This window comes from Bufo bufo, chromosome 4 (genome assembly GCF_905171765.1).
Source record: "Bufo bufo chromosome 4, aBufBuf1.1, whole genome shotgun sequence".
Classification (NCBI taxonomy): Eukaryota; Metazoa; Chordata; class Amphibia; order Anura; family Bufonidae; genus Bufo; species Bufo bufo.
The window spans coordinates 134,629,087-134,701,175 of record NC_053392.1 but is presented as its reverse complement, the minus strand read 5'-3'; the positions used below and the strand labels follow the sequence as shown (position 1 = coordinate 134,701,175).

The window sequence follows — 72,089 nt, the reverse complement described above, 5'->3', positions numbered from 1 at the left end:
GATATAACTATTGATCTAACTCCTACAATCTGTATATACCAAAAAGATACCTGTTATCCCTGAGCTTAGAATAGCGATCACGAGAATCCTTTACCAGGCAAGGAAGTTAATTGCGTTTCACTGGTTTGCCTCTGCTCCCCCGGCTATCCAGAACTTAGTGGATAAGATTCATATGCTAGTAAGACTAGAGAGTTACATATACCAAAAGCGAGGGAGTAATAAGAAATTCGAAAAAATATGGTCCCTTTGGATATCACATTATAATGTTGTGGTTTAATGTAATAGACTTGTTGCTCGGAATGCTGATGGGAATGTATTGCATGATGATCTGTGAGTAAGGCTGGGAGATAGATGACGTGGCTGCAGGATTTGACTGTGGAAATTGGAGAACCAATGGGAAATCGAGCAATGGCTTATCCTGAAGATCTTCTTGGACTATGGTTCTTGGAGGAATACGAAACCATCATCAATCGATACCTCTCCTATGGACTTTCTGACAACTGCGAACTCGGGACTCAGGATGAGGGGAGGGGGGGAGAGGGAGGGTTTGTGTTTTCCCCTTTTTGGGTTGTTTGCATAAAAACTTATTGAAAATCAATAAAAAAGATTTGATAAAAAAAAAAAGTCTAAGTAATTATTACTATTGATTTTTCAAAAATATGTTTTCATTTTAAAAGTGTCACTTACCCTAAAGGGAATATTTCCGATCCTTATGCTGCCTGAGTGAAGACAGCATACGGTAGAGAGGGCTCCTACTCTAATGACCCCGGTTGGCAGAAGTAACAATCTGGGCCGTTTTACCCCTTAGGTGCCACTGTCAATAGCAAATGTGGCATCTAAGTGATTACAGAGGAAGCAGACTCCTGTGCATGATTTCTGCAGCCAATCACTGTCCCCAGTGGTAGGCCAGTGCAGTATGTTGAAAAGCAGCGGCAGGAGGACTGGACCAACACTGCAGAGAATGGCGCTGGAGAAAGTATGGGAGCTCACAAGATGTTTGTCACCTTATCTTTTGATATAACTCTATGTTGTGCCATTCCGCTATTATTCCTGCTAGCATTTTATGAAAGAATTGCCAATAGAGCGTTACTAGTTGGTGTTGTGTCCCTGCACTGACACTGTCCAGGGACACACTACTAACTGGTAACAGACAGTTAGCAATTCAGTAAAAAACGTCTATTAGGAATAATAGAGGAATTGCACAATGGCTTTAATATATTACTAATTTCCATTTAAATGGCATTTACAGCAGAACACACCTACATATCTAAAGTGTTAAATTACCCTCTAATGCACAGTTCAGTGTATATAGTTACGTAACTGCACTTTGACATGTGTAACATACTTGTGTAACATTGAGAAAAAAAGAGACAATGCAACAGCACTCTGCATACCAGATAAAGTACAATAATGCCATAGTCACAAAAAATATTATAGTGCTAATACTACGCTTATTTATAAAGTGAGATGCTTGGCAAATGCATTTTGTACAAAACCATCTGAGCCCGTCTGCCGAACGTCAAGGCGATCTCTGTAAGACGGGTCCTAACACTAAATACTACCTGTTATGCCGCCATAATAGCCGCCATAAAGTTCAGGAAGTGTTGGATCCACATGCATGCTGGGGCCACTCTACCATTTTTGGTGCCATAATGGCCTCCATTACTTACAAGGGATGCAGGTACCAACATGCATGCAGAGCCCACTCCACACCTTTCCTTGTGCCAGACAGCTTTCAATGAATGTAGTGAGAGCAGGCCACAGCTTTAGGCCTCATGCACACGACCGTTGTTTGGGTCGGCGGCTCGGATGCGGACCCATTCACTTCAATGGGGCCGCAAAAGATGCGGACAGCACTCCGTGTGCTGTCCGCATCCGTGGCCCCGCTAAAAAAATATAACATGTCCTTTTCTTGTCCGCGCTTTGCGGACAAGAATAAGCATTTATATTGCCAGCGCCCGTCCTGTTCCGCAAATTGCGGAAGGCAATACCTACGGACCGCAAAAACCGTCACGGTCGTGTGCATGAGGCCTTATACTGAGACTAATTAAAATCAGCCTATTGGGCAGACATTGTTAGGCCTCATGCACACGACCGTTTTTTTTAAGGTACGCAAAAACGGGGTCCGTAGGTCCGTGATCCGTGACCGTTTTTTCGTCCGTGGGTCTTCCTTGATTTTTGGAGGATCCACGGACATGAAAAAAAAAGTCGTTTTGGTGTCCGCCTGGCCGTGAGGAGCCAAACGGATCCGTCCTGAATTACAATGCAAGTCAATGGGGACGGATCCGTTTGACGTTGACACAATATGGTGCAATTGCAAACGGATCCGTCCCCCATTGACTTTCAATGTAAAGTCAGGAGTCCCTTTTATACCATCGGATCTGAGTTTTCTCCAATCCGATGGTATATTTTAACTTGAAGCGTCCCCATCACCATGGGAACGCCTCTATGTTAGAATATACCATCGGATTTGAGTTAGATCGTGAAACTCAGATCCGACAGTATATTCTAACATAGAGGCGTTCCCATGGTGATGGGGACGCTTCAGGTTAGAATATACTAAAAGAACTGTGTACATGACTGCCCCCTGCTGCCTGGCAGCTGCTGCCAGGCAGCAGGGGGCAGACCCCCCCTCCCTCCCCCCTGTATTTAACTCATTGGTGGCCAGTGCGGCCGGCCCCCCCTCTCTCCCCTGTAGTTAACACATTGGTGGCCAGTGCGGCCGGCCCCCCTCCCTCCCCTGTAGTTAACACATTGGTGGCCAGTGCGTCCGGCCCCCCCTCCCTCCCCTGTAGTTAACACATTGGTGGCCAGTGCGGCCGGCCCCCCCTACCTCCCCTGTAGTTAACACACTGGTGGCCAGTGGGCCCCCCATCCCTCCTAATTAAAATCTCCCCCCCTATCATTGGTGGCAGCGGAGAGTACCGATCGGAGTCCCAGTTTAATCGCTACTGCAGTCCTGGTTGCCATGGTTACTTAGCAATTTTTAGAAGCATTATACTTACCTGCGAGCTACGATGTCTGTGACCGGCTGGGCGCTCCTCCTACTGGTAAGTGAAAGGTCTGTGCGGCGCATTGGCCACCAATGAATCTACAGTACTACAGGGGAGGGAGGGGGGGCCGGCCGCACTGGCCACCAATGTGTTAACTACAGGGGAGGGAGGGGGGGCCGGCTGCACTGGCCACTAATGTGTTAAATACAAGGGAGGGAGGGGGGGCCCGATCTCTTACAGGGGGCTATGATACGCACAATTAACCCCTCAGGTGCAGCACCTGAGGGGTTAATTGTGCGGATCACAACCCCCTGTAAGAGATCGGGTGCTGCCAGGCAGCAGGGGGCAGTCATGTACACAGTTCAAAGTATATTCTAACTAGAAGCGTCCCCATCACTATGGGAACGCCTCTGTGTTAGAATATACTGTCGGATCTGAAGTGAAAACTCAGCTCTGAAAAAGCTTTTATGCAGACGGATCTGCGGATCCGTCTGTGTGAAAGTAGCCTACGGCCACGGACCACGGACGTGGAAGCCAATCTTGTGTGCATCCGTGTTTTTTCACGGACCCATTGACTTGAATGGGTCCGTGAACCGTTGTCCGTCAAAAAAATAGGACAGGTCATATTTTTTTGACGGACAGGAAACACGAATCACGGATGCGGCTGCAAAACGGTGCATTTTCCGATTTGAAAGTCAATGGGTCCGCGAAAAAAAACGGAAAACTCTACAACGGCCACGGATGCACACAACGGTCGTGTGCATGAGGCCTTACATGGCCTAGCACAGTTATAGCTGTAAACGTATTCTGTCTAACATAGGCCTCTTGCACACGACCATACGGCTTTTTCAGTATTTTGCGGTCCTCAAAAATTGGATCTGCAAAAAATACGAATGACGTCCGTGTGTGCATTCCGTTTTTTAAGGAACGGAACAGCTGGCCCCTGATAGAACATTACTATCCTTGTCTGTTATGCGGACAATAATAGGACATGTTCTATATTTGAACGGAACAGAAAAACGGAAATACGGAAACGGAAGGCATACGGAGTACCTTCCGTTTTTTTGCAGATTCATTGAAATGAATGGTTCCATATACGGAATGCAAAAAACGGAACGGAAACGGAAAAAAGAAATGTTCGTGTGCAAGAGACCATACGGTGAGCTTCCTTCATGTCATTGCACACACAAGATTTTTGCATGTTTTTTTCTGGCATGTAAAAAAAACTCCATGAAATTCATACAAATATGCCTTTTTGACATGTTTTAAGACATTTATATCCTATAGAGGAAAAATACCAACGAAAAACACATTTTTTGTACCATGTTTCATATTTTCCTACTGAATTTCATCAAATATCTAGCTGCAGAGTTGTTGTTTTTTCTTTTTGTTTTTTCAAAAAATGAAAAATATGAAAAGATATCAGGAAAAAATGCAGAATAAATGCAGTGTTTTAGCTAATAACATTATGGTCCACATCTACTGAGCTCTGCGCCCCTGTGATAAGTGTGGTAGAGGTGCAGAGGCATGGACCCCAAAGCTCACAGAAGAGCTAACGTATGTGTCTCCGTGGGCTTCCAATCCGTGCCTCCGCTCCACAAAATATAGGACATGTCTTATCTTTTGTCGTATATTTTGACCTGTCATATTTTTTTGCGGTGCGGATAGACCACGGACCCATTCAATTTGAATGGGTCTGGCCCGCTTTACGGATGTTGCCCGCGCATTGGGGCCTACAATTGGGGTCCCCAATGCACGGAATGGCCGCACAATGGCTGTGTGCATGAGGCCTTAAAAGAAGTGCTAGATAGGAGACCTAATAGACATATTTAAGCATATATTTAAGCATATCTATGTGCATGTTTTTATCAGCATCATCAAGAAAGATTTTGTCTCATTGACAAGGATTATGTCCTGCCTGCATTTTGTCCCTACCGACAAGTTTCAGTAACTAAACAAAACAAATAATTATGCAATTATTTGTGACCTTAACGGATGTTCCTGGTAATCAGCTGTAATCTGTATGGAAATCTGGCAGTAAATGCTCAATATAGCTGCAGCACCACCACAGGGAAAGTTAAGCATTGCACAGCACCCATAGAAACATACACTTCAGTGGGTTTCTGTGTATTGCAGGGTATGACTCCAGAGTGAGAGACAATCTTGCGCTCTATTCTGGCCAAGAGAGGAGGATCCTGAAAAGAAGAACCCCTCTAGTAACTCAGAATTCCCTAAGGCCTCTTTCACACGGGCGTCGCGTGTGAGGGCTGGATAGGATGCGGGTGCATCGCGGGAAAATACACAATGGTTGTTTTTTTTTGCACGCGCGTGAGAAAAATCGGCATGTTTGGTACCCAGACCCGAACCCGGACTTCTTCACAGAAGTTCGGGTTTGGTGTTCTGTAGATTTTATTATTTTCCCTTATAACATGGTTATAAGGGAAATTAATAGTATTCTTAATACAGAATGCTTAGTAAAATGTTCATTGAGGGGTTAAAAATAATAAACAAATTTAACTCACCCCATCCACTTGGTCACATAGCTTATCTCCTCTTCTTTCTTCAGGACCTGGCTAAAGACCTTTAATGATGTCACTGCCCTCATCACATGGTCCATCACCATGGTGATGGACAATGTGATGGATCATGTGATGGACCATGTGATGAGCGCAGTGACGTCATCAAAGGTCCTTTAGCCGGTCCTGAAGAAAGAAGAGGAGATCAGCTATGTGACCAAGTGGATAGGGTGAGTTAAATTTGTGTATTATTTTTTAACCCCTCCATCCCTAATTTACTTAGCATTCTGTATTAAGAATGCTATTATTTTCTCTTGCTTGCGGATGCTTGCGATTTTCACGCAGCCCCATTCACTTCTATGGGGCCTGCGTTGCGTGAAAAACGCACAATATAGAGCATGCTGCAATTTTCACGCAACGCACAACTGATGCGTGAAATTCACCACTCATGTGCACAGCCCCATAGAAATGAATGGGTCCAGATTCAGTGCAGGTGCAATGAATTCACCTCACGCATTGCACCCGCGTGGAAAACTCGCCCTTGTGAAAGAGGCCTAATAGTCTGTATAAAAATGTTTTATTTTTAAATTGGAAAACTCCTTTAGGAAATAGGTCAAAGGGCAAAAAGATCAGTAATGCACCTGGGAGACACAAGCAAATAAGTAGAGACATGTTCTACACCTTTGGGGACATTTGTTTCTAAAATGAATGAATTTTACCGAATATCTTTTTGTAATAGGGTTTTGTTGCTTTGTTTGGCTTCTGCAGCTTCTATGTATCACAGTACATAAGTAGCAGAATGCAAACCTACCAGTCTAATGGCTCATGTGGTCATAAATCATATTAGAAGATTGTACAGGAGAGGAGAAAGCGGGCCTGGATACCAAAACATCAAAAAAAACTCTGATGGATTTTTCACAGAACTGGAATTCTGCCACTGCTATATACAGTGAAACATACAAGCTGCGGAAGCCAAAGGAAGCAAAATTTGTAAAAAAAAACTCATTACAAAAATGATGTTTAGGCAACAATAATTGCAACAAAAATGCCTCCAAAGATATCCATAGCCTTTCACTATAGTTTTGAGCATTAAAATATTGCTTATGCTGTTGTACTTGCCATATAGAAGCTCCATGGTGGTAGTGGAATCAGTTCTACTGTAGCAATCTCTGTTAATTCACCTATAAATGACATAAAAAACATTAGCAACACAAAGTAAAGCTAATGCATGGCAATGATAATAAAAAAAGGTTCGGGACTATTGTTCTACATGTATTGACATCATCAGCAAGTGGATATGACCAGGTTACAACAGAATTTAATGACCTTGTGATATCTTCTCTGCAACTCCAAAGTTTTATTCTAGTTGCAAAAATGTACCAAACTATTGATATCATTTGTTTGTTAAAGAGGACCTGTCACCACTCTTGACATGCCTGTTTTGACAGCTACAGTACGTGCATTCCAAATGTAATACCAATTCTGGAGCATCTATTCTTTTGACTTTTATGTTGTACAATTCCTGTGTTATTTCTACTAGAAGTTATGAATGAATTGCTAGCAGTCTGCAGTAAGGGTACAGAGGGGAGGTAACCAGTTGGGGGGTGTACCTGCACAGTCTGACAATGGCAGCACTGATTGGATAGAGTGAGACTGTGCAGGGACACCCCCCCCCTCCCTTCCCCAACTGGTTACCAACACTCTGTACCCTTACTGCAGACTTCTAGCATTTAATTTATAACTTCTAGCAGAAATAACACAGGAATGGTACATATAGGAACATGTAGCCATAAGACTAGATGCTCCAGAATTGTCATTACATGAGGAATGCATGAAGATAGTAAAACAAGCATGACAGGAGTGGTGACAGGTCCTATCTAAAGCGGTTTTCCTCTTATCCCCCGCCAATCAGCTTTTTGAGAAGGCAGCGGTGCTCCTATTAGTGCTGCAGCCTTCTCTCTGCTTTTCCTAGTGACGTCACATTCATTGATGACATGGCCTAGGAGCAGATCAGCTGATCAAGTGAATGGGGCTGAGCTACAATACCAAGCACTGCCACTATACAATATACGTTGCTGTGCTTGGTGAGCTGCGAGAAGGCATTGGCCCTGACAGGAGAGCCACTGCCTTCTCAAAACAGCTGATCAGCGGGGGTCCCGGGTGTTTGACTCCCACCAGATACTGAGGACCTATCTAGAGGATAGACCATCAGTAAAAAAATCTTGGAAAACCCTTTTAATTTCTGCAATTCAAGGGGCTTGTGCTCTTATTGCAATCAGTCACTCTAAAGCTATTCTCAGTGTCCCTAAGCAACCCTATTAACACTCCAGCCATAATATAGACGCTTGCAACAAAGGCTTTGTTAGGATCAGGGCTTCCAGGCTTAACAGCGCCGTCACAGCTATGACAGATCTGTTTTGAACAGATCTCAACAAATTTTATAAGTAATGCTAATGTCACTTAGGTTTTTCCGATATTTTTGATGGCAAGAGTACTGCTGCTGTTGTCACTATTCTTGCCATCAAAAAGGCCGGGAAAACACTTATTTGTACCTCTTCCAGGCTACTGTAGCAGTGTGCATTTTTTGGAGATCCGGTGACGTACCGGGCTCTCCATGGGGCTGCCAGGAAGCCCGGTGACGTCACCGGCACTGATGGGCGGGATTTAGCACTGCCCTAGCCAGTAAAACGGCTAGGGCAGTGCTAAAGCCCGCCCATCAGAGCCGGTGACGTCACCGAACATACTGCCGGGCGGAAGCTTCCGCCCGGCAGTGTGTTATGATAAATAAAAGATCGCTTGCCCTGCACAATCCAGCGCAGGGCAAGGGAGCGCATCGGAGCATGAGATGCTCCGATGCTAGCCTCAGGGGGGCTGCGTGGGTGAAAATAAGGGTATGTCCGGGTTCAGCTCTGAACCCGGACAACCCCTTTAATAGCAGTTTAATGTGAGAGGTTGTCAGAGGCCATTTAGAGAAACTTCTGACTTCTTTGCCAAAACCATGAAAGGATGAATTCTGCCCCGCAGGAGTGATCTTTGACAGATTACTTGTTTTCTGCAGAAGCTGTGGCAATACAATGTGATTATATAGCAGGACTTGAGTACACAATGATGCAGCAAGCCCTAAAATCTGCACAGTTTTTAATCACATAGCATGTGGAAGAAATTTGCTCCACATATCACGCCTAGATAAAGTTTTTGGATACAAAGTCTTTCACAACAGAAAGTGACTGTGGTACTAAATCATACATGAGCCTTATGACAAAACATTAGTGACTTGTGGTATCATTTCATCAAAGAAGTGTCAACTTTACATGTTGCAGAATAAGTCTTCCAATTGTTGAGATATGGGTAAAAATCACTGAGAATTGCTAGTCACCAGTGTGACTTACAGTACCAAATTCCATGTAGATTAAACACCCCAAGTGGAGACAGTTCTGAGTAACACAATAAGCAACCAACCTTTTCATTCGGAAAACCTTCTGTTCTATGTGAAGGAGTTATTCTACCATGATTAGACTCTCAGATGTAAACCTACAACCGCTTACATGTCTGAAAAAAATGTCCATTATTTGTCAAAACACCAAATCTGAATTCTGGAATGAGTTACTACAATTATATATCAGCAAAAAATAAATAAAAAAATACACTATTTTATATTGTAAGTATATTTCATACTTACTGGATTATACTGATGCCATCTGTTAAAAAAATTCAGAAGAAAGAAACTATGTACAATCATGTAGCACATAACTGGGAAAGTCCATTGATATTTTCGTTCTTGCAGTTCTTGATAAAAGGTCTTAGTAGTTTCCAGGGTAACTGAGGCTTCTTGACACTCGAGATGAAAACAGGTCAGTGTTCCCTACTGAGCAATCCCATTATGTTCTCACATACTTACAGCACTTCACCCCTCCTAGTGTCTGCTAGAAAGGGATTAGCTACTGCGCTGACACATGAGACTGCGAAATATTTATTGTTGTGATTAGAATTTGCCTTCGTTTTGGGTTTACTAAATAGAAGATTGGGATAAACATGAACTATTTTCCTGTCACGGAACACTTCGCATCTCTCAGAGCTGGGAGAAATCTCACATGCACAAAAAATTCCTGAATTATAGAATAAAAGGTCATATTATACCGCCAAAAACATATATATGTTATAAAAAGGGGACATGTGGCACATTGTTAATGGGCATTCGCACAGGTTTGCATTAAGCATTCATTTAAAAAAATGCATGAAAATAAATAATTGTAACAAATCAGAGCCAAGCAGCGCTTTAGTGATAAACGGTATGTATTTATATCTTAAAGGGAACCTGTCACCGGGATTTGATGTATAGAGCTGAGGACATGGGTTGCTAGATGGCCGCTAGCACAGCCGTAATATCCAGTCCCCATAGCTCTGTGTGCTTTTATTGTGTAAAAAACCCGATTTGATCCATATGCAAATTAGGCCTCATGCACACAAACTTTTTTTTCCTTCCGTTTACGCGCCGTTTTTTGCATTCCGTATACGGTCCCTATACGGAAACAATCATTTCAATGGTTCCGCATAAAAAAGGGAATGTACTCTGTATGCATTCTGTTTCCGTATTTCCGTTCCGTTGAAAGATAGAACATGTCCTATTATTGCCCGCAAATCACATTCCGAGGCTTCATTCAAGTCAATGGGTCCGCAAAAAAAAGGAACACATAGGGAAATGCATCTGTATGTCTTCCGTATCCGTTCAGTTTTTGCGGAACAATTTATTTAAAATTGTAAGCCAGCCCAATTTTTTCTATGTAATTACTGTATACTGTATATGCCATACGGAAAAACGGAACGTTTCCGTTCTGTTTTTCCGTATGGCATATACAGTATACAGTAATTACTTAGAAAAAATTGGGCTGGGCATAACATTTTCAATAGATGGTTCTGCAAAAATGCAATGGATATGGAAGACATACGGATGCATTTCCGTATGTGTTCCGTTTTTTTGGCGGACCCATTGACTTGAATGGAGCCACGGAACCTGATTTGCGGGCAATAATAGGACATGTTCTATCTTTCAACGAAACGGAAATACGGAAACAGAATGCATACAGAGTACATTCTGTTTTTTTTTGCGGAACCATTGAAATGAATGGTTCCGTATACGGACCGTATACAGAACGCAAAAAATGGCCCGCAAAACGGAAAAAAACGGTAGTGTGAAAGAGGCCTGAGATGAGTCCTGTCCCTGAGATGAGTCCTGTCCCTGAGATGAGTCCAGCTTGAAGGAGCCCAGCACCGCCCCGAATCCTCAGAATCTCATTCTTGCTCCCCGACGTCAGAAAGCCAGAGTGCCGTAACCTCGCGATGCGCGAGCTAGCGCATGCACAGTTCCTTCCCTGAGCCTGATACCAGCACAGGGAATGAACAGGTTCCGTTTAAAGGTTTTGGACACCTTTGGGGCCATTTTTTTTAATATTATTGCATTCTATTTATTTTTTGGGGGGAATTAAGTTTTGTATTTATTTTTTTATTTAATATTATCAGTCATTTTCTCTGTACAGCTGCCAATTTACAGTGAGTCCCATCAAACAGCAGCTCTGAATTAGGATTGTTATATTTTTTTTTTACTTTTTTTCTACATTTTTTAGGCCCCCAAGAGCCTAACAACATGCAATTGTCAGACTGCCACTTCTGGTTAGCAATCGAATTAAAGAGGAGCTTTCACCTGGATATCTATAATCTAATTATTATACTACCTTATAGTGCGTCCCCCAGTGATGTCTTGGCATATTTTTTTTTATATAGAACCCACCCCCCGTTTGTCTGCTGTGGTCTCCATATCTTTTGGCGCCTCATATGCTAATGAGGCGACTTGGTTATACTAGGCGTGGACTTGAAGTTCTCCTGGGCGCGGTCATCTTCTCCCTGGCTGCGAGCGCATCCAATCAGAGGGCCCCGAGAGATTCTCGTGAGAACTTGAGCTCCTTCTCCCTGGCTAAGAGCAGGGCGCTCTGATTGGATGCGCTCGCAGCCAGGGAGAAGATGACCGCGCCCAGGAGAACTTCAAGTCCACGCCTAGTATAACCAAGTCGCCTCATTAGCATATGAGCCGCCAAAAGATACAGGGACGACAGCGGATTCTTTAGAAAAAAAATAAATGTCAAGACATCACTGGGGGACGCACTATAGGGTAGTATAATTAGATTATAGATGTCCAGGTGAAAGGTCCTCTTTAAATGCGTTGATAAATAGAAGATTCAGTATATTCCAATGTAGTGCTGCCACCTGCAGGCCTACACTAGAATATACCTATGAATGCATCCGAGCCTCAAGCAGGCTCCTGTTTTTCACAACAAATGGCTCCCCCAATTGCCACGTGGGGAGCCATTAGAAGCCCGGAAGCACAGTGCAGCTTTTTTTTCACAGCATTTTCCACTGCAGAATCAGTTTCCCATTGAATTGAATGGAGAGATTGTCATGCAGGAAATCCACAACACATTATGCTGCGGAAGGCAAATTCCACAGTGTAAAGCCTCATTCACACGTTCGCATCCGTGCTCAAATCAGTGAGAAGGTGGTCAGTGATGCATCCGTGAAGCTGTCCGTGAAGGATTCGTGTTGGGTCCGTGTGCCATCCGTGTTTCTCTGACAGTGAACAGCTGTAAATAATTTTCACAGCATCTCTTCCTAATGATCCGTGAAACACGGATGAAACATGGATAGAATCCACGTTGCATCTGTGGCTTTCACAGACCCATAGACTGTAATGAGCGTGATTGATCCGTGAACACGGACAAAATAGAGCATGCATCCGTGCTAAAAACAGGGATCCACAGACCGTGAGAAGTAGTGAATAGTGATCTGGATTAATTAAGACTTAACTTTTACTTTTGATACAATATAAAATAAATTGAGATATATCCCTCAAAATGTACTAGAGGCTGAGTACACAATACAATTTTCCACAGTCCCACATTCGGGGGGGCTCTTTTGGAAACAAAGACAGCTGTGTCTACACTTGTACAATCAGTGTCGGACACTAAGGCCTCTTTCACACGGGCGTTGCGGGAAAATGTGCGGGTGCGTTGTGGGAACATGCACGATTTTTCCGCGCAAGTGCAAAACATTGTAATGCGTTTTGCACTCGCGTGAGAAAAATCGCGCATGTTTGGTACCCATGTTTGGCTTGGGATCGGGGTTGTGTAGATTGTATTATTTCCCCTTATAACATGGTTATAAGGAAAAATAATAGCATTCTAAATACAGAATGCATAGTAAAATAGCGCTGCAGGGGTTAAAAAAATAATAATAATAATTTAACTCACCTTAGTCCACTTGATCGCGCTGCCGGCTTCTCGTCTGTCTCCTTCTTTGCTGAACAGGACCTGTGGTGAGCATTCATTGCACCACAGGTCCTGTTCCTGCAATGAATGCTCACCACAGGTCCTGTTCAGCAAAGAAGGAGACAGACGAGAAGCCGGCAGCGCGATCAAGTGGATTAAGGTGAGTTAAATTATTTTTTATTTTTGTTTAACCCCTCCAGCGCTATTTTACTATGCATTCTGTATTCAGAATGCTATTATTTTCCCTTATAACCATGTTATAAGGGGAAATAATAATGATCGGGTCTCCATCCCGATCGTCTCCTAGAAACCATGCGTGAAAATCGCACCGCATCCGCACTTGCTTGCGGATGCATGCGATTTTCACTAAACCACATTCACTTCTATGGGGCCTGCGCAGAATATAGAGCATGCTGCGATTTTCACGCAACGCACAAGTGATGCGTGAAAATCACCGCTTATGTGAACAGCCCCATAGAAATGAATGGGTCGGTATTCAGTGCGGGTGCAATGCGTTCAACTCATGCATGGCATCCGCGCGGAATACTCGCCCGTGTGAAAGGGGCCTTAGAGGTAACAAAGGCTGATATGCACTAGCCCCTTAGGTGCACAAAAACAAGGTAACAGCAATCAATGTATACTGGCACCCTGTGTCCACAATTAAAGCAATAATGCAGAAAAGAGCATATAGCAGTGTATACATAATGCACAGCGACATACAGAAAAACAACAGAAAACATACAATGATTAGGTGTAAAAGAAAAAACCGTGCAACAAACATGCACAGCTGCACCTATATCATAAGGTGCACGGCGGCAACGTTGAAACCCAGTGTCCTACCCTACAGATGGTGGGTTCTCCAGACACCTCCGTTCCGATGTTTCTTGTTAGGGTGGTCCGGTTTGACAGAAGAGAGTCAGTACGATGTGGGAGGATCACAGGAAGATGTTCCTTTTTATCCCTAGACGACCCTCGGGACCCTACAATAGTCCTGTTAGTCTAACCATGGGGTATCCCACTAATTGGGCCCCCGTCCGGAACCTAACCCTGGAATTGCATTCCCTATTTAGCCCTGAAAAGATCCCAACATGCACGTTTCTGAGGCAGAAACAATCCTCTTATCAGGGGAATATGTAGAATGGGCCAAAATATGATTCGCTTGCCGGAGACGATGTTCACCGCCAAGCAATTGCTGGGAGTAGTACTCACCAGCAAGTACAAGAACCACTAGGAGTAATGGCTCCCAGATGGAGTAGAATGCACAGGTAGGTACACAACATACAGGGAAAGAAAAAAGGGTACAGATGGAGCACCCCCTCCCTTCGTTGCGGTACACAGTTTGGGGCCGCAGGCATTGATGTTACTTGGCTTTTCTGCAGGAGCCCGCCGGTCTTTTAAAGCGTTGCATCGGCATATACACGCGACGCGCAATATGGTGACGTCAGCCGTCACAAGGTATGGAAACGGCGCATGAGCATTGACGTATGTGCGCAACGCGCAATACAGTGACGTCAGTCATCGCGGGATGTGGAGGCGGCGCATGCGCAGAAGAGTTTGCCAGGACCCAAAGTGTAGCATGCATGGAGCGGCGCTTAGTGTGCCTGCGCCAGTGGCCAATAGTGAAAGTAGGACACCGCGCAGGCGCGTCGCCTCCGATATATATGCTACAGCTTGAGGATACACTGCTAGTTTCGCCAGGCATCACAGCTCTCATGCTAATATCGATAGCATGAGGGAAGGTTCCACAGTATATAGAATATAGGCATGGGGACACTGTCCACCAAATGCATACTGTGGACACATGTTAAACATAAAAGGGACACAATATAGATACATATATAGTCCATACATACGGGCATTGATATAAAAGCACTGTGTAGGTGTACATTGATGGGCATCGGGATGTATGTCCATACAGTGTACACCTGAACAAACCCTGATGTGGGTATGTAATAAATGGGGAATGGTATTTGTGGTGGTTTAATGTTTTAATTTCTTAACCGTGGCTAAAAAAGAGACTCAAAAGGGGAATGGTGGGCACCATGAAAGGTAGAGTCCATTCTACCAAAATATGGAGAAGAGTTCATCATTGGGACAGATATTACAGGAAGCAGCCAAAATGGAGCTGTTCATTCAAACCTCTAGGGGATACTGTGTCGAGTTGGAATGTCCAGCGTGCTTCCCGCTGTAGTAGGAGACGGTCCCAATCACCGCCACGTATAGGTGGTGGGATTTTGTCAATGCCTATAGCCCTAATACAGCTGGGGTCCCCGCCGTGGTTGTCATTCACATGCCGGGCTACTGGTGTATCACGTTATGTCACCCAAGTGCTCCCCGAGGCGTCTACGCAGCTCTCTTTTGGTCTTTCCTATATATTCAAGTCCGCACACGCATGTGATCTTGTAGATCTTGTAGATCACACCCCGTGTGCAGCAATTAATGAAATCCTTGATGGTAAAGTACTTCTGCAAATTTGAACTGAAGAAGGTTCTGCTGCTTTGTAATATCTTGCAGGCCACACAGCCGCTACATCTATAACAGCCATTAATCTTACGGTCCAACCATGTGGCCCCTTGAGTGGCTGGGGTGTAGTGGCTATGGACAAGCATATCTTTGAGGCTACTGCCTCTCCTGAAAGAGATCTGCGGGTAACTGAAGACGGTCTCTTTAATTTCGGGGTCCATCAATAGGACGGGCCAGTGCTTGCGAAGGATATCCCTGATCTATCCTGATGCCTCATCGAAAGTTGCAATGAGGCAGATCTTTTTTTCGGTCTCTTCTTTGACCTTGGGCACCAGGAGATCGGACCGCTTTGCTGATAATGCGATCCAATATGCTGGTTTTAGGACATCATTGGGATATCCTCTATCAAGGAACCGTTTTTGTAAGACCTTTGCTTGGTCGACGAACTCTGAATTACTGGAGCAGTTGTGTCTTAGGCGCAAATATTGACTTTTTGGTATGCCTCTTTTCTGGGAAAAGGGGTGGCCACTGTCCCAGTGTAGTACAGAGTTCGTCGACGTAGGCTTCCTGTAGATTGTAGTATCAAGCTCATTTAAGGCACCTCTGGATACTTTGATATCCAGAAACGCCAAATTGTCCCTGTTTGCTTCTGATGTGAAGCGTAATCCCACTTCATTGGAGTTAAGTTTAAGTACAAACTCCAAGAAGGACTCCTTCGTGCCGTTCCATACGACAAAGATATCGTCTATGTACCCACACATGAGTATGGGCCCGGTACACGACGACATCGCGTCACCAAAGACCTTTGTTGCCTCCCACCAGCCCAGAAGCAAATTGGCATAGGACGGCGCACAAGAACATCCCATTGCCGTGCCCCTGAGCTGGTGGTAGGTCCTGGTATTGAAAAGGAAAAAATTATGCGTTAAGAGGAATCTTAATAGCTTCAGCACAAATTGATTATGTGCCCTGTATTGGGTTCCCCTCATGTTGAGGTAATACTCGACTGCCCTGAGTCCTGCCTCATGGGGAATGGAGGAGTATAGGGCCTTAACATCTATGCTGCCCAAGATACTGCTATCCTCAATGGTGATATCATCAATTTTCCTCAGGAAGTCCATACTATCGCGAATATAGGATGGCAGGCATACCACAAAAGGCATAAGGATGCGATCTATATATATGCCTGCATTCTGACATAAGCTGTTAATTCCAGAAACTATTGGGCGCCCCTTGACAGGGCTAGTCCCTTTGTGACTATAAAATGTCACCATGGTCGGATTCTTTGGGTAGAGGAATTCAAATTCTTCCTCCGAGATGATCTTTCCTCCTTTTGCCTCATTCAAAATACCCTTTAGTTCTCCCAAAAAAGCCACAGTGGGATTACATGAGAGTACCGTGTAGTTGTTCCTATCATTGAGAAGTTGTTGACACATGTTTACATAGTCCGTGGTATTTAGTATCACAGTATTTCCACCCTTGTCGAAGGGTTTAATAGTAATACTGGGATCTCTCTTCAGGGACTGTATTGCATTCCATTCCTCAGCCGAATAGTTACGACTGGGAGAGGAAGGTCGAATATCTGCAAGGTCCCTGCAGACCAATTGCAAGAAAACGTCCAGGCAGGAGACTTCGGCTGCAGGTGGCATTTTCTTGCTACTGTTCCTCAAGGAGGTGAAAGGGCCTTCCCCTTCATTTTTGTCCAAAACATCAGACAGACCGTGAAGTAGTTTAAAGGGACACTGACAGGCCCAAAAAGCATATTTAGGTATATATATGACAGTACAGGTCTTATAAAGTGTATTAGAATCATATAAGTATCCCCCCTGTCCAACTTATAAATACAGTAAAATGAAGTTTTATAACCTGCTTGAATCGTGTTCAATCTGCCCAAGGGGCGGTGTATTATCTCCACTTGCGCCCAGCCAGCCTCGCCACAACTGCCGTTTGAAGCGCCGCCCAGCTCATCAATATTCACTTCGCTGGGCGGCTACTCTGAAGCGCTGCTCTGAACTGTGCCCGGCGCATGCGCATAAAGCAGAGGCTGCATCGACCTCTGAGAATCAGACTGTGCGCAGGCGCAATGCGATCCCGGCCAGTGAGGGTGCCGGGCGCATGCGCTGCAGATGAGCCGGAGGCCGATGCCCATAGGATTGTATTGGGCATGCGCCGGATCTTGCGTCGGGCACAGTAGTAGCCGCCCAGCGAAGTGAATATTGATGAGCTGGGCGGCGCTTCAAACGGCAGTTGTGGCGAGGCTGGCTGGGCGCAAGTTGAGATGAAACACCGCCCCTTGGGCAGATTGAACACGATTCCAGCAGGTTATAAAACTTCATTTAACTGTAGTTATAAGGTGGACAGGGGGGATACTTAGATGATTCTAATACACTTTATAAGACCTGTACTGTCATATATATATACCTAAATATGCTTTTTGGGCCTGTCAGTGTCCCTTTAACATCATCTAGCAGATCGAGGGGGATCCCCAGGTCCCGACACTGTCGCTTATCTATATTGATGTGAAATTTGTGACACCTCAGTTTACGAATAAAGAGATGGAGGTCTTTGACCCATCCAAAAATATCAAAGCGATGTGTCGGGACGAAGGTAAGTCCCTTGCTAAGGACTGTCATTTCCGTTGTTGTGAGGGGACGGTGTGACAGATTGATTACCTCTGGGCCACTCCTCCCTGTGTATTGGGTCGGTTTCTCAGTGAGTATGGATTGGTCTGCTCTATAAAATCTGAAGAGTGTCCTGTAGAGTAGCCTTTACCTCTGCCCCCACGTCCTCTCCCTCTCCTCTGGGTATTTTTTAATTTACCGCAATTTGGTCTGTTGGTCTGTTCACGGTCACTATCCGAAATGTCAGTCTCTGAAGTTGACAATTCGGAAATGGTGTCCTTAGCTATTCTCTCTGTGAGAACACAGTATGCTTTATTCTCTTTAAACTCAGCCAAATCTCGATTAAATTGCCAGTGCTTTCTTTCACGTAAATAGTATTGATATTTTTCCACAGTGGTCTAAAGTAATTTCTCCTTGTTTACAAAGTCCGGGTCTGAAGAAAAGGACTTCGTGACTTCGATCTGGTTTTTCAGCTTGTCACCTAAGCTCGCTAATGAAGTTTTTTCTTCCTCCAATAGTAATTTCATAAATTGTAGCGAGCTAGAGGTGGCAAGCTGTTCCCACCGGGAATTAAATCCTGTACTTCTCTGCTTGAGGACCGGGACTAGGGCAATTCTCAGACCACGTGGAACTATACCATGCTTTATGTAATTTTCCAGACTCTGGACTTCCCACCAGCTCGAGATGTGGTCTTTGTATAGTTTATTTAACTCTTTAAACGCTGTTTTAAATGAAGGAGTAAATTGTTTATGGACATATACTTTCTCAGAGAAAACCTCTTTTGCCTCATCCAACCAAGAGTCAGTATTGAAACCACATGTCAAGAAACCCGCCATACCATAAATTGTTGTAGCAAATCAGAAAATTGATATTAATAAATGATCACTCGCATGAATCATAAGAAGTAGTGAATAGTGATCTGGATTAATTAAGACTTAAATTTTGCTTTTGATACAATATAAAATAAATTGAGATATATCCCTCAAAATATACTAGAGGCTCGCACATAAGTCGATGCGCATGCGCCGTTTCCATACCTTGTGACGGCTGACGTCACCATATTGCGCATCGCGTGTATATGCTTTAAAAGACTGGTGGGCTCCTCCAGAAAAGCCAGGTAACATCAATGCCTGCGGCCCCAAACTGTGTACCGCAACGAAGGGAGGGGGTGCTCCATCTGTCCCCTTCTTTCTTTCCCTGTATGTTGTGCACCTACCTGTGCATTCTACTCCATCTGGGAGCCATTGCTCCTAGTGGTTCTTGTACTTGCTGGTGAGTACTACTCCCAGCAATTGCTTGGCAGTGAACATCGTCTCCGGCAAGCGAATCATATTTTGGCCCATTCTACATATTCCCCTGATGAGAGGATTGTTTCTGCTTCAGAAACGTGCATGTTGGGATCTTTTCAGGGCTAAATAGGGAATGCAATTCCAGGGTTAGGTTCCGGACGGGGCCCAATTAGTGGGATACCCCGTGGTTAGACTAACAGGACTATTGTAGGGTCCCGAGGGTCGTCTAGGGATAAAAAGGAACATCTTCCTGTGATCCCCCCACATCGTAATGACTCTCTTCTGTCAAACCGGACCACCCTAACAAGAAACATCGGAACGGAGGTGTCTGGAGAACCCACCATCTGTAGGGTAGGACACTGGGTTTCAACTGTGCCGCCGTGCACCTTATGATAAAGGTGCAGCTGTGCATGTTTGTTGCACGTTTTTTTCTTTTACACCTAATCTGTATGTTTTCTGTTGTTTTTCTGTATGTCGCTGTGCATTATGTATACACTGCTATATGCTCTTTTCTGTATTTTTGCTTAAATTGTGCACACAGGGTGCCAGTATACATTGATTGCTGTTACCTTGTTTTTGTGTGGAACCCTGTTGAGACCACCCGAGGTTGTACTGTGAGCTACCCCTTGCCGGACCCGGTATCTGAGCGTGCCTCATCTGCAGGGAGGACCCTGGGAGGGCATAGGTGGTCACAATTGGATAGGTAGCGGTCCAGCGACTCCGCCAGGGATTGGGAGAGCCGGACAAGGTTCCCATGGCTTTGACAAAGAGGGAGACCATTCAGGAGGGACCTACACAAAAGGATTGGTCAGGGGACACAATGGGGTCTGGGAAGAGGTACTGCACACAAGCAGGGACAGGCCGACCGCATGGCAGCCTTCGTAGACAGCGGACGCACGTGAAAACACGTGGCGATCCGAGGAGAGGCGACCCTCATAGAGCAGCCAGCAGAGGCTGTCATATCTGGACACGGATGCCATGTTCCCCAAAGAGGTGCTGCAGCAGCTATAGAGGTGGTCAGGAGGGCTGCAGGAGAAATGAAGCAATTGAGGAGGGGGGGACGACGACGACCTGAGTGATCCCTATGTACAGCTTTAGCTGCCTTCACACAGTACATAGGACAATGACTTAAAAGGGTTCTGCAGTTCTTTTAAACTGAGGATCTATCCACTGGATAGATAACCCACGTTAGACCAGTAAAGGGTGGAGGAGATAGCCCCTCCCGAGGGCTGGGCGGGGTCAGAAAAGCCAGGGAAGCAAGGAGGAGGGGCCGGGAAGATCGCGGCCTAGCAGGCCCAAAGGGTGAGGAGGGTGAGGAGGAGCGACGCCTGGGGGTGGGCGGAACAGGGCAAACAGAGCACCTGGGAGCCGGGAACGGGCCATGGAAGATGAGGCCTAGTCCCTGCAAAAGCCGGGGACTAAAGTAGCGGGGAAGGCCGGGGAGAAGACTGTGTGGCCAGGGAGGAGAGAAAAAAACCAACCAAGGGGGAAGAGAAAGGTGGAGGAAAATGGAAGCTTCCCGGGACCCCCAGCTAAGGTGGATCCCACCCCCCTGGCCACAGGAGGGAACCTAACACTGGGGCAGGGACACAGGAGTACTCACCATCCGATGTCTTCGGGCGCCGCAGGGTCACCCCTTCGGCAGACTCAACACGGGAACCGTGGGAATGCCGGCAAGCCACTGCGGATGCAGTCTGTGGGGACTGGGTGACCGGCGATGGTACAGAAGTACGCGCCCGCAGGGGGGGCAACTAAAGTGGAACACGATGGAGCCCCAGCTTGCAGCAGGTATAACGGTGGAGATCACCGAGACCTGCAGAAGAGAGAGAGAAAAAAAAAAAGAGAAAAAATAAACAGCAGGACCTGCAAAAAAAAGCAGGACAGGTCTGCCTCCTACGGACACTAGACAAAAACTGAATGGCCTTGTGTCTGTGGAGAGGGTATAGCCCACCTGGGAGGAGCCAACACTTTTTGTGTCTAGTGCCTCCTAGTGGTAGTTGGACATATACCCATGGTGCTGTGTCCCCCAATGCCATGCACGAGAAATACTTACCCCGCTTCCTGCGCCGCTCCTGGTCCCCGCACCGCCGCTGCGGCTTCTCCCTGTACGCAGATGAAAACAACCGGCGATGCTAGGGAGGCTCCCTCCCCCCCCCCCGACCCCGCCTGCCATTGGCTGCTCTTCCCGACAGCGGATGTTTTTATCCATGTACAGGGAGAAGCAGCAGCGGGGACCAGGAGCGGCGCAGGAAGCGGGGAGTGGGGAAAGTATATTCCCTCTGAGGGGCCTTTCACATGGGGGTCTGTTTATGACATTCTGCCACATGTGAGAAAATTCTGCCACATGTGAGTGCACCCTTTATTGCAAGTGTTTTAGGCTACATGCACACGACCGTGACGTGACGGTGCACTTTTTAAAAATGTCATTTTTAGGTCCCACAGTCAGCTATTTGAAGGGTTTGCTGCCAGCATTGTGCCTCTGGATTATTTACATGGTTCCGTACTGCACAGTACAAAACTTTTACTAGTGGCCATGTTGGGTATTATAGCTCTGTCTCCTTTAGACTCCCTGCAGATGTTACGGATTACGTGAGGTTTTAGTGCGGAAAAAAAAGTAATGTAATACAGTACCAGCAAAGTGTATGAGATTAGCCATCATTCGCCCTGTGGATGTTTTCAGTAACTAGACCTGCAGTGCAGATTTTCCAATTCCACAGCATGTCAATTCTGTTTTGCGGTTTTAGCTGTGGATTTCACTCTTTTCCAATGGTGAGATCTGAGGCAAGACCGCATCAACGGCTGGGTTCACATCACGTTTTTGCCATCCGTTTAACGTATACAAAAAAGTATACGTTAAACGGATGCCATACCCTGGCAACTGTCACTATAGATTTCCATTGTAAAAAAAAAAAAAAATGGTAACATATATAATTTTTTTTACCGGAGTCTGCAGGCTGGAGAAGCCTGGTGTGCTACACTTTTGTATCCCTTTTGTTTCCCAATGTATACAGCAATCGGATGGCAAAAACGTGATGTCCACACACTCTCATCTGCAGAAGCGACACGTATCGCAACACAAAAATATGTGTGACTTGCTTGCACAACTGTTTTAGAACTGTGATTTGGCTGTGAAAACACAGGCAAGCAACATGTGAGATCTGTGTGTCGCAGGCGATTTCCATTAAAGTCCATGATGAAAAAGTTGCACATGACGTGCAACACAAAATCAGGCATGTCTGGATTTTCTTCAACTGTTGCAGTTACAGCATGTCTGCCACGTGTGGCATTGGAACACCATTGACAAGCATTACATGAAAGGTCGGATGACACGTCATAGAATCTGATTGGTTGCTATGGGCAACTAAGCCAGTTTTTTATTTACTCCAGTTTGGATAAATCTGCCCCCATAGCTTCATGGGACAATATTTTCACCTGAGTAAAACTATACAAGCCTTTGTCAGCTTTTTTACTTCTTGTCCACTTCACCCTCCACAGAGCACTGTCATCTTCTGTCCCCTCCTCTAATAGAAGCCCATGAGACTTTCTGACTCCTTGCCCCCACAGAGCCCCTGCCACCTGCTTCAATACTCCCTCATCTAAGGCATTCCAACATTCAAAGGGAGTTTATGGTTAAAGGGAGTCTGTCACCTACATAACATGTTTTAAACTGATGGAGGCAGATCCATAACACTGATGGTACCCATGTTTAGTTTTTCAGAGCCTCCAAAGTACCTAAAATGAAATTTTAAAAATATGCAAATTACCTATCGCAAGTGCCCAGGGGCGGAGAGTGTGCTGCAAGTGCCCACTGCTCCCCGCCTTGCTTGCTCCTGACTCCTCCCCTCTGTACAGTCCGGCCAGCCCTGTATGCTTGCGGCTCCATTCATAATCTAGTGCCTGTTCGCTTCACCGCCGGGTCCGGGCATGCGCAGTACATTGCCCACTGTGGGCAGAGGCCTACTGATATGCCGTGCGCATGCGCCAGTTACGTACACCGGCGGTAAAGCGCACAGGCTCTGGATTATGAATGGAGACGAAAATGACCCAGCAAGGATACAGGGCTGGCCGGACGATACAGAGGGGAGGAGTCAGGAGCAAGTAAGGCGGGGAGCACTGGGCACTTGCAGCACACTCTCCGCCCCTGGGCACTTGCGATAGGTAATTTGCATATTTTTAAAATTTCATTTTAGGTACTTTGGAGGCTCTGAAAAACTAAACATGGCTACCATCAGTGTTATGGATCTGCCTCCCACAGAGCTATATCATCAGTTTAAAACATGTTACGTAGGTGACAGACTCCCTCTTTAATAAACCAATAACAGCGGCAGTTAGGGGATTTAACCCTTTCAGCGCTGGAGGTTTTCCGTTTTTGCGTTTATGTTTTTCACTCCCTGCCTTTCTGGGGCCATAACTTTTTTATTTTTCCATTCACATAGCTGTATGAGGGCTTGTATTTTTGCGGGATAAGTTGCACTTTCTAATTCTACCATTTAATATTGCAAACATTGTAGTGGGGAGCTAGAGAAAAAATCCAAATGGGGTGAAATTAAGAAAAAAAATATAAAAAAATTCCACAACAGTTTTATGGGTTTTGTTTTTACGGCGTTCCCTATACAGTAAAACTGACCAGTTATTTTCATTCTCCAGATCAGTATTAGGCTGTATGCACACGACCGGTCCACAAAACACGGATGGCGTCCATGTGCGTTCCGCAATTTGCGGAACGGCACGGACAGCCTTCAATATAACTGCCTATTCTTGACAAGAATAGGACATGTTATATTTTTTTTGCGGTCCATCTTTTTCGGCCCCACTGAAGTGAATGGGTCCGCATCCAAGCCGCGGCTCGGATGCGGACCAAAACAACGGCCGTGTGCATGTAGCCTTATTACAGTTATATCACATATGTATAGTTTTTCTTGTGTTTTTATACTGAAAAAAAATAATTTTTTTAATTACTTTTTTATTTTCATTGCCATATTCTGCTTCCCTATAACTTTTGTAGTTATTTAGATTGAGCTGTGTGAGGGCTCATTTTTGCAGGGCGATTTGTACTTTCCATTGATACCATTTTGTGGTGTGTATGACTTTTTGATCACTTTTTAATTAATTTTTTGTAGGAGGAGAAGCGACCAAAAAATGGCGAATCATCCATTTTGACTTTTTTTTTTCCATTTTGCCATTTTCTGTATGGTTTAAATGTTTTTTTATTTTAATAGTACGTATTTTTTATTTTTTTAATGTTTTTTATTTCATTTTTGGGAAAGGGGGTGATTTGAATTTTTATTTTTATTTTTTTACTTTTAAAAGTACCCATAGGGAACTATAACAACAATTATTGGACTGGTTCTTTAATAGACTTCAATGCACTGATCACGGCATCTGAAGGGTTAAAAGCCGGCAGCCAGCATTATCGCCGGTCGTGGACATTTGCCACTGGTATCTTCTGTATGAAACAGCAAGAGTAGGCGCCATCTTTAAAGTCTCGGCCAGCAATGTACATGTACGACGCTAGTTGGGAAGGGGTTAAAGAGGACCTGTCAGCATGAAATGCAGTGTAATCTGCAGGCAGCAGGTTATAGAACAGAAGGAGCTGAGCAGATTGATATAGAGTTTTATGGGAAAAGGTTCAGTAAAACTTGTAATTTATACATTTAATTCTCTGCTCTTTCTGAGCTCAGTCGTACTGTGGGCCGTCTTATTGGTCACTATATTTCATAGTGATAGGTTCTCTTTAAACACACGTGGAAACATATGGGGTCATTTATCAAACTGGTGCAAAGTAGAACTGGCTCAGTTGCCCATAGCAACCAATCAGATTCCATCTTTCATTTTCCAAAGGAGCTGTCAAAAATGAAAGGTGGAATCTTATAGGTTGCTATGGGCAACTTTACACCAGTTTGATAAATGACCCCAATAATGTGCACATAGTGGTATTTTTTCCTCCACTAAATTGAGATCCACTTCTGAAGGAGCATGTTACTTCTTAGAAGTGGATTCATAGTGGATTTTGTATTGAAGTCAATGGGGAAGCAGAAAAAAACGCAAGCAGTTTTAGCAGCATTTTTAGGCTACTTTCACACTGGCGTTTTGGCTTTCCGTTTCTGAGATCCGTTCAGGGCTCTCACAAGCAGTCCAAAACGGATCAGTTTGGCCCTAATGCATTCTGAATGGATAAGGATCCGCTCAGAATGCATCAGTTTACCACTGGTCCGTCTCCATTCCGCTCTGGAGGCGGACACAAAAACTCTGCTTTCAGCATTTTGGGGTCCGTCTGACGAAACTAAGCCAAACGGATCCGTTCTGACACACAATGCAAGTCAATGGGGACGGATCCGTTTTCTATGAGACAATCTGACATAATAGAAAACGGATCCGTCCTCCATTGACTTTCAATGGTGTTCAAGACGGATCCGTCTTGGCTATGTTACAGATAATACAAACGGATCCATTCTGAACGGATGCAGACAGTTGTATTATTGTAACAGATCCGTCTGTGCAGATCCATGACGGATCCGCACCAAACGCGAGTGTGAAAGTAGCCGTAGTCTGCTGTCAAAAAGGCTTTTGAATTATCCCAACCAAGAGAAATACGGATATGAAAAACAGTGGCAAAACCACTTCTAAATACTCTTCCAAATCCTCAACCAAAGGGCTCATGCACACGAACGTATTTTCTTTCTACTTCCGTTCTGTTTTTTTTGCGGACCATATGCGGAACCATTCAATTCAATGGGTCCGCAAAAACAAAGGAAGGTACTCCGTGTGCATTCCGTTTCCGTATTTCTGTTCCGCAAAAAAGTAGGGCATGTCCTATTATTGTCTGCAAATCACGGTCGGAGGCCCCATTCAAATCAATGGGTCCGCAAAAAATGTGGAACGCACATGGAACACATCCGTATGTCATCTGTATTTCGCGGATCCATACTGTAGAAATGCTATGCCCAGCCCATATTGCTTATGTGTTTGGTGATTAATAAGTTACTGTTTCCGATTCGCAAAAAACAGATCATATACGGAAACCATACATATATAAAACAACGGTCGTGTGCATGAGCCCAAACACTCTTCTAAGGCTACTTTCACACCAGGGTTTTTGCTGGATCCGTCATGGATCAGCAAAAACGCTTCTGTTCTGATAATACAACCATCTGTATCTGTTATGAACGGATCCGGTTGTATTAAATTTAACATGACCAAGACGGATCCGTCATGAATTCTATTGAAAGTCAATGGGGGACAGATCCGTTTTCTATTGTGTCAGAGAAAACGGATCCGACCCCCTTGACTTACATTGTGAGTCAGGATGGATCCGTCTTGCTCCGCACCATATCGCGGACAGAAAAATACTGTCCGCGATGGGGACGCAACCAAACGGAACAGAATGCATTGTGGTGCACTCTGTTTTGTCCCCATTGACAATGAATGGGGACAAAACAGAAGCGTTTTCCCCTGCTATTGAGATCCTATGACAGGTGTCAATAGAGGAAAGAGAAAGCGCAAGTGTGAAAGTAGCCTAAGGCTAGGGCTACACGACGACCCAGATGGATTTTTCTGTGACTGTCGCATCGGAGTGCGACACCATAGACTATCATTATAAATATTGTTGCACGACATTGTTACGACATCAATGTCACGCAACACATGTTGCAGTGTAGTTGTGACCTGTGTGTCGCACGACACGTCATTGTGTAGCCCTAGTTCCCTTTTACAGGTGAAACATATCTAACATGCTTCACCTGGGGAAAAGAAAAACACACCTAAAGTGCCAGGTGTGAACGCACCCTAAAGGGGGGTCCTCGTGAAGACAACTCTTGTTCGTTCTTATTAGGACATACAGACATTATTGCCTCAATTGGGAGCTCCTCTCTATAATTCAGAATGGAGAGCTGCATCCACCTCACTCTCTATATTTATATATATATATAATGTTACATGTAGAATCGGCAGCCTTGTCATAGATCAGGGTGTATACTATGTGAACTTCAATTTGTATAGGTTTACACAGTATAATGTCAGCAGCAGCTACCACCACTGTGACTATACTATACTAAGGCCAACTTCCGCTCATGTGATTTCCCGCCCTTTACATCTTATGATCACGTGGTTACTGCGTGACGCAATTGCGCCGCCTCTTCCAGGTAGTGACCCGTCTCTAGGCTGCTCTTTGGGCGCATGCGCAACCCGGTTTGTGTGCGGCCTAGTGATTTTTTCCTACTACACTGTACGGTAAACGGGAAGTGGCGGGGACGGTAATTACGTCCCTTCACGAAACGAGTCGGAATCTCGGCTTGTCAAAGAAGACAAGCCATGGAGGCGGACTACTACAGCCCGGAGAACTCGGGTAAGCTGGAGAGTGAGTGAGGAGTCCCCTGGCAGCAGCCTGTAATCAGGGTTCTCCTCCTGAGGTGTTGTGTGATCAGGTGTAGCCCTACGGCTCAGTGGTGTCCTCAGGTGAGGGATCTGCAGTCTCCTCACAGCTGTGTGCTGCTGCCAGCTTGTCCCATGCTTGCAGAAATTAGTTATTGATATGGGCACTAGTGATTATCAGTTATTGGTATAACCAGTTTACTGGGCGCCCCTGCCGCAGGCCGTACCAGTCTACAGGAATCGTGGAGCGGACCCGCTGTGCTGGATCTGTCCTATGATGACCGCAGTACTGTCCAGTATGGTAGAACTGCCATTGGCCGCTCAGGATGGACCTCTTGACGTAGATGTGAACAGACCTATTCACGCGTCTGAGACTGTTGACCTCCATTTTGGGGCCCTTTAGTGGGTACGTAAGTCACGTGGGTCCCCTGACCTCACCATGTGACTTATATTTGCGTTTTACCCATCATAAAAGTCCCTTTCTAATGAACTTTATGTATCAATAATGGCTCCTGTCCTTGGAATCTTGAGTTTTGCTTCATTTTATACAATGCCCGTTTCTAGAGGTTACAGACACCATTGCAATGCAGCAGCGGTGGCTGCGCAAGCATCATAAACAGAACGCCAGCCAGCATACAGGAGTGAGCACGCATGCGCAGCAGCTCCCGTCCCCAGCCACCTCCTATTTCCTGCACTCCCTGGCTACCTTGTATCTCCTCCAAGGCTGCTAATGGATCATTAGCAGCATCGGGAGCGCGCACACAAGGGCGGGATTAGTGTCTCTTGCCTGTGCTGCCAGTCAGACTTGCAGGCACCAACTCCTGGAACGCAGAAAGTCCTGGCCTCAAGTAAGGAAGTGAGACAACCCCTTTAAGAAAGGGAGGAGTATCACAATATAAATGACCTAATGATCTCTCCCCTGGATTGTGAGTGACATCTAATGTATCTATATTCCATGATTTTCTCAGTCATATGGTACTTTCTTCTATCAGTGATGCTCAGACATCCACCGGGAATTTAATCCTCCAGTAGCACCTCTCCCCGGTCACTTTCATTGCACCTAGAAATAAAGTAAGTGAGTGAGTAAGATGTTTACTATGAAATCACTGACCCTTCATTTTTCCCATGTATCAAAGCTGCTCTAAAGTTAGCTTCACTTTGTTTCCTGTGTTCTCAGTTTCAGTGGATACTGAATATTAAGTAGTAGATTTTGTGCCTAGCTTACAACCATTTTGTCTCTTATGTTGTCTTCTTTTATAGTATATTTCGCCGGGCTTACTATTTGTCTTCTTGCTTTTAAGAGTTTCTTCAGCGATGCAAGGGCTGATTGACATCTACTGGTATTGTACGTAACTAATTAGTGGGGTTATCCCTTTACTTGCAGATGATGGGGGTGCAACCCCAGTACAAGATGAGCGAGAGTCTGGCTCTGACGATGAAGGAAATGATCATGAGCAGCACGGATCAGGAGGTGAAAGTCCAGGGAATAGATATGAGGTATGGAAATGAAATGTATGCTCTTGCCATAGCTAATAGCTGTTAGTTTGTTGTTCTTTGTATAAATTAGAATGCTTTTTTTTTTCCACTGCACAGAATGACGACAGTGATGCTGAAGAAGCAAACAAAGATGGAGGCAGCGGTTCAGAAAACGAAGCCAATAATTCAGATGATGATGAGCGGAGACCACGCAACTCCAGTGACGTGGAGAATGATAGTTTTAATCACAATGCTAGTGACTCTGAAACTGAAGTGGCTCATAATCATGTTGCCAGTGATTCAGAGGATGAGGCACCCCGGAAAAAAGATACTGATGATGATGGCACTCCTGTTAAAGGTGTAGTAAGTGACTCTGAAGAAGAGGTACGGTCTAGACATTCAGCCAGTGATTCAGATGAGGATAGACCTACTAAAAGAAAGGGAAACAGGAACGATGACTCGGAAGATGAGGCCCCTGCCAAGCATGCGGGCAGTGACTCGGAAGATGAGGCCCCTGCCAAGCGTGCGGGCAGTGACTCGGAAGATGAGGCCCCTGCCAAGCGTGCGGGCAGTGACTCGGAAGATGAGGCCCCTGCCAAGCGTGCGGGCAGTGACTCGGAAGATGAGGCCCCTGCCAAGCGTGCGGGCAGTGACTCGGAAGATGAGGCCCCTGCCAAGCGTGCGGGCAGTGACTCGGAAGATGAGGCCCCTGCCAAGCGTGCGGGCAGTGACTCGGAAGATGAGGCCCCTGCCAAGCGTGCGGGCAGTGACTCGGAAGATGAGGCCCCTGCCACGCGTGCGGGCAGTGACTCGGAAGATGAGGCCCCTGCCAAGCGTGCGGGCAGTGACTCGGAAGATGAGGCCCCTGCCAAGCGTGCGGGCAGTGACTCGGAGGATGAAGTTCGTAAGAAGCGCAAGAAGCGTGTGGACAGTGACTCGGAAGATGAAGCCCCTGCCAAGCGTGTGGACAGTGACTCGGAAGATGAAGCCCCTGCCAAGCGTGTGGGCAGTGACTCGGAAGATGAAGCCCCTGCCAAGCGTGTGGGCAGTGACTCGGAAGATGAAACCCCTGCCAAGCGTGTGGGCAGTGACTCGGAAGATGAAGCCCCTGCCAAGCGTGTGGGCAGTGACTCGGAAGATGAAGCCCCTGCCAAGCGTGTGGGCAGTGACTCGGAAGATGAAGCCCCTGCCAAGCGTGTGGGCAGTGACTCGGAAGATGAAGCCCCAGCCAAGCGTGTGGGCAGTGACTCGGAGGATGAGGCCCCTGCCAAGCGTGTGGGCAGTGACTCGGAAGATGAAGCCCCTGCCAAGCGTGTGGGCAGTGACTCGAAGGATAAAGTCCGTAAGAAGCGCAAGAAGCGTGTGGACAGTGACTCGGAGGATGAAGCCCCTGCCAAGCGTGTGGGCAGTGACTCGGAAGATGAAGCCCCTGCCAAGCGTGTGGGCAGTGACTCGGAAGATGAAGCCCCTGCCAAGCGTGTGGGCAGTGACTCGGAAGATGAAGCCCCTGCCAAGCGTGTGGGCAGTGACTCGGAAGATGAAGCCCCTGCCAAGCGTGTGGGCAGTGACTCGAAGGATAAAGTCCGTAAGAAGCGCAAGAAGCGTGTAGCCAGTGACTCAGAAGATGAGGTTGCTAAGAAGCGTGCAGTCAGCTCTGGAGATGAAGCTCCTGTCAAGCGCATGGCCACTGACTCTAATGATGAAGCTCCTGACAAGCGTGTGGCCAGTGACTCTGAGGATGAGAGACCTGTTAAGCGCCCTGCTAGGCGTGCTGTCAGTGGCTCAGATGATGATGCCCCTAAAAAAAAGGCTAGTGGGTCAGAAGATGAAGCCCCTGCTAAACGAAAAATTGTTGACTCAGATGATGAAGTTACTACTAAGCGTGCGGTTAGTGACTCGGATGATGAACGTCCTTCTAAACCAGTGCACAGTGACTCTGAAGAGGATACAACTGCAAAACCTGCAGCAAATGATTCAGAGGATGAATTTCCTAGGATGAAAAGAAAAATTGTGTCATCAGATGATAGTGATGATGAAGTGAAAAGAAAAATGACTAAGAGAAAGAAGAAAAGAGCACCACGCCGAAGTTCAGAGAGTGATAATAGTGCAAGTGAGAGTGCCAAGAAGAAGGCCGCTTCGGACAGTGAGGAAGAAAATGATGAGAAAATTTCAAAGAGGAAAACTATTCTTTCTGACAGTGAAGATGAAGAGACATCCGATAAACCAGGTATTAAACACAGAGCAATGTCCTACTACTGCAATATTTTTTTTTTTTTAACCTGTATTTTATTATGATCTCGGTTATGAATATTGTGCTCCTCAGAATAGGAGAATTAGTTGTTAAATGACCAATTTTGTTAAAAATCCATAACTAAAAATGGTAAAACACATGGTGTAAGTACCGATCTTAAGCTGTGAAATCAACTTCATTAATGTTCCGATTGCGAAACACAATTTTGTTCACTGTCCATAATCATTTTGCTTATTTAATGCAGCCAATAAAAAGAGTCGAATCCTCTCAGATGGTGATGGTTCTGACAGTGACGCGTCCTCCAAGAAAACTACTACAAAAAAGAAGGCAATGTCATCTGACAGTGAAGCTGAGGATGAGACAAAATCTAAGGGCGAGCCACAAATTCCGGAGAAGAAGCTCTTTGGAAGTGACAGTGAATCTGGAAATGATGAAGAGTAAGCAGTAATAACTATTAATTTTTAGGATGCCTATACATAATGCATCTGTGGCAGGGTTAGAGCATGCAGTTTACCTCCAGTTGCTGTGCTTAACCTGTACTTGTCATGGTTTTAGGTTGCAAGTACAGATGAAGTGCAGTAATATGCCTGCGTTATTGCAGCTGGACCACAACATGTACGGCTCACCCTAATAGTTTCAAGCCAAATGGCACTCATTCCTTTTCTGAGCCTTGCTGTGTGCCCAAACATCTCCATTGTGTGTTAATTCCTGTGAAACACCTAAAGGGTTAACAAACTTCTTAAATGCCAGTTTTAATACTTTGAGGGTGCCGTTTTTTAAGTGGGGTGATTTATGGGAGGTTTGTAATATATCGGCCTTTCAAAGCCACTTCATAACTTTTAACTGGTACCTATAAAAATGGGATTTGGAATTTTTATTTTTAAAACTTGTAAGCCTTTAACATCTCCCAAAAATTAAAAGAACAGAAGAGTGATTCCAACATAACATTTTGGTAAATATTAATTTATTCTGTGAGATAAGACTATCAGTCTTAAAAGCAGAGAAATTCAAATTTTGAAAACTGAAAATTTTGTTCAATTGGATTTTTTTTTTATAAAAACAAAACAAAATATAAAGTAATGGATTGGTTGTGCACACCTCATATGGAATATCGCATATATATCAGGACTTGTTTGGATAAGTACTCAATATTTATTGTACCTAAGTTAAAAAAGGTTATATAGATACACTTGATAGCTGAGCAATGTGTCGACAGAATATCTTATTTAATAACTATGATAAAAAATTCAATCCTAACGTGATGTTTGATGTGATCTGTAAAAATATCAAAATGCATAAATATTTTATATAACAAGATGCACAAATAATATATATAAAATATTGTAGGTGAGTATATGTGATTCACACTAGGGCTGAAACGATTCATCGATTTAATCGATTTAATCGATGTAATCGAGGCAAAAAAATCCTCGATGCAGTTTTTCTGCATCGAGGATTCGTTTACATCACATGACCACGGAGCGTGAGTGAAATTAAGCTTCTCACTCACCGCTCTGTGGCCTCCTGTCGGCACCGCGCTGCAGGACCTTGCGTTCACACATCGTAAGCTCGCTGGCTGAAGCTGTGTGTGACGTCAGGTCTCCAGTGCATGCTGGGATGAAGACGCGTCTCTTGCGGACTCCGCGTGTCGGTGGACTCTGCACTGAAAGGTAAGTATAAAGTTAGCAGAGGCGCGGGGGGGGGGGGGGGGGGGCTGGTAAATTGGTGGCACCTGTGATTTGACATGGGCTGGGGAAAACGGGGGCACCTGTGATTTGGCATGGGGAAATGTGGGCAGCTGTGGTTTGGCATGTATAAAGTTATTGGCGTTAGAGGGGTTAATGGGAACACCTATGATTTGCCATGTATAAAAGTATTGGGGGGGAGGGGAAGAGGGGTTAATGGGGGCACCTGTGATTAGGCACTCGGAAGGTTGATCTGGGGGAGTGGGGGACATGGTGGATGGCATGGGGGCACTGGGAAAGGGGGATATGATGGCAATCTGGATGGAGGGGCTGATGGCAGTGCCATCATGGGGGCACTAGGGGACATGGCATGGAGGGGCTGCTGATCTGATGACACTGGGGGACATGGTGGATGGCATAGGAGGCACTGGGGAAGGGGGACATCATGGCAATCTGGATGGCATGGAGGGGCTGATGGCAGTGCCATCATGTGGGCACTGGGGGACATGGCATTGAGGGGCTGCTGATCTGATGACACTGGGGGACATGGTGGATGGCATGGAGGCACTGGGGAAGGGGGATATCATGGCAATCTGGATTGCATGGAGGGGCTGATGGCACTGGGGGACATGGCATGGAGGGGTTGCTGATCTGATGACACTGGGGGAGTGGGGGACATGGTGGATGGCATGGAGGCACTGGGGAAGGGGGATATCATGGCAATCTGGATGGAGGGGCTGATGGCAGTGCCATCATTCGGGCACTGGGGAACATGGCATGGAGGGGCTGCTGAACTGATGGCACTGGGAAAGGGGGACATTTTTATAAAGCAATACATTATTTTAAGAATGTTTTTCTTATTAGATTACTCGATTAATCGTAAAAAATAATCGATAGAATACTCGATTACTTAAATAATCGTTTACTGCAGCCCTAATTCACACTATCATTTCAAAAATGTAATATAAAAATCAATATGGCAAAAATCGAAACGTGACCTATAAACAAAATATTCAAAGTGAATTTACACTCATTGAAATATGCAATAAATATAATTAATGGTGAGAAAAGCTATAAAGTGCATATGTAGTAGGAAAAGCACAATGGAGGTATATTTCTATGGTGAGCAGTGCCCAGAGAATCTACAGTTGGGCACACTACGCCACAATGGGCAATAACATTCGATCCAACAATATTAGAATCTTCCAGGAGGAACCATATATTCAAAAAAGTTCTCAAATTCGGTCACCACAATAGTCAAATGGAGAGACCTAATAGTCCACCGTTTTGCGGCAATGTGTCACCTGAGGTGAACTATACTATATTGGACATTGTTGTACCCAACAGTATTGCAATTTTGATCCAGCAGTGCTGTTGTTGAGAAATGGCTCCTTCAGAGAAACAGCACTAATCAAAAAGCACTGGAAAAAAACCTGCACTATAGTGTAGCGAGGGTTAATTCATTCAACCGACTTATCCAGCTTTGTTAAGGTTTCAATATGTTGCAGTTAATTGCTTCTAAATGGATTGCTGTATATCTTCCTTTCAGATATTTTGCAATTGTATCAGTATAGCAGGAATTGTGGGCTGCCGTACTCCTTAAATATAGATGCCGTTCTACGTTCTCATGATCACAGTCAAATGGACAGGCCACTTAGTTCACCTAGAGGTTAATATATTATATCTGCTACTCGCGTTTATTGGGCCCTGATTGTAGGTTGTAGTATAGGCGGCTTGGTACTTCCACTCTGTAACTGCAGGCTAATATTTGTTTGTCTCTGTGGCCGCGGCGTCCCACGTGCTCAGAGGCGGCAGTGTTTGAATCTTTCAGAGTGTGGAATAGCTGCAAAGTCCGAAGGTGTCTGTTCGTTTCACACAGCTGTAAGTAGCAGAGAGTGATGCATCAAATGAATACTTGGAGCGCTCCATGACCTTGGGGATCCTGTATCAATATAGCATTAGGCTGGGGTCCTCTTTACACCAGATGTACGTTTCAGAGATCTCTGTCTCCTTCCTCAGTGGAATGAATTAACCCTCGCTACACTATAGTGCAGGGTTTTTTTTGTTTGTTTTTTTCAGTGCTTTTTGATTAGTGCTGTTTCTCTGAAGGAACTATTTCTCAACAACAGCACTGCTGGATCAAAATTACAATACTGTTGGGTACAACAATGTCCAATATAGTATAGTTCCCCTCAGGTGACACATTGCCGCAAAACGGTGGACTATTAGTCTCTCCATTTGACTATTGTGGTGACCGAATTTGAGAACTTTTTTGAATATATGGCTCCTCCTTGAAGATTCTAATATTGTTGGATCGAATGTTATTGTCCATTGTGGCGTAGTGTGCCCAACTGTAGATTCTCTGGGCACTGCTCACCATAGAAATATACCTCCATTGTGCTTTTCCTACTACATATGCACTTTATAGCTTTTCTCACCATTAATTATATTTATTGCATATTTCAAAGAGTGTAAATTCACTTTGGATATTTTGTTTATGTCACGTTTCGATTTTTGCCATATTGATTTTTATATTACATTTTTGAAATGATAGTGTGAATCACATATACTCACCTACAATATTTTATATAATTTGTGCGTCTTGTTATATAAAATATTTGTGCATTTTGATATTTTTACTGATATTTTACAGATGGCATCAAACATCACGTTAGGATTGAATTTTTTTATCATAGTTATTAAATAAGAAGATATTCTGTCGACACATTGTTCAGCTATCAAGTGTATCTATATAACCTTTTTTAACTCATGTACAATAAATATTGAGTACTTATCCAAACAAGTCCTGACATATATGCGATATTCCATATGAGGTGTGCACAACCAATCCATTACTTTATACTATCATCCACTCCATAGACAGGGTGTGTCTATACTGGCTGGAGCACCTGTTCCACGTTAGCTACTAGGTGAGCCGTCACAAATTATATTTTTCTTCTTTCCAAAAAACAAAATATATCTGCAATATTACAAACGGCCCCATTTATTGAGGAATCTTTTGGAACCCCTCTTAGGCTCTATTGATTCTCTCACCTCTTTAGGATAAAAGGTTATTTTTACTTTGAGCTGTATTATTCCTGGCATTTAGGAAAATAGATTTTTCCAATAAACTTATCCTGTTGCTCTAATATTGTGTCAAAGTGTAGCTGGGTAGGGAGGTCGCTTGTGACAGACTTTCTTTTAAAGGGGTTGTACGGGTTCAGAGCTGAACCCGGACATATCCACATTTTCACCCAGGCAGCCCCCCTGGCTTGAGCATCGGAGCAGTTCATGCTCCGATGCTCTCCTTTGCCCTATGCTAAATCGCGCAAGGCAAAGGCATTTTCTAGAGTTCCGGTGACGAACCGTGCTCTCCATAGGGCTGCCAGGAAGCCCGATGACGTCACCGACACTGATGAACGGGCTTTAGCACTGCCCTAGCCTGTAAAACTGCTAGGGCAGCGCTAAAGCCCGCCCATCAGAGCCGCTGACGTCACCGAACGCACTGCTCGGCGGAAGCCTCCGCCCGGCAGTGTGTTATTGTAAATAAAAGATCGCTTGCCCTGCACGATCCAGCGCAGGGCAAGGGAGCGCATCGGAGCATGAAATGCTAACATCAGGGGGGCTGACTGGGTGAAATTATGGGTATGTCTGGGTTCAGCTCTGAACCCGGACAACCCCTTTTAAATTGGCTTTCTGAAGTACAGCAAAAAATAAATAAAAAATTTGCTAAATAAAAAATCTGCCTGCTGTTCAGAAGTCATGGCCACGTGTGAGCAATGCTGCTGCAGTGACATGTTGTCTTTTTAATGTCAGACATGTTGCTGGTTCAAAAATATTAACTGGCATTTTAATAAACTTTAAAGGGTAGCTAAACCTTCACACAAATCATGGAAGTTGCAGCATCATTTTTCAGAGTGATCTGCATTTTCTGCTTGCATCGCTTTGCTTCTCCAACATGCATAGCACTGTTCCTATATACTTTCTATATATCCATACTCTGCATGCTGCAAATGGAGAGCTGATGGAAGCAGAAGGTACAGATCACTTTGAAAAGCTCCACTGCACCTTCCATGCTATGCACAAAGATTTAGGTGTCCTTAAATTATTCCAGAAAGGCTAACAGGTTTTCTTTCGTTTTTTGCAGAAATCTAATTGCAGACATTTTTGGAGAGTCTGGTGATGAAGAGGAGGAGGAGTTTACAGTAAGAAAACGTTTACATAATTTCTGAAGTAATCCTTGTATTTTTCCTCCCAAAAATGAAATGTAATAAATAAGCCCTATGTGCCAAGAAATAGTACCAATGCAAATCACAACTAGCCCTGAAAAAAAATCAAGCCCTCATAAAGTTCAGTTGAGGCCCCATTATCCTTTAAGTGGTAAAACATAAAAACCTATAAATATCTGGAATCGTAAAGACCCCACAAAATAAAGGTACTACGTATGCCGTATGAAACGCACCTAGGATATAAAGGAGGAAAATAAGAAAAAAAATGATCAGACCTCAGATCATACCCACAAGGTCTATCAGACCCTTTTTACACCTTGAATCCTACCCCCATTCCTCCTCAGATTAGAACCCCAAGCTCCATCACTGTTTCCTGGTCTTCTGTCGGCCTAGAGCCGCACTGTGACCCGATGTTACACAGCGTCGGGTCATATTGTACGCCTACGTGCACTACATCCTGACCACTGTACACAGTCGGGACACATGCCCTGTGGCACCCATGTACGATCTTCTTTACACAGGGTTTTAACCAAGAGGACCTGGAAGGAGCAAAGCCAGCAGCGCCCAAGCCAGCAGCAGAGGAAGATTCTGACTCTGACGTTGATGTAAAATCTGGTAAAATGTAAGAATTTTTTTATTCTGCGCTGCCTTGGGAAGTTAATCTTTTATCTAATATGTAGAGCACAAATCTGATGCAAGATCTGTTTCACGCAAGTGTAAAACAAGTTGTAGTCTGCCTTAAACATTCATTTAAAACATCTTTAAGTAAACTTTACTATGAGCTCACAAGATACCAGTGGGAAATGTAGTATTCTTTTTACTCCGTGTTGGAGTGCCACCATTTATTAAAGGATTTGTCAGAAGTAAAATGGTAAAAGGCAATACAAGGTATTAAAGGGGTTTTCCTCCCCTCCGTTTAACATAATTATTGATTTATGTGCTTCCGACCTTCACTAATTTGGCAGTTCATTTGACCCTCGATGAGACTTGCAAGATCACACAGAGTTTGCTGTGTGGACAATAATTTACGTTTCCCTTTTCATTCCTATGTGGCACGGACTGGGAACTTAAATTGGCCTTGGAAAAAAATAAAAATAAGTGGTCCCATATTGTAGCCGGGTCCAAATTGACAGAAGGTGGGGCTACACAAGTAGGCAGGGTCAGCAGTACCATAGAGTAAAATACCGTCCCAGGGAACCAAATACCACAGTGCAGCAATTATACTGCCCCAAAAGCTGTCCCTCTGTGGTGGTCATCAATAACTGTCATATTCTGTCCACCTCCTCCAGTTGTCTCTGATTCAGATATGGAGCAGGGAACTTAGGAGGTGAATTCAGGATGGCATGTGTGGTCGCTGGCCGGATACATGAGTACCTGATTCTCACAGCGTTAATTACCGCTGAGAGCTCATTATGTACCTGGCAAGCGGTAGACAGGAGGGCTTGGACGGCCCCCTGGGCATCAGCCCACCTGGAAATTTCCCTGTGGGGTCTATGGCCAGTCCGCCCCTATTCGTATGGGACTGTTGGTGTCATATAAATAAATAGAGAAGCTGACTTCCTGTCCACGCAGCAGACACTGTCTGGGATCCGCTGTTATCAGTCATATGATATAACTGCCAAAAGTGACGACATATGAATATGCCAGCTCACTTTTTAAATAGAGGGGGCAAAAACAATTAACCGAGTGCCTCTTTAAGGGGGTTATCCAAGAAAAAATGACCTATCCTCAGGATGGGTCATCATTATCACATCAGCAAGGGTCTGAGTCCCGGCACCCCCACGATCAACTGTTTCAGGGGCCTCTGCACTCACTGGAGCTCTGTTGAACGAAGCTGGCTTCCGGCAGCTTACCAAGCAGAGTGTGTATATGCTTGGTATTCCAGCTCAGCCCTATTCACTTCAATGGGACTGAGCTGCAACTATGCCACATGACCAATGTACGGTGACATCACATGGCCTAGGAACAGACTGCTGTGCTTACGGAGTGCATGCCTATTCTAACAGCTGATCTGATATTGATGACCTATCCTGAGGGTAGGTCATCAGTATTATTTGCCGGATACCCCCTTTCAATTTTTCCAGGATTGTACCATGATTTGGGACCATAAACGTGGTTATTACTACTTCTAATGCTGTAGAATTTGGATAGCACCCAAATGCAATTATTAAAGAGTATCTTTTTACCGCTCCTGACATGCTTTTTTTAATAGATTAATGCATTCCCCATGCAATACCAATTCTGGAGCATCTATTCTTATGACTATGTTGTACTATTCCTTTATTATTTCCACTAGAAGTTATGAATGAATTGCTAGCAGTCTGCAGTAAGGGTACAGAGGGATGGTAATAAGTTTGGGGGGGTTGTACATGCACAGACTCACTCTATCCAATCAGTGCTGCCATTTTCAGACTGTGCAGGGACACCTTCCCTCTCCCCAACTGGTTACCTCCCCTCTGTACCCTTACTGCAGGCTGCTAGCAATTCATTCATAACTTCTAGTAGAAATAATAAAGGAATGGCACAACATTATTAAAACAGGCATGTCAGGAGCGGTGAAAGGTCCTCTTTAATGTTTTCATTGAGTACTTTTCAGTGTTTAACAATGTAATGCATAGTGTTTCCGCCTTACACTTACATTATTTTCTTCTTTCAGGATGGATTTCAAATCTGACTTTGAAATTATGTTAGAGAAGAAGAAGAGCATGAGTGCTAAGAGGCGAAGGAATCGGGATGGTGGCACTTTCATAAGTGATGCAGATGACGTAGTGAATGCCATGATAATGAAAATGACTGAAGCAGCAGAGGTAACTTTTTACAACTGGCTGTTTATTCTCCCTTCATTTTTTAAACTGTAATATGCTGTGGTTTGGACTAAGTCAGTAGCAAATAATTGAAAAGTCTGCGTACTCTGGGTATGACTTTTTTTCCATGGGCTTTTCAAAAAGGACCTAGTAAAACACTAGGAAAAAAAACACCTGTTACAAAATTAAAAATAAATAAAAACTACCAAGTACACGTGTTAAAAAAAAAAAAAAAAAGTTTAAACCCATACCAGTTTTTAAATGTTTAACAATTCTCAAAAAAAGGTTGTGAAGTAGGCTTAAGAGCAATGCTGCTTATGTTGATCTAACCCATATCTACAGCCACAAAGAGACTTTATAGGTCAGTTATGTCTTCACATCTGGAAAACACGCTTTAAAGGGAGTCTTTCACGCAGATTCACCCTATTAACCTAATAACAGTGTTATGTCCATGGCATCCCCCCTATTAAAACTGTGCTTACCGTTAGTTCCTTGCTAGCATCGTTGTGCAGAAAAACACTTTTAATCCGTATGCAAATGAGGCTGTGAAGGTGGCCAGGGGCGGCGTTAGAAACATTTTCATACGAAGCCACTCCCCCCTCCGCCGCGTCTGCCCGCCCTTAGTCTCTGCTCTAACCTCCCATCCGTAATCCCGCGCATGCGCCAATGAACGCAATAACGCACGGTAAACTGCCATGCCCCGGCCCGACTGTGCTCGTTCATCAGCGCATGCGTGGGATTACAGATGGGAGGAGGGAGGTTAGAGCAGAGACTAAGGCACCTTCACAGCCTCATTTGCATACAGATTAAAAGTGTTTTTCTGCACAACGATGCTAGCAAGGAACTAACGGTAAGCACAGTTTTAATAGGGGGGGATGCCGTGGACATAACACCGTTATTAGGTTAATAGGGTGAATCTGCGTGAAAGACTCCCTTTAACTGAAACCAAAGGCATCAATCTCCTCTATATCTCATTATGATAGGAATACTGGAAAGGTTCATTTGAATGTGAAATCCCAAAGTGTTACTATGTTCCCGGAAAGAAACTATTTTACTCTTTCTTTGTAGGAAGATAGAAACCTGAACACAAGCAAGAAGCCAGCATTGAAGAAATTAACACTGCTCCCCACTGTAGTGATGCATCTAAAAAAGTAAGAACCATATCCTTTACAGACTTGGGATGGGATCCAAAGTACCCATGCATAAGCAGTAAAAGTACTGCTGCAGATCTATGGACAACTGCAGGGAAAATATTAAACCTGCTTTTCTGTGTTACTGGCCTGTCAGCCACATGAAGTGCCTTTACTAACATTCTCCAAGTGACTTTGTGTTTAAGCAGACCTACCAGAATACATAAAGGCACCCCTAAATCTGCACAGAAAAGCTAAACAGTGAGTTAGGCAAATCCGGATATGTCAACATATTATATGTGGTTCTCAGAGGCCTCTGAAAACTGAAGTTTTAGAAATTTCTAATGAAGTAGCTCTTCACATTGCATATTTTATAAATTGCCGTCAGGATGATGGCTTTATTGCGTTAAAGGGGTTGTCTGAGATAATTAAAATATTGGACAAACCCTACAATTGCTTAAAATAAACAACCATGATATACCTGCCTGTTTCTCCAGTGATGTTCTCTGCTGCGTTGGTCCGGTACTCCTGCTGCTTTATTTTTATTTTTTATTTAAGACATCAAGGGTTGTCCAAGGTTTTTTATGTCTGACAACCCCTTTAATGTCAATTGATTCGTAGGGTATTGCTTGTAACTTTCCAGACATGTTTTCTCACTGTTGAATAGTTTATACACTGCTCAAAAAAATAAAGGGAACACTTAAACAACACAATGTAACTCCAAGTCAATCACACTTCTGTGAAATCAAACTGTCCACTTAGGAAGCAACACTGAGTGACAATCAATTTCACATGCTGTTATGAAAATGGGATAGACAACAGGTGGAAATTATAGGCAATTAGCAAGACACCCCCAATAAAGAAGTGGTTCTGCAGGTGGTGATCACAGACCACTTCTCAGTTCCTATGCTTCCTGGCTGATGTTTTGGTCACTTTTGAATGCTGGCGGTGCTTTCACTCTAGTGGTAGCATGAGACGGAGTCTACAACCCACACAAGTGGCTCAGGTAGTGCAGCTTATCCAGGATGGCACATCAATGCGAGCTGTGGCAAGAAGGTTTGCTGTGTCTGTCAGCGTAGTGTCCAGAGCATGGATGCGCTACCAGGAGACAGGCCAGTACATCAGGAGACGTAGAGGAGGCCGTAGGAGGGCAACAACCCAGCAGCAGGACCGCTACCTCCGCCTTTGTGCAAGGAGGAACAGGAGGAGCACTGCCAGAGCCCTGCAAAATGACCTCCAGCAGGCCACAAATGTGCATGTGTCTGCTCAAACGGTCAGAAACAGACTCCATGAGGGTGATATGAGGGCCCGACATCCACAGGTGGGGGTTGTGCTTACAGCCCAACACCGTGCAGGACGTTTGGCATTTGACAAAGAACACCAAGATTGGCAAATTCGCCACTGGTGCCCTGTGCTCTTCACAGATGAAAGCAGGTTCACACTGAGCACATGTGACAGACGTGACAGAGTCTGGAGACGCCGTGGAGAACGTTCTGCTGCCTGCAACATCCTCCAGCATGACCGGTTTGGCATTGGGTCAGTAATGGTGTGGGGTGGCATTTCTTTGGAGGGCCGCACAGCTCTCCATGTGTTCTCGCCAGAGGTAGCCTGACTGCCATTAGGTACCGAGATGAGATCCTCAGACCCCTTGTGAGACCATATGCTGGTGCGGTTGGTCCTGGGTTCCTCCTAATGCAAGACAATGCTAGACCTCATGTGGCTGAAGTGTGTCAGCAGTTCCTGCAAGACAAAGGCATTGATGCTATGGACTGGCCCGCCCGTTCCCCAGACCTGAATCCAATTGAGCACATCTGGGACATCATGTCTCGCTCTATCCACCAACGTCACGTTGCACCACAGACTGTCCAGGAGTTGGCAGATGCTTTAGTCCAGGTCTGGGAGGAGATCCCTCAGGAGACCGTCCGCCACCTCATCAGGAGCATGCACAGGCGTTGTAGGGAGGTAATACAGGCAAGTGGAGGCCACACACACTACTGAGCCTCATTTTGACTTGTTTTAAGGACATTACATCAAAGTTGGATCAGCCTGTAGTGTGTTTTCTCGCCCATATTCCTTGGGGGACACAGGAAACCATGGGTATAGCTCTGCTCCCTAGGAGGCGTGACACTAAGTGAAAGCTGTAAGCCCCTCCTCCATCAGCTATACCCTTCAGCCTGGAGAAGAGACTGCCAGTTTTTGCTTAGTGTCCAAGGAGGCAAGACACCCCCTGCTTATGCAGGGTTGTTTTCCTATGATTTTTTATTTTTACGTTATTTGTTGTTTTTAATTCGGTTTTTTTCTACTTACAGGGACAACAGAGGCGCATTAGACCCCTCTGTTTCTCCCGGGGTTGAGTTGCGCCAGTGCCGGTAATTCCGCACTGCCGCCTCCCCCACAGAAGACAAGGTGGACCAGGGCAGCCTCGCTCCCCTGCGTCCCGCCAGCTCAGGGTCGCCCGCACGCCAAGTCCCTCCCCCGGCTTCCTGCCACTGCGGTGCCAGGAGCTGAAGGGGCGACCCCGCTGGATGGATTGAGGGTGAAGACAGCGTATGGTGAGACAGGCTGCTCCAGCCTCCCCTTCCTCCCTCCCACCGCTGCTACAGGCCTCCTGGGCTCCCATGGCCACTGTTACTACATGGCCACTGCTACATCGTGCGCCCACCCCTCCCCCCCCCCCCCCCCGATATCGGACCGTTACCGGGCAGGGGAGTTTATCTGGGCAAGTCCTTGGCAGGGACGCTGCCTTCTGCCACATCCAGGCGCGGAGGGGGCCGCTTTCTTGGCGTGAACGGCGCCATTTCAGGCCGGCACTTCATCATCCTTGGGGGTTAAGATCATTTTGCCGCGCGCGCGCGGCTCTGCTTCAGAGCGGCAGGGAGGGGGCGGAGCTTCCTACATGCGCTCCGCTACTTCCGGGTTCATCGCACAGTGCTGCGTGGAATCCTCTCTGCAGTGCGATCCGAAGCCGGTGCTGCTGCCTCTCCTCCACAGCCTCCTCAGTCTGTTCCCCTTACCGCTGCCGCTTGCATCATCCGGGTCTGGTAGGACTTTTAACCCCCTCCGTGCCACAGTACTGTCGCTTGGGTGTTATCCCCGTTTTTTTCCTTGGGGTCTCCCACTTTAAGTGCAACATCTTTGTTCCACCATGTCAGACCCTTCTGCAGCCGCCAAGCCTTGGTACCATGCCTGTACTGCTTGTAGGGAACCCTTTCCCCGGGGGCAGTCTGATCCGCACTGTACTGCATGTCGGGCTCCACCGCAGCCTCAGTCGCCCGCTGTGTCGCTCCCTGCTGCCTCTGACCCGCCTGACTGGGCTAGATCCCTGTCCCAGGCCGTGGAAAGCCTCACTCATGTCGTGGGCCGCCTAATAGACAGGCCGCCTACCCCGCAGGACGCCACTCTTACTGTCGCGCCCTCCGGGTCCACCGCTTCTGCCGCTGCAGCGGGTTCACTCTCCTTTAGTGACCCCTCCCGAGCTAGGCACTCTCAGAAGCGTATTAGAGTAGAGCGAGCCTCCTCCTCGGATGCCTCCCTCTCCCCGCCACGCGTGCGCACCCAGACGAGCCTCTCCTCTCCAAAGGATTCGCTCTCTGAAGGTGAATTGGCGGTTTCAGATTTGGAAATGGACTCGGCCCTGCCGTCCAAGCTAGCCTCAGCGATGGGTCAACTCATCTCTGATATTCGTGACACCTTTAAGGTGCAGGATGATCCCCCTAGCTCGGACGCAGCTAGCGTCTCATTTATCAGACCCAGGCAGGTCTCAAAAGTCTTCCCAATCCACTCTGATTTCTCCTCTGTGGTGTCTAAGGCTTGGGCTCGACCGGACGCCCGTTTTGTCAACCCCAAGAAGCTGGACATTTGCTATCCTTTTCCAGCAGATGTCGTGGCCACATGGTCTTCCCCACCCAAGGTGGACCCCCCTGTGGCCCGGCTGTCGAAGAACACGGCCATCCCTGTTCCCGACGGGTCCTCTCTTCAGTCAGCGGAGGACCGTCGCATGGAGACCCTTTCTAAGGGCATTTTTGCTGCCTCCGGTTCTGCTCTCAGACCGGTTTTTGCCTCTGCTTGGGCAGGGAAAGCAATCTCTGCTTGGGGTGCGCAGCTGGAACAGGAGTTGGACTCGGACGTCCCTATCCAGGACCTGCGTTCCTTGGCCCAGCTTATTGTTCGGGCCGGGAATTTTGTTTGTGAGGCCTCCCTTGATGCGGGAGCCCTTATTGCACGCTCCTCCGCCCTGGCAGTTTCCGTCAGGAGGGAGCTCTGGCTGAAGGTTTGGAAAGCGGACGCTGCCTCCAAACGTTCCTTGGCGGGGCTACCGTTTGCGGGTTCCCGCCTTTTCGGGGTCCGCCTAGACGAACTTATTTCGGAGGCCACGGGTGGTAAAAGCACCCATCTTCCTCAACCCCAAGCCAGGGGCGCCCCCCGCGGACGCCCTGGTGCGTCTCGTTTTCGGTCCTCCCGCAGGGCCTCTGGGGCTCCCACCACAGCTGCCGCTTCGGCTCCTCCCCAGGATAAGCATAGGAAGCCGTTTTTTCGGGCGCAGCCCTCCTGGCGCAAGCCGCAGGCTGCCCGCACACCCGCAGCAAAGCAATCCTCTGCCTGAAGGCGCGCCCCCACCCACCCGGGTGGGGGGCCGGCTCCTCCTTTTCAGGGACGTCTGGTTGGCTCACGTCTCCGACGCCTGGGCCCTCGAAATTGTGTGCTCCGGATACAAAATCGAATTTGCATCCTTCCCTCCAGATCGGTTCTTTCGCTCCCGCCTGCCACGGGACCCGAAACGCGCGGTTGCGTTCTCCGCGGCCGTTCAAGCCTTACTGGACAGGGGGGTGATTACCCCCGTTCCTCTAGAGGAAAGGTTCCAAGGGTTCTACTCGAACCTCTTTGTAGTTCCCAAGAAGGGAGGTTCCATGCGGCCCATTTTGGACCTCAAAAAGCTCAACCGTTTTCTCCTCCTTCGACGGTTTCGGATGGAGTCCCTCCGTTCCGCGGTGGCTTCCCTGGAGCAGGGAGATTTCATGTCTTCCATCGATATACAGGATGCCTACCTCCATGTTCCGGTAGCCCGGTGTCACCATCGCTTCCTCCGGTTCGCCGTGGGGGACCTCCACTTCCAGTTTGTCGCCCTTCCCTTTGGGCTGGCAACAGCCCCCCGGGTGTTCACCAAGGTCCTGGCCCCGGTTTTGGCCTTACTCCGTTCCAGGGGTGTTTTTCTGCTACCGTACTTGGACGATATCCTCATCAAGGCTCCGTCCCTTTCTCAAGCGGTTGCCAGCGTGGATCTCACTCTAGAGACTCTGACGAGGTTCGGTTGGGTCATCAACTTCCCCAAGTCCTCCCTTCCCCCCTCCAGACAACTGGTCTTCCTGGGAATGCTTTTAGACACGGGAGCGGCGGAAGTACGTCTTCCCTCGGAAAAACGTCTGATCCTCCGTGGGGCGGTTCGGGGTCTCCTTCTCCACCGTCGACCGTCCTTCCGCTTCTGCATGCGGGTCTTGGGGCAGATGGTTGCCTGCTTCGAGGCGATCCCGTTTGCGCAGTTTCACTCCCGCCCTCTCCAACGGGCGATCCTCTCCTCCTGGGACAAATCGCCGCAGTCTCTGGATCATCCCTTCCATCTATCGCCTCCGGTGAGGTCATCTCTCCGCTGGTGGTTACAGTCCCCTCTTCTGGGCAGGTCTTTTCTGCCACTCAACTGGTTGGTGGTTACAACCGATGCCAGTCTCTTGGGCTGGGGAGGCGTGTTTCCTCCCCGATCCGTCCAGGGCATTTGGTCTCCATTGGAGTCCAAACTCTCGATCAATGTCCTGGAGCTGAGAGCGGCCCTTTTGTCTCTACGACACTGGACTCATCTGTTGAAGGGTCATCCAGTTCGTGTACAATCGGACAACGCCACGGCTGTGGCGTACATAAACCACCAGGGGGGCACTCGCAGCGCTGCTGCAATGAGGGAGGTCTCCAGCATTCTCCGTTGGGCAGAAGCCCACGTCCCGGCCCTATCGGCAATTTTTATTCCAGGGGTGGACAATTGGGCGGCGGACTTCCTCAGTCGCACCACTGTCGACCCCGGCGAGTGGTCTCTTCACCCGGAGGTATTCGAGGCCATTTGCCTTCGTTGGGGCATACCGGACGTGGACCTCATGGCCTCCAAGTTCAATCACAAGGTCCCCGCCTATCTGTCCAGGGCCAGGGATCCGGGAGCTTGCGGAGCCGACGCCCTCGTTCTTCCTTGGCGAGGCTTCGCGCGTCCATACATATTCCCTCCCATCCCACTCCTGCCCAAGGTCCTTCGGAAGATCGCGGCGGAAGGCGTCTCGGTGATTCTGGTCGCTCCGGACTGGCCCCGCCGGTCTTGGTATGCCGACCTCATGCTGCTCCTGGCAGACGCGCCCTGGCCGCTGCCCGCCAGGGAAGATCTTCTCTCTCAGGGACCGATCTTCCACCCGCGTTTAAGGTCCCTACGTTTGACGGCGTGGTTGTTGAGACCACCGTCCTGACACGTAGGGGTTTTTCTGCGGACGTCGTCCGCACCATGATCCGCGCCCGTAAGCCGTCCTCTTCTAGGATCTATTATAGGACCTGGAGGACCTATTTGGGGTTCTGTGCCGATCTAGGGATTCCTCCGCTCCGTTTTTCTCTCCCCACCGTTTTGTCCTTCCTGCAGAGCGGACTTGCCCAAGGTCTGGGTCTTAGTTCTTTGAAGGGTCAGGTGTCTGCGCTGTCCATTTTGTTTCAGCGCCCACTGGCCCCCCTTGGTCCTGTCAAGACCTTCCTTCAGGGCGTGGCTCACGCGGTTCCCCCGTACCGGCCTCCGGTACCGCCCTGGGACCTGAACCTGGTTCTCTCAGCGCTCCAGGCTTCTCCTTTCGAGCCTCTGCGGACGGTTTCCTTGCGACTTCTGTCCTGCAAGGTTATTTTCCTTGTAGCCGTCACCTCTCTTCGGAGGGTGTCCGAATTGGCTGCACTCTCCTGTCTGGAACCTTTCCTAGTGTTCCACCAGGACAAGGTAGTTCTTCGTCCGGTCCCTTCCTTCCTTCCTAAGGTGGTCTCCGCCTTTCATCTGAACGAGGACATCGTTCTCCCCTCTTTGTGTCCTTCCCCTTCCCACCCTAGGGAGAGGGAACTTCATCGCCTGGACGTTGTCAGGGCGCTCAAGGCTTACCTGGAGGTAACCAGCTCTTTCAGGCGTACTGACTCGCTCTTTGTGGTTCCGGAGGGGTCGCGCAGAGGGTTGGCGGCATCCAAAGTTGCTATCGCCCGTTTTGTCAAGATGGCTGTTGCTGAGGCTTATCTCGCCAAGGGCAAGGTTCCGCCCCTCGGTGTTACCGCTCATTCCACTAGAGCGGTCGGGGCTTCCTGGGCTCAGAGAAATCGGGCTTCTACGGAGCAGATTTGCAAGGCGGCCACTTGGTCCTCCTTGCACACCTTCACCAAGTTCTACAGGGTGCATACTCATGCGTCGGCTGACGCTGCTTTAGGCCGTCTGGTGTTGCAGGCGGCAGTTGATTGATGCCTCCGGTGTTGGTCTAGTTTGTTCTGGTCCCTCCCTTCTGGGACTGCTCTGGAACGTCCCATGGTTTCCTGTGTCCCCCAAGGAATATGGGCGAGAAAAGGAGACTTTTGTATTACTTACCAGTAAAGTCTCTTTCTCGCTCTTCCTTGGGGGACACAGCACCCGCCCTTCATTTGGGTTTACAGTTGTGGTTCCGGCTTGGTTGCCCCCGTTGGGGCTTGACGGTTCTTTTTCCGGTTGGTGGTTATCTTTCACTACTTGGACACGCAACTGGCAGTCTCTTCTCCAGGCTGAAGGGTATAGCTGATGGAGGAGGGGCTTACAGCTTTCACTTAGTGTCACGCCTCCTAGGGAGCAGAGCTATACCCATGGTTTCCTGTGTCCCCCAAGGAAGAGCGAGAAAGAGACTTTACTGGTAAGTAATACAAAAGTCTCCTTTTTCCACTTTAATTTTGAGTGTGACTCCAAATCCAGACCTCCATGGGTTGAAAAATTTGATTTCCATTTTTAATTTTTGTGTGATTTTGTTGTCAGCACATTCAACTATGTAAAGAACAAAGTATTTCAGAAGAATATTTAATTAATTCAGATCTAGGATGTGTTATTTTTGTGTTCCCTTTATTTTTTTGAGCAGTGTATTTGAAGGGGTATCACGTTATAACACAGGATAGGGATAACTATCAGATCAGTTGGGGTCCTACTCCCGGTACCCCCACCGATCACAAGAACAGGGGACCACAGTGTGGAGTACTGTACTTGGCTATCTCTGAAATGAATGGAGCCGCTCTATCCATTTCAGGGGGCTCCACAGGGTACCTTACTCCCGTTCTTGTTATCAGTGAGGGTCCCAGCGGTAGAACACCCACCAATCTGATAGTTATACCCTATCCACAGTAACCTAAAGGGATTTTGAGCATTTAATGCTGCTTTGTTTATGTTTTTACACTGCTAGCCGGAGGCTTCCGCCCAGCAGTGTTCCCGGTGATGTCACCAACACCTATGGTTGGGCTTTAGCGCTGCCCTAGCCGTTTTACAAGCTAGGGCAGCACAAAAGCCTGCCCATTAGTGCTGGTGACATCACCGGGCTCACTGCTGGGCAGAAGCCTCCTGCTAGAAGTCCCTATGGAAAGCCCAGTACGTCACCGGATCTCCAAAAAATGTCTTTGCCCTGCCCTATTCAGCGGAGGTCAAAGGAAATGCTCTGATGCTCATATCAGGGGGCCGGAGAGGTGGAGAGACAGGTTTCTCAGGATAGACATTGGGGACTTACTGCTTGAAGAAGAAATATGATCAAGTTGTGTGTGAAATCAAGTAGTAGATTTGCAAAAATTCAAGTAAACTAAGTAAAATCTTTGTCCTCATTAACTGAAAAAATAAGAATAAAACTTATTAATGTGTTTTCTCTCTACAACAGACAAGATTTGAAAGAGACGTTTATTGATAGCGGCGTCATGTCTGCCATAAAAGAATGGCTTTCTCCCCTTCCTGACCGCAGCTTGCCTGCGCTAAAAATCAGAGAGGAACTTCTTAAGATACTTCAAGAGGTAAGAATGCTTGAGCACACTGAAACCTTCTTGCCTGTATATTTCACCTGCATTATATTAAGTATATCCCCATCAATTTCACTTTTTTTTTCCCCCCCCAGCTGCCTAGTGTGAGTCAGGAGACGCTAAAACACAGTGGCATTGGCAGAGCTGTCATGTACCTATACAAACATCCTAAAGAGTCCAGGCCGAATAAGGATATTGCTGGCAAGCTGATAAGTATGTGTATTACATTCTCTCTTCTAATTTGTCGGGGATATAAAGCAAATGCTTTATATATTTAAAAAAAAAACAACTAATGGATCAAAATAATTATTCTAAGGATATTGATCGGCGAGCTGGACATATAAACACCTCAAGAGTTCGATCGAGAACCCAATTATTTTGTGCAATCAGTAAGAACAGGGTACAAGCGTCTATGCAAAAAATATTAATTATTTATTATACAATCAAAAATTAATCAATGTAAATTTCAATGATATGCAGTACCCAACAGAACACAAATGTATCAGGGCTCTATTCTATTTAACCAGCACAAAAATTTTATGCAATACTGCTTTAAATTATGACAGATATATCAAGCAATTGATTATGCACAGAAATTCAATCAAGAAAATGACAGATACGAGCCCTTGCTCTGCTAACTATGACCAATCTCAGATTGTATTAGTAGTATTGCAATAAAGCTTATAAATTTATTGGCTTGATATCAAACTAGGCAATATAAAGATTCCCAACAGGGCAGTTTTCTCAGAATTCAATATTAGATCCTCTATTCCGATATATGCATCGTAACTGAAAGGCGCCAATATTGATGTAGCACCTTAACACTATATCCACACAAAATGGGGATTTTGGCTAGATATCAAGCGAATTAATTTATCAATACTACACACGCATAAAAATCATACATTACCCGTGAATGTAGGTGATAGGCAGTCTTTTTTTTTTTTTTTTCTCTTTGTTATGTGGTTTCTTAACCAAAAACTTATTAGCTGAACACACCTTCCTAGTTTGGAACTTTCCAATCATTGTTGGATAGGCGTGTACATTGATAAGGAATGTGAAGTCCTAACACTACCCAGAATGCACTTTTTCTACTGGTGTAGTGTTACCTACTCAGGTGGCAGTGTTGTATAAGCATCAAACCATTAAGGGTTAACTCATACATGCCTGACATCTTCAACATTTACACATACCTGACATCTGGAAACCTTATCTCAGAGCTGAGGGACAAACTTTGATACATGAACCAAGTATAATATAGACTCGGGGGAACATCTTGACACTTCTCACACTGTGAAATTTATGTTCAGATAAGAAATACAATGAAGCCTCTACTTACAAAGGTGGCGTGTATCTTCTAACTGTTACAAAAACACAACTTGCTCTGAACAAAGTCTCATTCCCAGAAGTCCATATAAAAATAGTGATTATAAACCAACATTGCTCTTAAAGGCAATGAATATCCATCATAGCTAGACTAAGTAGATATAACTGTTTATACTTCTGAAAAGGCACAACAAATTGTATGTAATGTCATGCATGTGATGTGTATGAAAGAAAAACAAAGGATTTATAGAAATGATTTTCTGGTCTAATTCTTTTTTCTCTTTTGACATATTAGAACATAGGTTTTACTGGATACCATGGCATAACATAGATGTAATGTGCACCATCCTTTGTAATGGAGGACAGGAGATGCAAGTTTTGGTGCTCTTAGTCTTGGAGCTTAAACTGTTTGCTTAGTATTATTATTTAGCTTTAATCATATCTGCTTATTTAAGACAAGTTTAATGTCTAATTTCCATACTACAATTAAAAGATTTTTCCAGGATTTTGATTGCCTATCCCCAGAATAGGTCATGAATATTAGATTGGCGGGTGCCCAAGTCTGGCACCACAGTACATCAGTAGCCATGTGAATGATGAATGTGACCTCACTGGCCTAGGAAGAGACCACATTCCTCGGTAGAGTACCGTTGCCTCTTCAAACAGCTGATCGGCGGGGAACACAGGAGTCATACCCCCACCAATCAGATGTTGATCACCTATCCTGAGGATATGCCATCAATATTAAAATCCAGGATGGCTCCACTAAAACAAAGTTAGGCCTCATGCACACGACCTTATGTATTTTGAGGTCCGCAAACCACAGACCCGCAAATAAAGATACCAGCCATGTGCATCCTGCAAATTTCCTCAGATCCAATTGTCAAAATGCCTATTCGTGTCCGCGAAATGGACAAAAATAGGACATGTTCTATTTCTTTATGGGGCTGACATACGGCTGCAGACAGCGTATATGGCTATAGATTTCAGACCATGCCTGCCATTCATTTGAACGACCAGACTGTAATACTATAGTGGAAATATATGGCCAGCTGGGGGTTACCCGGAGGCTTTTAAAGCCAGACCAGCACCAACCTCTGATATCTGGATATCTGTTTATAAAGGCTGTATTAGACAGGCAGATTCTGCAGGCAATTGTCAGGAGGGAAGCGTTCCTTCCTGGCAATTGCCTTCTTGTCAGCAGTGGAGACACTGCTATTACATGCAGTGATCTCCTCCACGTTATGGGGAGGAGCAATCGCTAATGCCATCAATTGCCCCCATACTGAATAATTGTTTAACGGCACCAGATTGGGATCAGACACCATGATCTGCCCCTGGCAGACTATAATTTTTACACTTGTTGAAAGATTGAAATTGCCCAGTAAATCAGGTAATTGGCTGCAGTATTAGGCTACGTCTACACAACAACATTTGTCGCGCAACATTTTGTTGCACCAATGTCATGCGACAATTTTTATAATGGCAGTCTATGGTGTCGCACTGCAACATACTGCGACGCAACAGTCGCAGAAAATCCCCCCTGCCACCAGTCCCCCCCCCAGTGCCATCAGTCCCCCCTCCAATGCCACCAGCCCTTCCACTCCTCCTAGCCATCAGTGCTCAGCCGCAGCCCCAGTGAACTAAAATACTGACCTTTCCTGAAAGGGGCGCTGCCGACACTCCAGAGATCTTCCATCCAGTTCTTCACGCGCTGCACTGGGACCTGACGTCACACAGCATCAGGTCATAGTGCGTGCTTATGTGCACAGTGTCCTGACTATGTGTGTACATCAGGATCCAGTGCAGCGCTGTGCAGGCAGGCGGGTGACCACTGAGTGTGAGTAATAGCAAGCTCTTCACTCACACTCCATGGTCACATGGCACAAACGAATCATTGATGCAGAAAATTTGCATCGAAGATTTTTTTTTTTGTCACGTTGATCAATTCGAGTAATTGTTTTAGCCCTACAAACACTCGTTAGCTGCCTGTCTAATAAAGCCTTAAGTAGCCTAAAAAGGAATTTGATCTGTCTTATTTCACCTTAATCTTTAGAGCATTTATAGAAGAGAAACTTTGAAGTAGGTTTTTTAAATTAAATTACAGCTTCATTGATTCTATTGCTCCATTATGATTCTAACACCTATAGATGAATGGTCACGACCTATTTTTGGGTTGACCTCCAACTACAAGGGGATGACAAGAGAAGAGAGAGAACAAAGAGATCTGGAACAGATGCCACAGCGGAGAAGGTTGAGCAGGTATGTTCTATACAAAGACATGTGGACTGCGGGTGTACAGGGCTTTAAAACAGGAATGGGAATTCACATGTTGTTTTATACTGAAAGATTGAGATGTAGTTCTCCCACACATTCCTGCACATTTAAATATCATGTAAACTATTTAAAAAAAAAAAAGGTAGTACTGTCTTTAACCCATTCAGATCTGGGCCATTTTCCCTTTTTTTTTTTTTTTTTACTTCCAGCCTTCCCAGAGCTATAATTTTTTTTATTTATCAATTCACCTAGCGATAAGTTTTACTTGCTAATGGCGCCGTTTGTTCTTGCAAAAAAAAAAAAATTTAATTTGTGGTGGAATTATAAACAAAAAAACACAATTCCACCACAGTTTTATGGGCTTTGTTTTTACAGCGCTTCCTATGTGGTAAAACTGACCTGTTACCTTCATTCTCTGGGTCAGTATGATTACGACGATACCATATTTAACCCCTTAGTGACCAAGCCTTTTTGGGCCTTAATGATTTTGGAAATCTGACATGTCATTTTTCAGTTTGTCACATCAAAGTAATTCTGACATTGTTTTCTCGTCACATATTGTACTTTACTTAGGTGGTAAAATTCTACCGATAAAATATGCGTATCTTTATAAAAAAAAGTGGAATTGGCACATTTTCCTATTTTCAACTGCAATATTTCACATACATAAATACTATTCAATATTTTTATCAGAAATATAAATATATTTCCACATCTTTACATTATTTTGGCTGCACTTACAAAAAAATTTAACTTTTTTTAAAATATGTTTTATTTAGATGTGGGGGGCAATAACTTTATTTAACACATCTGGGGGCCATATTGCCCCGATTGGGGTGCTGGGGGACCCGATCGGGGCATAATTTGAACTTCTCTCTCCTCTCCTGAGGAGAGAGACCTTAATGTGAGCGGCGGCGGCCGGCTTTCAGTCTGCGCATGCGCCGGGCCGCTGCCGCCATCTTTCTTGGGGGAAAGGGGGGCTGAGGATCAGGACCCAGCTTAGGGCCAGAAGCGCTGGGGGACCCGATCGCTGCACCGGAGACTCTCCCTCCTCTCTTACATGAGAGGAGGGAGAAAGTTTAGTGCGGGCAGCTCTGCTGCCGGCATTTTCTGTGATCGCCGTGATAAAGTGTATCACGGCGATCACGTGATCAGAGACCGCTTGTCACGGTCTCTGATCACTGCCCCGAGCCCTCAGCTACCTCCAGTAGCGGTGGGCACGGAGCTACAGCGCTTGATTTATTTATTTTTTTAAATATAATTTTTATTAAGTTTCCAAATTATTTTCAGCAAGACAATTGTACAATACAAATACAACTCTTTCGTCTCAACAAAAGTGTCAATCAAAGTGTATGCAAGATATTCATCAACAGTACAATACAATTCAATTCCTCTACCCTCCCCCCTCCCTTCCTCCCAAACTGGGAAAACATTTTACCCCCTCCCCCCTCCCTCTCTCTCTACTTCTCTAATGCACTAACATTGCTTTCAATCAACCTGAAGTCTCCCCAAGGTTTGGCTTAATTTTTTCTTCAGGTACCATTCTGACAGAATGAATGGGGTCATTAAAGTGCGCATGTCCCTGTCTGAATATACCACTCCTATAAAAGACTCCCATCTCTTGAAAAAAGAGTTTATAAATCGCTCCCCCATTTGTTACGCTTCCATTTTTTCCATATCCAGGCAAAGCTTAGCATGGTTAAGAACCTCCGTCATTGATGGCAGTTGAGGTTTGAGCCAATGCTTGAAAATACAGCGTTTGGCTGCCAGTAGTAAGATGTGAATAACTGGTTGCACATTGGTCCCATTCGCCTGGGCATGGAAAAGCATCAAATCAGGAGACAAAGGAATTGAGATTTTCAGATACACTTTAATCTGAGATCTAACTAGCCTCCAAAATTTCTGAGAGGCTGGACAGGACCATACTCCATGACTCAGATCAGATTTGTCTAAATGACATACAGCGCTTGATTTTATCGCTAACTTGGGCTGAAGTGCCTCCGTAAAAAGGCAGCGACTCAGCCCAAGGCCCCTTAGTGACTGCCGTAAAAACATGTACATGTATTTTGAGGGCCTTTTTCTTTTTCTTTTTTTTTTTTTTCCAGCATGTGTATGATCACTTTTTAACCACCTCAGCCCCCCTAGCTTAAACACCCTTAATGACCAGACCACTTGTTAGAATTCTGCACTACACTACTTTCACGGTTTATTGCTCGGTCATACAACTTACCACCCAAATGAATTTTACCTCCTTTTCTTCTCACTAATAGAGCTTTCATTTGGTATTTCATTGCTGCTGACATTTTTACTTTTTTTGTTATTAATCTAAATTTACCGATATTTTTTCAAAAAAATGACATTTTTCACTTTCAGTTGTAATTTTTTTTTTTTTTAAAAACTACATTTCTATATAAATTTTTCTCTAAATGTATTGTTCTACATGTCTTTGATAAAAAAAAATGCAATAAGTGTATATTTATTGGTTTGGGTAAAAGTTATAGCGTTTACAAACTATGGTACAAAAATGTGAATTTCTGCATTTTGAAGCAGCTCTGACTTTCTGAGCACCTGTCATGTTTCCTGAGGTGCTAGAATGCCCAGACAGTACAAACACCCCACAAATGACCCCATTTCAGAAAGTAGACACCCTAAGGTATTCGCTGATGGGCATAGTGAGTTCATAGAACTTTTTATTTTTTGTCACAAGTTAGCGGAAAATGATGATTTATTATAATTTTTTCTTACAAAGTCTCATATTCCACTAACTTGTGACAAAAAAAAAAATAAAAAAAAAATGAACTCACTATGCCGATCACGAAATACCCTGGGGTGTCTTCTTTCCAAAATGGAGTCACTTGTGTGGGTAGTTATACTGTCCTGGCATTTTAGGGGCCCTAATGCGTGAGAAGAAGTCTGGAATATAAATGTCTAAAAATTTTTACGCATTTGGATTCCGTGAGGGGTATGGTGAGTTCAAATGTGTAAAAAATGTCCTGTGAAATCCTAAAGGTGCTCTTTAGAATTTGGGCCTCTTTGCCCACCTAGGCTGCAAAAAAGCGTCACACATGTGGTATCGTCGTACTCAGAAGTAGTGCAATGTGTTTTGGGGTGTATTTTTACATATACCCATGCTGGGTGAGAGAAATATCTCTCTAAAAGACAACTTTTCCCATTTTTTTTATACAAAGTTGTCATTTGACAGAGATATTTATCTCACCCAGCATGGGTATATGCAAAAAGACACCCCAAAACACATTGCCCAACTTCTCCTGAGTACAGCGATACCACATGTGTGACACTTTTGTGCAGCCTAGGTGCGCAAAGGGGCCCAAATTCCTTTTTAGGAGGGCATTTTTAGACATTTGGATTCCAGACTTCTTCTCACGCTTTAGGGCCCCTAAAATGCCAGGGCAGTATAAATACTCCACATGTGACCCCATTTTGGAAAGAAGACACCCCAAGGTATTCCGTGAGGGGCATGGCGAGTTCATAGAAGTTTGTTTTTTTTGCCACAAGTTAGCGGAATTTTATTTTTTTTCTCACAAAGTCTCCCTTTCCGCTAACTTGTGACAAAAAATAAAATCTCCCACGGACTCAATATGCCCCTCAGCGAATACCTTGGGGTGTCTACTTTCCAAAATGGGGTCACATGTGGGGTATTTATACTGCCCTGGCATTTTAGGGGCCCTAAAACGTGAGAAAAAGTCTGGAATATAAATGTCTAAAAAATTTTACGCATTTGGATTCCGTGAGGGGTATGGTGAGTTCATGTGAGATTTTATTTTTGTCACAAGTTAGTGGAATATGAGACTTTGTAAGAAAGAAAAAAAAATAACAAAACAATTTCCGCTAACTTGTGCCAAAAAAAATAATCTTTTATGGACTCGCCATGCCCCTCCAAAAGTGATCTTTTTATAGCGCCGCAGTGATCAAAAAAAAAAAAATTCTGTCACTGCGGTGGGGCGGACTGAACGCAAGTGTGCGCACAAGATCAGGCCTGATCGGGCGAACACTGCGTTTTTTTGTAGAGCCTATAGAACATGTCCTTTTCTTGTCCGCAATTGCGGGCAAGAAAAGACATTTTCTATATAGTTCTGGCAATGTGCGGATCCGCAAAATGTGAAAAGTACATTGCCGGTGTCCGCGTTTTGCGGATCCGTGGTGTCCGTGTTTAGCGGATCCGCAAAACGCATACGGACGTCTGAATGGAGCCTTACAGGGGGGTGATCAGGGAGTCTATATGGGGTGATCAGGGGTTAATAAGGGGTTAATAAGTGACGGGGGGGGGGGGGGGGGAGTGTAGTGTAGTGGTGTTTGGTGCTACTTTACAGAGCTGCCTGTGTCCTCTGGTGGTCGATCCAAGCAAAAGGGACCACCAGAGGACCAGGTAGCAGGTATATTAGACGCTGTTATCAAAACAGCGTCTAATATACCTTTTTAAGGGGTTAAAAAAATCGGATCTACAGCCTGCCAGCGAATGATTGCCGCAGGCAGGCTGCAGATCCACTCGATTACCTGCAGTTCCTGTGTGCGCGCGTTCACAGGAAATCTCGCCTCTCGCCGGCACGTCCAGGAGGAATGAATTGACCGGCTCCGGAACGCAATCCTGCGTTAGGCGGTCCGGAGGCGGTTAATCAATGATTTTATTTTTTTTAATTTTTTTTAAGGAGGTGAGGTGACAAAATGGCGAATCGTTGATTTTAGATTTTAGATTTTTTTCATTACGCCTTTTGCCGTATCGCTGAATTTTTATATTTTAATAGCATAGGCGTTTCTGAATGCAGCAATGCCTATGATGTTTATTTTTTTATTTTATTTATTTTTTTGTTTCGTTTTATTTTGGGGTAAGGGGAGTGATTTGAATTATTTTTATTCATATATGTTTTTTTTTTTTTTACCATTTTAAATATTTTTTAATAAAAAAATGGGGGGGAAATTCTTTGTGGGGTGAACTTGGTAAAAATAAAATGCAATTGCACCATTTTTTGGGGGGGTTTTATTTTTATGGCCTTCACTGTTTTAAATATATCATCTTATTTTATGGGTCAGTACGATTACAATGATGCTAACGTTATGTAGTTTCATTGTTTTACTGCTTAAAAAAAATATATAAACCTTTGAAAAACATTTTTCTTTTGGATTGCCATATTCTGACATCCTAACTTAATAAATAAAATAAGAGGGAGTTTTTGTTCTAAGGGCTCTTTCACACTTGCGTTGTTCTGTTCCGGCATAGAGTTCCGTCGTCGGGGCTCTATGCCGGAAGAATCCTGATCAGGATTATCCCCATGCATTCTGAATGGAGAGAAATCCGTTCAGGATGCGTCAGGATGTCTTCAGTTCTGGACCGGAATGTTTTTTGGCCGGAGAAAATACCGCAGCATGCTGCGCTTTTTGCTCCGGTCAAAAATCCTGAACACTTGCCGCAAGGCCGGATCCGGAATTAATGCCCATTGAAAGGCATTAATCCGGATCTGGCCTTAAGCTAAACGTCGTTTCGCGCATTACCAAATCCAACGTTTAGCTTTTTCTGAATGGTTACCATGGCTGCCGGGACGCTAAAGTCCTGTTTGCCATGGTAAAGTGTAGTGGGGAGCAGTATACTTACCGTCCAGAGTGACGTCAGGGCGCCCCACGCGCATGGATGACGTGATCGCATGGATCACGTCATCCATGCGCATGGGGCGCCCCGGGAGCCGCACGGACGGTAAGTATACTGCTCCCCACTACTACTACGGCAGCCAGGACTTTAATAGCGTCCTGGCTGCCATAGTAACACTGAACGCATTTTGAAGACGGATCAGTCTTCAAATGCTTTCAGTTCACTTGCGGTGTTACGGATCCGGCGGGCACTTCCGGCAAATGGAGTACACGACTGATCCGGACAACGCAAGTGTGAAAGAGGCCTTAGTTCTTCTATTGTATTTATATTGTCTTTTTTAAAGGGGCTAGGTGACTAGAAAGTGGGTCTGCCATTTTTATTTTGTTTTTTCCAATACAATGATAAATAATTTAATATTTTATTAGTTCGGACACTTTCAGATCCAATTATGTTTATTTTTATATGTAAATTTGAATGTGTTTTATTTTTTTATATTTGTGAAAGTTTAAAACATTATTATTATTTTTTTTTTTACTTTGTTTCTAGTCCCCTTAAGATCCATTGATCATGTAAACCATAATACCTCAGCTCCTGAGCCCACTCTATACACTCCTTAGTGACCAATGACATACATGTTTTTCATTCTTGTTTATCCTTACTTTTAGCTCGGGGGGGCAGACACCACGCAGGGACCTGGATAAAGTGTTGACTGGAGAAGAGAAGTAAGTGGTGTTTGAAATTAATGTGCCTCATTTGAACCATATATGTTTTAAAGAGGTTGTCCAGAAATGTACTACTGATGGTCTAGCCTCAGGATAAACCCTCAATATCTGATCGGCAGGGGACTGACTTGCTGCACCCCACTGTCAGCTGTTCTGCAGTAGTACTGGTGCTGTAACTATACAACTTTTTACTGTGTAATGAACAGTGCTGAGTACTGCAGTGCAGCTCCTATTGCAGTGAATAGGATCAGCGCAGCAGTAACCAGTTCCATCAGAGTTGTGTAGCTTTGGCACTGGAGCTACCTCAGAACAGCTTAATGGGATTGTCTGCTTTTTACTATTGACCTCTCCTTAGGATAGCTAATCAGTATCAGAAAGGCGGGAGGCCAACACCCCGGTCGATCAGTTATTTGAACAGAAGGCAGCAACTGCCGTGTCGAGCATAGTAGTTACAAGTATGGCGTCCCCGTTCAATAGGATGGATCGATCCTATACACTTGAACAGACTAATCTGTCCCATTGAAGTGAATGGGGACGCTATATTTGTAATCTTTAATAAATTTTTATTGAAGTATACGTTTTCAAACTGAGCAGTTTACATTAGTTTACTTTTTACAACAACAGAAAACAAGGGAGGAGGTGTCCAATAATACATCCAATACAATTAATGTTAGTCGAGGCATAAGCCCACTCGGGGCCAGAAGAGTGACACATCAAATATGTGAGCACATTGATTATAAGAAGACTTGCAGATACAATGAAGTAACTTGGGGGAGGGGTGGCGGCTACCACATACATGCAGGTAAGGGAGATGCAAATTTGCTGGAAAGCCATATGACCCACTGGTTATGGGCACGTATTCGGGCGTTAGTTTTCGCTCCCACCGCTAACTCGCAGTGCATATGTTGGTTAACTGATTGAATCACCCCAGCTAGAGGTGGCGTGTGAGGCAATTTCCATTGTCAAGCGATAATGTTGCATATCTTGAGTGCAGCTCGCGCCACTACCCACCTCACTCTGGGTGCTACCTTTACCAGATCCATCCCTAATATGGAGAGGGCAGGTGTAAGGGTAAGATTTACCTGGGAGACTTCTTTGATTATAGCAGGGGACGCTATACTTGTAATTACACTGCTCACCATTGCAATTGCTGTGGCGAGCAGGTAAACAGAGGAGAGAAGGCAGCGCTCGTATGGATGCTGCCTTCTCTTCCAACAGCTGATCAGTGGGTGTGCCCGCCGATCTGATATTGATATCCTATCTTAAAGCGGACAACCACTTTAAGAGAGATTATTAATACAATTCTGGCATACCCCTTTAATGTGGAATTCTCACACTATCAGACCAAGCTTGTACATTGTTGTTGCCTCCCTGTTTACTGCACACGTGCAGAGTCTCTTGCTATTTTTATGTGGCACACACAAAATGCATGTTATATGCTGGAGCATTGGATGTTGTACATATTTACAATCATCATCTTTTCCTTTAGGGCATTACGTCCAGGTGACCCTGGTTTTTGTGCACGAGCGAGAGTTCCTCTGCCCTCTAACAAGGATTATGTTGTCCGTCCAAAATGGAATGTGGAGATGGAATCTTCCCGGGTACGTTGTAGGCAGCATTTGATCATCTCTGCACTGACAATTTTGCGTTGAAATTCGTGGACAGAAATTCTCTTTAGGGCAATGTGTTTTCATTTTTCCTTTCTTCGCTACCATTCTTTTACATTTTTTTCCTGTTTTCTCCTTACTTTAGTTTTTCTTTTTCTCCATTCTGTCACTTCATACTTTTATTCAGTTTGCTCTTCGTAAAGGCTTAACTCGTTTGGAAAAGCACAAAAGACGATTTGCTGAACAGAGAAGGCTCACTAAAAGCAGTCATGCCATCAAATTCAGCATTGAGGGCAACAGAATGCCCTTGTGATATTGGTCTATTTTTTCTGAGGTATACTCCATTATGCTTTGCCCCAGTGTGAAGACAACAGGTGCTCTGCATGAACGATTTGCTTCTCTGCATCTCTAACATTTGCCCTAAGACAAGGCATGTTTTTAGGAATCCAAAACAGATTACCCTTTTAAGAGTTAACGATTATTGTTTCTTTTGTTGAAAAGCAAAAATACATGGAATAGACAAAATACCTTTTTCATTGTTTTGAAAGGGTAATCATGTATTCAGGGGGGTGGAAATTAAAATGTGATCTTATGGGATATTTGGATTCATGTCTATAGGGCACTCTTGATTGGAAAGATTTTTGTGTGTGTGTGTATATGTAATGCGTGTGTAATAATATATATATTTTTTAAATACCGGTATTATTTTGTTCTAATCATTTGTTTCTTAACACCACTAGTAACTCCAATTATGTGTGCATAATCATTGAATGGCCTTTCTCTTTCCAGGGAAGTGCAAAGAAAGGAGTGAGTCGATTGGACAAACAAATGAGGAAATTCACAGACATCCGTAAGAAGAGTCGCTTTGGACACGCTGTTAAAATCAGTATAGAAGGGAATAAGATGCCTTTGTGACACATGCTGCCCTTTTCTCCATGCCAATATTGGGACTTTGCTTTTAATGAACTTGTTCTGTTGCATTCAATGAATTGGACTCTTAAAGAGCCTTTTGCAATAGTTTTAATGTGTTACCCCTTGGCCCTGTAAATGTGTTCTGTGCAGAAGACCAGGTTTCTTCAGCTTCCTCATGTTCACACCTCCTCTGAAGACCTACTCTGGTCCTTATTTTTGGATTGTATTTAATGCTCTTTGTACAGATTAATTTCTCTTCGTACCTCAGTATCTGGATTTCGGACAATAAATTCTATCTTGGTTTTTCTAATGCGGTTGTTAAGCTACTCGTGTTCTGGTGAATGGAAATTTGAAAATCTAGTGATTTATAAGAAAATATAGGGGGAGATTTATCAAACTGGTATAAAGTAGAACTGGCTTAGTTGCCCATAGCAACCAATCAGATTCCACCTTCCATTTTTCACAGCTCCTTTGAAAATGAAAGGTGGAATCTAATTTGTGCCAAGGGCAACAAAGCCAGTTCTACGTTACACCAGTTTGATAAATCTCCCCCACAGACTGCTAAAATGCTATGCATTTTGACACATTCTTACATCTCCATTAAATAGCCTGATTTAAAGAGGACCTTTCATGTATATTTGTGCCCTCCTGCAGTTTTCCCGCTCAGTATGTTAATACTGAGCATTGGTACAGGGAGGAGGAGACGCCAGGGTTTCTTAATGGGCGTCTCCTTCTCTCTGGCTGTGCCGCGATCCAATCACAGCCAGGGAAATTTTTTTCTCCCTGGCTGTGAAGCTCTCTGCTGTGATTGGATCGAGGTACAGCCAGGGAGAAGGAGACGCCCATTGAGAAACCCTGGAGTCTCCTCCTCCCTGTACCGATGCTCAGTATTAAAGGGTTTCTACCACCACATTTTCACCTATTTAGCTGTCAGACACTAGCGATCTGCTAGTGTCTGCTCTACCTAACCATGCTATTGTAATCCCTTTCTGTGCAATGGTTACCCTAAAAAACGTAGTTTTATTGGTATGCAAATGAGCCTCTAGGTGCTATGGGGGCGTCTTTTCAGCGCCTAGAGGCTCCGTCCACTCACTATATCCGCCGCCCAGCGCGCTCCAGCCTGCCCCTCTCCTCTAGATTGACAGCCCACTCGCGCCTGCGCCGTGTGCTTCTGTATTCGGCGCGGGCGAAGTGACTGTTGGACTGCTCCCTACGCCGTAATCGGCGCAGTGAAGATGCTGGTTCAGGGAGACAGTCACTGCGCCTGCGCCGAATACAGAAGCACACGGCGCAGGCGCGAGAATTCGGCCGAGATGCAGAAAAGTAGTCTTGTCACTCTAGAGGAGAGGGGCAGGCTGGAGCGCGCTGGGCGGCAGAAATGGTGAGTGGACGGAGCCTCTAGATGCTGAAAAGACGCCCCCATAGCACCTAGAGGCTCATTAGCATACCAATAAAACTACGTTTTTTAGGGTAACCGCTGCACAGAAAGGGATTACAATAGCATGGTTAGGTAGAGCAGACACTAGCAGATCGCTAGTGTCTGACAGCTAAATAGGTGAAAATGTGGTGGTAGAAACCCTTTAACATACTGAGCTTGAAAACTAAAATAAAAAACATGAAAGGTCCTCTTTAAGGTTGCCATCTTGTCATAAACAGGAATTATTCCTTTAAAAGAAAGAATGTTGAAACATTTCCTAAAGGAAGATGTATTCTAAAGCCTCCAAATGTATTTCTCGTCTGCGGACACTGACCTAATCCGTTTTAGCTTATTGTCCATAGGAGGCATACAACCTCTAGTTGGGACCGTCTAACCCAGGGCCCCTTCAGGTATTTGTGTGTGGGGGGGGGGTTGTTCTAAGGTCCTTCAAGGACGTTTGCTTCGCAGACGTTTCCAACTCCTGGGTCTGCAAAGTAATCGAATCTGGTTACAAGATAGAGTTCAGGTCGGTTTCCCCAAACAATCCATCTCGTGCTTCCAAACCATTGTCTGCAATCTGGGACCTCCTGGGTCAGGGAGTAAACATCCCAGTTCCACCAGAGGAACGTAATCGGGGTTTTTTTTTTTTTTTTGGTCAAATCTTTTAATTGTTCCGCAAGGCTGGTACTATATCTCAAGAGCCTCAACCGGTTTGTCAAAGCTCGCTGCTTCAGGATGGAATCCTTGAAATCAGTAATGGCCTCCATGGAAAAAGGGGAATTTCTGTCCTCAGAAGACATATAAGATGATTATCTCTACGTGCCCATCGGGGTCAATCACCATTGATTTCTGCGCTTTGCTATAATGAAAGATCACTACCAGTTTGTGTCCCTGCCCTTCGGCCTGGCGACTGCTCCCAGGGTCTTCACAAAGATTTTGGCACATGTCATAGACATTCTCCATGTCAGGGCAATAGAAATTATGCCTTACCTGGATGACATCTTAATCAAGGCGCCCATCCTTAAGACCAACTCGGAAAGCACCCACATTGTGGTGGACACCCTGGCTTTCTTTGATTGGATTGTCAACCAGAAGAAATCATCTCTCCATCCATCCATCCACCTCCATCACTTTCCTGGGGATGACTTTGGACACACAGACAGCAAAGATTCTTCTTCCCCCTGGAGAAACCGGTATTTCTCAGGAAAGAGGTCGAGGCACTTCTGCCACCTCACCCAATCCCAATTTGCAAGTGTACGCGAACTCTAGGTCTCATGATGGCTGTGTGTTTTGCACAGTTCCACACTTGTCCTCTACAGAAGGCGAACCTCTGTTCTTCGCACAAAACTGTGACTTCCCTGCACTGTCCCATGCTTCTCTCAGCGGTGCCTTGCCATTCACTTTACTGGTGGCTCCAACCTATCCAAGGGCAGGTCCTTCCTCTCAAATGGTCAGTCTTACAGACATAAGTCTAAGCAGCAGACTTGTTAGCTCTCAGACATTGAGCTTGGCTGTTGATAGGCCTCCCAGTCAGGTTTCAATCCGACAATGCAACAGTGGCCTACCTAAATCACCAAGTAGGAACTCGCAGCCAGGCTTAGGTGATCTTCAATGATTTTCAAGTGGGCGGAGAAGACAGTTCCAGCTCTTTCAGCAGTCCACATTTCAGGAGTGGGCAACTGGATAGCAGACTTCCTGAGCAGGGAATGCATGGTCCCTCCATCCAGATGTCTTTGACACACTCTGCACCAGATGGGGGAGACCGGACATCGACCTGATGGCCTCCAGGCTGAACAACAAGTTGCCACGCTTCGTGGCCCAATCCCTTGACCCCGTCAGATCTCCATACAGCATTTATCCGAAGTTTTGAATGAATCGACTTCGGATCTATGATTCGAAGCTCACTTCGCTCATCACTAATCTACAACAGAAGCACAACTTTCCATTATAGCCCCCGACATCTGATGTACAGGCAGGCTGAACTGTCCTCTTCATTATAAAGCCTCTTGCACATGTCAGTGAATTATGGACAGCACACGTATATGTGTGGACAAAATTATTGGTACCATTCTCTAAAAAAAACAATAGTTACTGAAATAACTCGAAACTAACAAAATAATAAAAATTTACTGAAAATCAACTAATGAAAATCAAACATTGCTTTTGAATTGTGGTTCAACAGAATAATTTATAAAACAAACTAATGAAATCTGCCTGGACAAAAATGATGGTACCCTTGGGCTAAATGCACACGATCAGGATTGTGTGCGGATTTTCCGCGCGGAAAATCCGCACTGTAGGTCATGTACATTTTATTCTATGAGAATTTGAAATTCTCAGTGCACACGATGCAGATTTTTTCCGTGCGGATTTTAAAATCTGCAGCATGTCAATTTATTTAATTTTTCCTGACCGGATTTTCTTCATTCACTTAGTAAAATCCGCACCGAAACCGCTGCAAATCTGCACCAATTGATGCGGATTGACCGCACAGATTTGCCTGCGAACACCTGCGGATTTCAGTGCGGATGCTCCGCACATGAATCCTAAACGTGTGCATGTAGCCTTGACTTGGGGCTCTTTCACACTTGCGTTGTTTTGTTCCGGCATAGAGTTCCGTCGTCGGGGCTCTATGCCGGAAGAATCCTGATCAGGATTATCCCCATGCATTCTGAATGCAGAGAAATCCGTTCAGGATGCATCAGGATGTCTTCAGTTCCGGACCGGAACGTTTTTTGGCCGGAGAAAATACCGCAGCATGCTGCGCTTTTTGCTCCGGCCAACAATCCTGAACACTTGCCGCAAGGCCGGATCCGGAATTAATGCCCATTGAAAGGCATTAATCCGGATCCGGCCTTAAGCTAAACGTCGTTTCGGCGCATTACCGGATCCGACGTTTAGCTTTTTCTGAATGGTTACCATGGCTGCAAGGATGCTAAAGTCCTGTTTGCCATAGTAAAGTGTAGTGGGGAGCGGGGGAGCAGTATACTTACCGTCCGTGCGGCTCCCAGGGCGCTTCAGAGTGACGTCAGGGCGCCCCACGCGCATGGATGACGTGATCGCATGGATCACGTCATCCATGCGCATGGGGCGCTCTGACGTCATTCTGGAGCGCCCCGAGAGCCGCACGGACTGTAAGTATATTGCTCCCCACTACTACTATGGCAACCAGGACTTTAATAGCGTCCTGGGTGCCATAGTAACACTGAACGCATTTTGAAGACGGATCCGTCTTCAAATGCTTTCAGTTCACTTGCTTGTTACGGATCCGGCGGGCACCTCCGGCAAATGGAGTGCACGACTGATCCGGACAATGCAAGTGTGAAAGAGGCCTTAATATTTAGTTATGCACATTTGGCATCCATTTAACCATTTTTGTCAGAGATCAGTTTTTTTAGATGGAAAAAAAGTTAGGCATGCAGTACTTTTTTCTGTCAAAAAAAAAAAAAAGCCTAATGTGTATAACTGATAGGATCAGTTTTTTTTTTCCTTTTTTCTGATGGACGGAAGAACGGAAAAATAACGGTCATGTGAACTCTCCCTAAGGCCTTTTTCAGTATTTTGCGGTCCGCAAAAAACGGATCTGCAAAAAATACAGATGACGTTTGTGTGCATTCCGTTTTTTGCGGAACCGAACAGCTGGCCCCTGATAGAACAGTACTATCCTTGTCCGTTATGCGGACAATAATAAGACATGTCCTATCTTGAAACTGAAGGCATACGGAGTACCTTCTGTTTTTTTGCAGATCCATTGAAATGAATGGTTCCGTAAATGGAACGCAAAACACGGAACGTTAACGAAAAAAATTAACGTTTGTGTGCAAGAGGCCTAACTCTCAATAAAACTTCTGCACCAGCCAACAGGTACACTGCTCAAAAAAATAAAGGGAACCCTTAAACAACACAATGTAACTCCAAGTCAATCACACTTATGTGAAATCAAACTGTCCACTTAGGAAGCAACACTAAGTGACAATCAATTTCACATGCTGTTGTGCAAATGGGATAGACAGCAGGTGGAAATTATAGGCAATTAGCAAGACACCCCCAATAAAGGAGTGGTTCTGCAGGTGGTAACCACAGACCACTTCTCAGTTCCTATGCTTCCTGGCTGATGTTTTGGTCACTTTTGAATGCTGGTGGTGCTTTCACTCTAGTGATAGCATGAGACGGAGTCTATAACCCACACAAGTGGCTCAGGTAGTGCAGCTTATCCAGGATGGCACATCAATGCGAGCTGTGGCAAGAAGGTTTGCTGTGTCTTGTCAGCGTAGTGTCCAGAGCTTGGAGGCGCTACCAGGAGACAGGCCAGTACATCAGGAGACGTGGAGGAGGCCGTAGGAGGGCAACAACCCAGCAGCAGGACCGCTACCTCCGCCTTTGTGCAAGGAGGAACAGGAGGAGCACTGCCAGAGCCCTGCAAAATGACCTCCAGCAGGCCAAAAATGTGCATGTGTCTGCTCAAACGGTCAGAAACAGACTCCATGAGGGTGATATGAGGGCCCGACGTCCACAGGTGGGGGTTGTGCTTACAGCCCAACACCGTGCAGGACGTTTGGCATTTGCCAGAGAACACCAAGATTGGCAAATTCGCCACTAGCGCCCTGTGCTCTTCACAGATGAAAGCAGGTTCACACTGAGCACATGTGGAGAACATTCTGCTGCCTGCAACATCCTCCCGCATGACCGGTTTGGCATTGGGTCAGTAATGGTGTGGGGTGGCATTTCTTTGGAGGGCCGCACAGCCCTCCATGTGCTCGCCAGAGGTAGCCTGACTGCCATTAGGTACCGAGATGAGATCCTCAGACCCCTTGTGAGACCATATGCTGTTGCGGTTGGCCCTGGGTTCCTCCTAATGCAAGACAATGCTAGACCTCATGTGGCTGGAGTGTGTCAGCAGTTCCTGCAAGACGAAGGCATTGATGCTATGGACTGGCCCGCCCGTTCCCCAGACCTGAATCCAATTGAGCACATCTGGGACATCATGTCTCGCTCTATCCACCAACGTCACGTTGCACCACAGACTGTCCAGGAGTTGGCAGATGCTTTAGTCCAGGTCTGGGAGGAGATCCCTCAGGAGACCGTCCGCCACCTCATCAGGAGCATGCACAGGCGTTGTAGGGAGGTCATACAGGCACGTGGAGGCCACACACACTACTGAGCCTCATTTTGACTTGTTTTAAGGACATTACATCAAAGTTGGATCAGCCTGTAGTGTGTTTTTCCACTTTAATTTTGAGTGTGACTCCAAATCCAGACCTCCATGGGTTGAAAAATTTGATTTATTTTTGTGTGATTTTATTGTCAGCACATTCAACTATGTAAAGAACAAAGTATTTCAGAAGAATATTTAATTAATTCAGATCTAGGATGTGTTATTTTTGTGTTCCCTTTATTTTTTTGAGCAGTGTATTTTGGCCCACTCATGAGAACACCGCTGCAGCTGTCTCAGGATTGAAGGGTGCCTTCTCTAGCCTGCATGTTTCAGTTCCTTCCACAGATGTTTAATAGGATTTAGATCAGGGCTCATAGAAGGCCACTTCACAATAGTCCAATGCTTTGTTCTTAGCCATTCTTGGATGTTTTTAGCTGTGTGTTTTGGGTTGTTATCCTGTTGGAGGACCTGTGACTGAGGCCAAGCTTTCTGACAGGGGGCAGCACGTTTCTCTCCAGAATGCTTCATAGTCTTCAGAATTCATTGTACCCTGCACAGATTCAAGACACCCTGTGTCAGAAGCAGGGAAACGGCTTCAAAACATAACCGAGCCTCCTGCATGTTTGGGCTCATTCACACGACTGGTTTGGTTTTGCATCCGAGCCGCAGTTTTTGCGGCTTGGGTGCGGACCCATCCACTTCAATGGGGCCGCAAAAGATGCGGACAGCACTCCATGTGCTGTCCGCATCCGTTGCCTATGTTCCGTGGCCCCGCAAAAATTATAAGTTTGGTCCTATTCTTGTCCGTTTTGCGGACAAGAATAGGCATTTCTATAAAGGGCCGTCCGTTCTGTTCCGCAAATTGCAGAAGGAACACGGGCGGCATTCGTGTTTTGCGGACCGCAAAATATGGCACGTTCGTGTGAACAAGCCCTTTCCCAATAGGTACAATGTTCTTTTCTTTGTATGCTTCATTTTTGCATCTGTGAACATAAAGCTGATGTGACTTGTCAAAAAGCTCCTGTTTTGTCTCATCTGTACAAAAGATATTCTCCCAGAAACTTTGTGGCTTGTCAATAGACATTTTGGTAAATTCCAGTCTCACTTTTTTATGATTTGCATTCAACAGTGGTTTCCTCCTTGGTCGTCTTCCATTAAGTCGATTTTGGCTAAGACAGCAACAGATGGTGCGATCTGACACTGATGTACCGTGATTTCTGAGTTCACCTCTAATCTCTTTCGAAGTTGTTCTTGGCTCTTTGGTTACCATTAATATTCTCCTTCTCTTCAGTTTGTCAACTATTTTCCTCTCGCGGCCAGGTCTAGGGTGGTTAGCTACAGTCCCTCTTAGTACTATGTGCAACTGTAGTAACAGGAACGGGGCACCGGCACCGTAATGGCACCGGACGGGGTTACAAGCAAAGTGTACTTGGCTTGCATGCTGACCTGCATTCCCTGGATTTTATGTGGCTGTCATGGCCCATGAACAGGTAGGAACAAGAGTTAGGGACCACTCATGAGACAACCTTGACGCGGTGAGTGGCTTACTATGCTTTGGCCAAAATATAAACCAATGTCTCGTCCAGCATGGAGGGCAGAGTGCTGGATGTAGTGTGCGATCACATTTGCATTTTCCGGAACATCAAGCTGTTTGAAGATGTTCTTATAGCCTTTACCATTAACATGTGTGTGTATAATTTTCTTTCTAATCTCCTGAGACAACTCTCTCATTAACTTTCATTGGTCCATGTTCAGTGTAGTACACACAATTATACCAAACAGCACGATGACTACTTTTCAATTTTGAAATGGGTAGACTGACTGACAGTGGCGTACCTACCATATAGGCAGACCACGCAGCTGCTATGGGGCCCGTGAGAAAGAGGGGCCCGAAGTGGAGGAGAGGCCCCGCCCCCTATATTGCTCCTGTTTATCTTTCTAAAGCTAAAGGACCTTTGATGATGTCATCAGAGGTCCTGTAAGGGAACTGCACAGTGTAAAGTGTAGTTCCCAGGTTAGAACAGTGCATCTGCCAGGACCTGTGATGACATCATCTTCAACATCACAGGTCCTGCAGAATCTAGCAAAGGAACTGCACCAAAAATGGTGTAGTTCCTAGGTTTCAAAGGTATATCTGCCAGGACCTGTGATGACATCATCACAGGTCCTTCAACCCCTAACAGCAAGTATTAGAAGTTCACAAGCAGCTCTGCATTGATCCATACAGACTGGAATGGAGTGGTAAGAGGAGGTCCTCCACTTTTCATCATTTACCCCCCCCTCCATGCCCTGTTTTTACTCATTGCTCACTCATGTATAATACTTCAGACAGTTACAGTGACCACTACCTCATGTACCTCACACACACAGTGACCATAATGTATAATTGACCACATGTTTCTGTAAACACTGCATCTGCAGTATTATACCTTCTATGTCTCACATCAATACACTGCTCTGTGTGTGTGTGTGTGTATATATATATATATATATATATATATACACACATACACACACACACTGCATATATTACACAGTATTATACATGCAATATGTACAGATATATAGTATATACCGCAGTGCACTGATATGTGAGGTACAAGGTATAATAGATGCAGTGTGTACAGATATATAGTATATACAGTAGTGTAATATGTGAGGTACGAGGTATAATAGATGCAGTGTGTACAGATATATACAGTATATACAGCGGTGTACTGATATGTGAGGTACGAGGTGTCAATACACTGCGTTATTTACTATATACCTGTACACACTGTATCAATTATACCTCGTACCTCACATATTACACTACTGTATATACTGTATACCTGTATACACTGCATATATTATACCCCGTACCTCACATAT

General features: G+C 45.3%; 1 protein-coding gene across 9 annotated transcripts; it reads left to right on the top strand.

Moving 5' to 3' along the window:
* Nucleotides 1–27,331: 27,331 nt before the first annotated feature.
* IWS1 (interacts with SUPT6H, CTD assembly factor 1) lies at nucleotides 27,332–62,956 on the top strand. Of its 9 annotated transcripts, none has more exons than XM_040427958.1 (15): nucleotides 27,332–27,539; nucleotides 28,950–29,062; nucleotides 29,159–29,824; nucleotides 29,864–31,268; nucleotides 31,537–31,729; nucleotides 37,125–37,182; nucleotides 37,728–37,828; nucleotides 39,863–40,013; nucleotides 41,079–41,161; nucleotides 50,065–50,194; nucleotides 50,296–50,413; nucleotides 53,677–53,788; nucleotides 60,071–60,127; nucleotides 61,617–61,728; nucleotides 62,524–62,956. In XM_040427958.1, exons 1-15 carry the CDS (start codon nucleotides 27,506–27,508, stop codon nucleotides 62,647–62,649), a joined length of 3,459 nt encoding a protein of 1,152 aa, XP_040283892.1. In that variant the 5' UTR covers nucleotides 27,332–27,505; the 3' UTR covers nucleotides 62,650–62,956. The 9 variants fall into 9 exon arrangements, with proteins under 9 accessions (XP_040283892.1, XP_040283894.1, XP_040283893.1 ...); XM_040427960.1 differs by having other exon boundaries at nucleotides 29,159–29,984; nucleotides 30,063–31,268; XM_040427959.1 differs by having other exon boundaries at nucleotides 29,159–29,984; nucleotides 30,024–31,268.
* Nucleotides 62,957–72,089: the final 9,133 nt, after the last annotated feature.

Coding starts and splice junctions, on each gene's coding strand:
- IWS1 (XM_040427954.1), top strand. CDS start 27,506: ATGGAGGCGGACTACTACAGCCCGGAGAACTCGG. Junction 29,063..29,158: donor GTCCAGGGAATAGATATGAG/GTATGGAAATGA, acceptor TCCACTGCACAG/AATGACGACAGTGATGCTGA. Junction 31,730..37,124: donor GAATCTGGAAATGATGAAGA/GTAAGCAGTAAT, acceptor CGTTTTTTGCAG/AAATCTAATTGCAGACATTT.